The 72,089-nt window shown below is 41.4% G+C and overlaps 1 protein-coding gene across 3 annotated transcripts; it reads left to right on the top strand.

Annotated features, from left to right (window-relative positions):
• Positions 1-13,582: 13,582 nt before the first annotated feature.
• On the top strand, positions 13,583-42,449 carry IRS2 (insulin receptor substrate 2). 3 transcript variants are annotated; one of them, XM_034074323.1, is made up of 2 exons: positions 13,583-17,404; positions 40,066-42,449. In XM_034074323.1, the coding sequence occupies exons 1-2, from the start codon at positions 13,882-13,884 to the stop codon at positions 40,068-40,070; spliced, it is 3,528 nt and encodes a 1,175-aa protein (XP_033930214.1). In that variant the 5' UTR covers positions 13,583-13,881; the 3' UTR covers positions 40,071-42,449. The 3 variants fall into 3 exon arrangements, with proteins under 3 accessions (XP_033930214.1, XP_033930212.1, XP_033930213.1); XM_034074321.1 differs by lacking the exon at positions 40,066-42,449 and adding an exon at positions 19,054-21,761; XM_034074322.1 differs by lacking the exon at positions 40,066-42,449 and adding an exon at positions 18,734-19,035.
• Positions 42,450-72,089: the final 29,640 nt, after the last annotated feature.

Below are 72,089 nucleotides of genomic sequence, written 5' to 3'. Positions count from 1 at the left end.
GGTCAACATGAATTTATGCAAAACAGGTTAAGTTAAACAAACTGCATAGTACTTTTATGAGATAAGAATTTTGATCATTTGACTTAAGAAAGGTAACTAATGCTGACAAAACAATGTCTTTCAGACTTCTGTTAAGCATTGATACCACATGACACCCTGATTAAAATGTCAGCATCAGAACAAAACCAAGAAAACATATATTAAATGAGACTAAACTGTATAACTCAGAAATTCAATGTGTAATTGTTAGCTAAAAGTTGACAACTATTGCCACTGTGGTGCTACAGAGATCCTTTCATGTCTGAGACACTGTTATTCAATGTTTTTATTTATGCCATGAGAAAACCCCCCATAACCTAAATTCTAGTAATACCTCTAAATTATGCAAATAACAAAAGGAGGAAAGAAATTGTGAGGACATATTACAAGCAGGAACTGATTCAGACAACTTTCTATCTAAGAAGAAACAATATGGGTATTAATATTGCCAATTAAAGACTAGTATTTGGGGAGGAGGACATACAGATTGCACTTGCAGGACTACAGAGTATAACAGCTCAAAAGAAATGGGAAGGCAATGGCCAAGGGAGAATTTTTTAGTGTAAAATAGCATGAAGTTGGTTAAAGTGATTCACAGTTTTACTCCGGAAGGGGTCAGAGGTGGTCTTCTAATGGGCATGGTGGTCAGACCGAAATAAGCTCTCCACAGAGAAAGGCAGAAACAATGAAAGCTACCATCCTACAAACACCTATTGCTCTGTTTTGGATTATAGGAATAGAGCAATTTCTCTTGGATATATTGCAAACACAGTGGATGAAGAAACGGTTAGCAGGTGTTACGTACATCTGCATAAGTAAGGCAAAGAAGAACAGCAGGGAGCTTGTGTTTGGGGAAACAGAGTTTGGCTACATTATTTGTAAAATAAGATTGCACAACTTTGCTAGATCTTGTCCAGTTTTTGTTTGGTTTTGGTTTTGTTTTTTGTTTTGGGTTTTATTTTAGTAAGCACAAAGCAAGTCAAAGAGTGAGAAAGCTTAAGACAGCGCTGACATTTTTGAGATCTTTTATGGGAAACTCATCCTGACAGTGTCCAACTTATTTTCCTGTCTCATGGTCCCTAGAGATTTGCTGTGTGAGTGGTGGAATGCTCCTCTGGTTTCCTCAGGAGCAGTCATCATTGGCAGGGGAGGACATAGCTTTCTGCCTACCCACTCCCACTCCAAATCCACCCTCTTCCTCTGTCTTCCTTCTCCATGAGCAACAGAGAAAGACACTAATTTTCCACTCCTTTTTTCCATCCTGGAATGCTTTAAAAGGCAAAGACGACAAAGGATGTCTCTAGGTCTCACCCTGCTCTTTTAGTCTCTAAACTACAAGAAATCATACACAAGCACAGTTTGATGTTGACTTAAGAAGCTATAGCAGATCGCATGCAGCCAGTCCCAGCTAACCCTGATCTCTTAGTCTTCTCTAGTCTCCAGGCTAGAGTTTCAGACAGAAACCAGGAAGCAGGAAAAGGGGCCATGCATAGTTGCATTTCTGTATGGAGCCAGACCTGAAGTTTGAAGAAGCTGCTTGGGGTTTACTAACCTGGTTGGGTTAGGTAGGCTACTGGAAGGAAGCAGAGATGAAGCTGAAGTGATGTAAGTGGGGAGATGCATATCTGTTTGCTATATTCCTCAGTGCCTCTGGATGAGACAGTAGTAATGGCTGATAATGTGACTGGTGTATCAGGTCATGTGGTGGGGCAGCAGCCCTTATGCTGCCCTGCAACACAAGCATACAGCCTACAAACCTAAAGGTTCAAAGTACCTTTGATGGTACCATCTTATGGTCCTGCACCTTTCTTCTCTGATCAGACACGTGATCCTACATCTGATCAGTAAAACCAGAACTTTGTCAATCAGCCGCACCAAGTACCTCAGTTCCTGGAGCAGAAGAGCCTGCAGCAAAAGCGGGCGAGATGTGGGCCAAATGGAGAGATGTGTCAGGCAGGATGAGAGTACAAATCTCATGGTTAATGCATGAGATTTGGGCAGATTGGGAACAGAGAGGCAAATGTGAAACAGGACTGACATCAGGGCTGGGAGTCAAAAAATCACTTAATCTAATAATCACTGACATTTGCAGGGAATGTGAAGATCAATATAGATGAAAAGGGATAAAATGGATAGGTTATAAATAAAGCACTGATGAATAATAGCCCTGTCCCTCAGCATCTTCACCACCACACTAAGGATACCATGGGCTTCTGGTTTTAATCCCCCTTCTAAATAGCCAGTAATTCTGCCCTTTCTAAAACAATCACCCGGCAGCTGCTGTTTTCCTTCTTTCTCTACCATCATCAACACACTGGTTGTGAGGAGGAAAAGGGAATAAATGAGATGTCTCCACTTTGCTCCCCCTCAGTTTCCCTTGCTAGCTGTCCCTGTACCAAAGCTGCCACACAGCGCTTGGCAATGAGCAACTTTAAAGTACAAATGTCTCCCAATTTTTTTCAGCAAAATTGTCAGGGTTTTGCCCCATAATGCCTAACATATTTCCTTAAGTTTTCCAATAAATTCCAAAGTGGTCACATTGTATCAAGACAGGCAGGTGATCAAATGCATATAAGCATCTTGGCCATCTAAAAGAGAGGGGGCAAGTGCTCTAGTGTCCCTTTACGGCAAATGGAATGGGACGGTTATTTTCTAATTGGAAATGCGTCATACCTTTTTTAGGCCACTGTTTTGTCCTCATTATAATACCAGAGCTACACACAGTTGTACATAAGAGATATTAAACATATCTTGAGCACTTCTTTTAAAATTGTTTGAATGTTTTTGTTGAATGAGCAGAGCACACAAAATTGAGTCCGTGCTGGCATTAAGGTTCTATGCTGCTTACAGAAGCTATAAATACACAATGTCTCATTTTTTTTGTAAAAAGAAGTAGTTGAAATTGTACAAATCAACACCTACATTGTATGTCCACATATCTTCTCCGCCAATATTAGGAGGAACATGAACCCAGATTTGCTATATTGTGATTAAACCCACTGTTAGATTTAAGAGCTACCTGAAGAAAGGATGAATAACTGTCCCTTCATCACTCTGGAGGAAATCTACCAGCTAAAATGCATTATTTGACCAACATTTAAACAGGTATGGTTTGCTGAGATGAACACCACCTCAACAAATATGAAGGGAGATTCAATCCAGCTGAGTTTAAAGCATCTCTTCACTTACCCCATCACTTATGGATATAATTTAACGGCCACTGATGGCCTGTATAGGAAAACTTCAATATTTTAATTTAGTTCAATCACAAACTTCAATATTTTAATTTAGTTCAATCACAAGTTGTGTCTGTGCTGCAGAGGAACATCAGATCAGTGAACTCTATACAGTTTGCTTTAAAATCCATGCTGCTATAGCAAACACAACTTGAGTCACTCTTAAGTGACTTGTTAAGCCTGAGGAAAAGTATAAAATTTATGCAAGAAAACCTACAAAACAGAATGTGCTTGTGGAGAGAAAATAGGCCTTCTGGATTGTGGTGGTTTTCTACAGATGTATCTTCACTTCTGGAAATGCAGGGTACAGCTGCTGCATTTATGTAAAATACCTGTGGTCTAACTAGCACTAGAAAATTTGTAATAAGGGACAGAATATTTTTTACTGAAACTAATGAACTTGAGACAAAATATTGTCAGCTCTGCAGAGTTATTTTCAAAAAGAAAGGAGCCTCATCAATTGTGTGTTCCTGGGTCTGCATGAAACAATCCAGAGAGAATGGTTTGTAAGATTTTAAGATTTTTTAAATTATTGAAATCCAGCTGGAGGCAAGATATCTGTTTAAAGTGATCTGTTAATCTGATGTATGTGTGCAGCATGGCTACAAAGCTGAATGTGCACATGGAAAAAACAAATCACCATTAATTATAGACAGTCTTTGAAAGTGAGAAACTGAACAACCTACTTTATTTCCCACAACTCAAAGTAAAAAAGCTACTAAAAACAACAAGTCATTAAATTGGGTTGTAAAATTATTTCAATAATATCGGTCTGAAGGACCGGTTATGTTACGGATGTCTGAGTGTGAATGTTTTGGGAAGTGTGATTTTTAACTTGTTGGTATTTGTTTAAATATAGCCAACACAGGAGGGTGGCAGACAACTGGGTTTTTTTTTAAACTTGATTATCTTGCAAGAATTTCTAGATCACTTACCCAGAGGCATTTTTCAGCAAATGTTCAATTAACAGCTTGACAGCTAACTATCGACTTTAAAACTATCTGATCTTTCCACAATCAATAAATTGCATCTGTGTAATTTATACTGCTGTGAAGCAGTTACACGTTTAGCACATTCGTAGTGCTTATGTGTTTCTAAACAAAGCAAAGAAGGTCATTTTGTCACAAAGAGGAACACCTTCTCAGGGAAATCATTGCAGAGGAAGCTGTTGGGTAGATACATTGGCTGGGAAAGGTAAACCAAAGGCCAAACTACAGTACAGCTCAGGGATCCATCACCAGGTTGAAGTGTGTTAGGCAGAAGATGTTTCTGTTAGCAATCTCTGAATGCTTTGTACCAGAAATGAAAGGCCCTTTCAGCTCACTTGAGGCTGGAAGAAAAAGAAATCCCTCAGGGTCTTCATTTCTGAGGCTTCTTCCAGGTCCTTATGCAACTCCAACTGAAGAAAGAGTTGGCTTTGCTTTGGTCACCATAAAGTAGTGGGCTAAATCTTAAGTCACTGACCACTTCCATGACAGCTGCTTTCCAGAGATGACAGCAACTCTTGCAACATCTGCATTTGGAGTTACTCACCTTTAAAAAATCTACTTCCATAGCCTTGAAAGAATTTGCAAGTCAGCAAAAAAATATCTCAAAAGAGAAGCATTTAGAAATGAAGTGAGGCACCTGGAAACATTCCCTTATTGTATGATTAAATGCAACAGATGAAATTAAAAACATGTTCATTTGCCATGATTACCTCATTCTCTTCTGTTACATATGCTGTTCCTTTGCTTAATCAGCAGTTTAACTGAAAGCACACTCTTCACTTGTATTTGATTTTGTGGCCTCCCATTTCACTAACTGAAATGTAATGTTCACATGAATATTTTATTAACATTAAGTGACCATTTTGTTGTGAGTCCATGAGCACTCAGCAGAACATGCATGAACCTTTTTTTCTTCTTTTTGTGGAAATTACTCAACAGTAATTCTTTTAGCAAGTTATTATTATTATTTAGACATATAAATTGCCTCCAACCACAATAGTATCTGCTACAACAAGGATTTCAGAGATACCCATGACTCCTTTTCCTACCCCACTATCCAGCCATCCATGACAGAGTCTGTACCAGCAGGTGTGATGTTAAGCCATGATGCCCACCAACTGGGAGAAGGTTTTATTTAACCTCTCCTTCAGGCCCATGAAACTGCATTAATTTGTAGTGCTGACAGTTTCATACTCTTGTTGTTGAACAGTCTGTACTCTTCTTGTGAATCTTAATCTTTCTGAAATTAATAGTTGCACCCAATCTGTATGTCTGAAAAAATAGGCTTCCAAAAATACACTGAAAAAGATACTCCTCCTCTTCCTTCAGCAGACATGTTGCCTTTTGTGCTTTCCCTGTGCATATGAGCCCACCAAAATATGGAAGGCTGACATTATTCAATTCTTCTTTAAATGCTGAGCATGCCTGCAGCATCCACCAGTTAAGCAACTGGCAAGTCGAAGCCTCTGCTTCTCAGCCACATGGTTCATGAGGCTGCAGAATCGCCTTTCTCCCATTTGACTCCCCACATCAGCAATCTTCCTCAATATATTGTATACATAAAATATATACATTAAACAAAACAGGAGGCCCACCATTAATTACTCATCTACACAATGGGAGCCTGAGACTCCAGTGAGTTTCCCAGACGCTGTCTAAATAGTGCAGATAGATAACTCTCCTTGAAAGCAGTGAGCCCATTTCGAGGGCAAGCCTTCCTCATTCAACTCACATAAAAATTCCACTGAAGGGGTACACTGAATAAAGCAGGCAAGGTTTTCCTCCCAACTGACTCTATTTCCCCAAACATCTCTTTAGCTCCCTGGTGGTCATGTGCACAAATTAGACCACTAAATGTTTTGCATTAATTGCACCGATTACTTACCCCAAACAGTAGTAAGTGGTGATTCATAATCAGAGTTCTGTTGTCTTTATTTTGCACAATCTGATAAGCAGACAGAAAAAAGACCAAAAAAAAACAAAAGAGAGAAGACTGTTTTTTCCCTTTCAGCAGTAATAAACGTGGGGCTATTTATAAGGTGTACATATAATTGAAATCCAATAAAACAGGACTGGAAGTAAACATGAGATCATCTAGGCTATCACACTGCCCTGAGTCAGGACAACTGTACTTGTGTCATTCCTGATAAATACTCGCGTAGCTTAAAATGCTCCAGTGATGAGCACTCTATAAAAATCCCTTGACAATCAACTCCAGGACTGCATTACCCCTGCTGTTAGGACAATTATCCTGATGTCAAGAAAAATGACAGAGGAAGTTAGGTTCCCTTAGAAGTTTAAGAAGAAGAAAGCAGCAGCAAGACGAAAAAGAGTTAGTACCTAAAGCAGATGCAAAGGCCAGCTGAAACAAAAACAAATAGCCAAACGAATTGTAGGGCAGAGGGGAAAGCTGAATGCCTGGGATTGTTTTGCTGGGGAGCAGCCTCTGAGAGCAGTAATAAACAAACAGAAAGGGAGGCTGGAGTATCCTGCCTGGGGAAAACAAGCAAAACAATGTATTATCTAACAGAATGTTACCTGGAAAGAAACAGAGTTGGAAAAACGAGACCAGAAAAAAATCCTTCTGTTGAGTCCAACTGTGTTTGGGCAAGTCACCTGTAAATATTGCATCAAAGAAATACTGAATTCTACTACTGGTCTCAAACCGAAATACCCTGAAGGACCCCAGATCTTGCTATTTATATTGGTTATGAAGGGAAGGGAAGGAGAGGAGAGGAGGGGAGAAGGGAGGAGAGGGGAAGAAAGGAGAAGAAAGGGGAGGAAAGGAAGAAGAGAGTAAGGCAGACAGGCAGGAAGGAAGGAAGGAAGGAAGGAAGGAAGGAAAAGAGAAAAAGAGCATCATCTGCCGTGCTTTTACACATTCTCCTCATATGCAAGAGGTGTATAGACTTCCAATTATTGCTTGAGAATATTTGGTTCTATTGCTTCATTAATGCTTTTTTTTTTCCCTTACACCAGGATTGGGTATATTCTATCAGGATGTTTTTCTTTTACTTAAATAAATTACATTTTTCAGATTCTTGACCACTCCAGAAGGAACGAAAAATAGCATTCCCCAAAAAAAAATTCCACACACCCCCCCCAACTAATCCACCCTCGTATTTCCCGCACCCTCGTCTTCCCCCCCCCCAGGGCGGAGGGGTGGGGCAGTGGCACCGTCCTCCCTCTTCTCCCCCCGCATCCGACCCCCCTCTCCGCCACCAGCACGAGCAGCGCCACCGCCTCAGCCGCCAGCGGGCGGCAGCAGCACGGGCGGCAGCAGCACAAGCGGCGTCCACCCCTCCCGGGAGGGGTATGGAAAGGGGGAGCTGCGGGTGCTCCGGGGCTCCCTCCTCAGCCTGCACCTTCCCCATCGCCGCAGATGCGTTTGACAGGCGGGAACTGGGGGGAGGGGGAACACTAACAATTCCAAAATAAACCCCGCAACCAACAAAAATAGATGTTCCAGGAAGAAAATCCTGGCGATTGCGACGCGCTGACGCATCTCTGATCTCAGCCCCCTGTGCATGATTTTTACACCGGCAGCGGAGGGGCGGGAGCGCGGCAGGAGCTCGAGGGGTTGTGACCCCCACCCCCTGCCTGGGAATGCCCCGGAAGGTTTAACGAAGGCAGTGATTTCCAAGGGAGACGGCAATGGCGCGGGCGGAACCCCCGTCAAGCCTGCAGCCTGGGGCACCGGGTGCCTTGCGACACGCTGGTGGATCAACGCGTGTTTCCAAAACGGCCTTTTTTGGGGTACACCTGACACACGAGGAACAACTGTCTCCCTCTTCAGACTCAAGATCTTTACTCAGTGTTTTCTCCAGCTTACAGGCTGCAGGGTTGTGAACTTGAAATACAAATTTTGAGGAAGAAATTATCTAAATGCAGAAGAATATCCCAAGTCTTTGTCAAAAAAAAAACCCACAAAACCCAAACCAACAAAAAAAAAAACCCAACAACAACAGCAAACCCTTGGAAATAAGGCATGTTCTAGGTTTTCCTCAGCTTTATAGCCCTCCCATGTTAGCCTGTAAAAGCTAATAACATCATTTACAGTATCTATTTAAAATAATTAATTAAAGTGTTATTAGCCTCAAGAACTACTGAATATGCACAAAGCTACCTAACTATAACCCAAATTTATTTAAATTGGAATTCTCTGGAAATCTGTGGGTGTGATATTCATCAAATCATATTAATGGCTTGGGTTGGAAGGGACCTTAAAGATCATCCAGTTCCAACCACCTTGCAATGGGCAGGGGCACCTTCCACCAGACCATGTTGCTCAAAGTCCCATCCAGCCTGAGCTAAACACTGCCAGTGATGGGACAGCCACAGTGTCTCTGAGCACTCGGGCAAGTAATTCACTCAGACACATATTCTTTACTTTTAAAATAAGTATTTTCAGAGTCTATGGTTTCTGAATACCTTTCTCTCATGTACAAAGACACTCATAATTGTTTTCATAAAATTGCCAGCCCCAAGTTAAGGGAATACGGCAGCTGTAGCCCTTAGCACTATTGCTATAGAGGGATAATCCATGGTGTTACAAGTTACTACATTGACACACTATTTTATAAAACCATCTGGAAAGGTTGTCAGTCCTCCCCTCCAAATAACACAGGCTTCACAAAGGGGTGGTAGCAGTTGTGGCACATGAGCACTCAAAGGAGCTTAAGAAGGTGAGAAAGAAAGAAGTTGATGGCAGAACTCTTACAGTAAGGTTATGAAATGTATAGCCAGAATGACACTGTATTAGAAGTATGCAAATAAATGTACAAGGGAATAAACGGACTCCACCTGTTTATGTAGAAGTTCAAGGACATCAAAATATAAATCAATCTGGTTTTTTGGAACAGATAACTGTACTCCTGATGGTACAAGAAAGTGCTGCTGACGCACATAATTTTCCTCTACACTTTTTTCCCCATGGCTTTCCTACCACCAGCTCTCTGATCCTGGCAACAGGTAGAAGGCAACAGCCAAGCCAAACATCCCTTTCATCTCTTACTTCTTATCCTGAAACTGAAAGGTATTTCAAACTGAGATTTAGACTAAGAACAAACAAAAATTCATTTTTAAAGGATTATGAAATTCAATCTACTCATGCATCCAGCCTCTCAGAAAGTGTTTTATACGTAGCCTGGATGAGGCTTTGGGCAGTGTTTAAATACAGCTACATATTCACAGGACCTGGTGCTCCAATCCCCCTAATGTGGTGGAAAAAATCCCTAGATCCTGTGGGTGCTGGGCTTGTAGAATGAAGCTCCCACAGGTAACTAAAACCAATTGCACGCCCCTAGAGGTAATACTTTTGTCTGACCATCTAGCTACTGTTCAGGCAAACAGTATCTCCAAGCAAAATTCACTGATGGCTTGACAAATTCATTGCCTGCAAAACATTGTTATGGGTCACTGTTTATCATTCATCTATATAGTCTAGTACTCAAACAATAAAGTTTAAATGCATTTATACATAAATGAAATAATGTGGTTTGCTTTTTGTTTTTTTTTTTTTTTTTCTGGCAAAGCTCTATTTGCTATATCAAGACTAAACTTCAGAATTTTCATAAGCATAGCCTATAATTTTCTAGGCATGTCTCTGCCACTTCAGGGTGGACAGAGGTAATATTCTGTGATTGATATAAGTGACAGCAAATACCCCTCATATCAATAGTATATTTTGATAAATCTGGCCATTACCCAGCACAGTTTATTTTTATTGGAGGAAAAGGAGGTGGCTGAAGCTAAGTATGCTGGCAAAGGCATAGTTTTGCAGCCAGGAAAAGCGCTAGTATTAGGACTGTTTTGTTGGTCTACTTCATATACTAGGAACACATTCCCAGCAGAGACCTCCAAATCCAAGATAAATGTGGTGAAATGGAGATGGGGCAGGATGATACAGCAGAAAAAAGGGAACAGGAGAAGTAAAAAGAGATAACTTTTTCTTTCATCATGATGGAATTACTCTGTGGAGATCATTTCAGCAAACATCCTCTGGCAAATCTATTGCAGTTACTGAAGATGCTAGTGCCCTGATTTATCCCCTGCTATGTTCTGCCTGAAATTACCTGGTGAACCAAGAGAGCACATGCTATGCTCCAGCTAACTGTTCAAATTCACAACCTGCTGCATCACTGAAAACCCACTTATGTCAGAAATTAAAGCTAAGATGCTACATGTTGCATAGGAATGTCTGAAGCATAGGACATGCTAGCCTGTAGAAACACAGACTTATACCTGAGAGGTGGGATGGACAAATGGTGTTAATGCTTTCATTTCAATTAAATGTCCCTGTAATTACACTGAAAAGACTGGAAAACATTTCTAGAAGAGATAGTTTTGAAAAGCAATTCAGAGGAGTTCAGAGAAAATTCTGAGTAAGACAGATCACCTGGGTAAACTGGGATCATTTTGTTCAAGAATGTTGGTCATGAAACAATAATACTTTTTAATCTAAACTTTAGGCACACCTGAGTCCCACTTCTTGTGCTCTGTACCCCACTTATGTACCAAAAAAAAAAAACCCAACAAAAACAACCAACCAAGAAAACCACACTAAAATAAACCAAACCAAACCAACAAAACCCAACCAACCAAATATAATTATGGGAAAAATAAGACTTGTTATGAATCGGCCACTGCTAAAAATGAATTGTTAAAGATGGTCCTTGTATCAATGCCATACAGAAATAAAAAGTATGAACTCGTCTTTAGTTCTAGTCTATCCTAATGCCTTTGTCCTAGAAACTTAGCTCTGCTGCTGCAGCCAGAGTATTAAATGTGTATTGCCCGCAGAATCAAGAATAACAAACTCCCCTTCGTGTTTATGGGCGCAGTGTGGCAAGAAATTGTTCAGGTATCTCACTCCCCTTATGTCTTCAGTGGTGTAAGTACAGTGGATAGCCTGGCCCACTACAGTTGCAGACAGAAAACCAACTATTCACAAGTTTTCATGAGACTTTCCTCACTGTGACCTCATTTCCTCGTTAAGAACGGCTGGCCTCAACACCCAGGTTGGATGGGCGGAACGTGTTCGTGCCCATGGCAGGGTAGTTGGAACTAGATCTTTAAAGTCCTTTCCCACCCAAGCCATTTTATGATTCTGTGATTCTATCTGTTATGCAATCATTGCATATAATCTAAGCCTACAATCACCAATTCTTTGCATTTTTCCAGATACAGAAATCAAAGAACATTACCAGGACAGTAAAGCCAGAAAAGCATCCTTTTCTGCGTGTGAGGAGTTGCAGAGGTAGAGAGATCACAGGTACCTTGCCCAAGGTCACTCTCTGAGTCAGAGGCAGCTGCTCTTCTCTTGCTCCGGTGGAGCGGTCTGTGCCTCAGATCTGCAACTTCTCACCCCTTCCACCCCCAAAAAATACCCAAACAAAAAAAGCCCCAGGAAACTACTACCTTGCATGTAACTGGTAATATTCCCGCCTAAGATCAAGGGAAGGGTCTTTCCAGCAAACCTCCCCCATTGCAGCATACCGGTATTTACAGTGGACAGGTCTTTTCCAGTCACCCCCTCTCCCTCCTTCCCTCTCTCCCAGTTACAACCGTTGATTTCTAAATGGTTCATTATGTCCCAAACCGTGGTGAAGTTCAGCAAAGACAGAGCAAAGCGGAGCCGTGCGGTGCCAGCCAGGCGTGCGGGATGCGGGCAGTCGGCCCCAGGCCCGGCTCCGCACAGCGGCAGCTGGAGGCGTTGATTCACTTTCGCCCTTTTTTCCCACCTTTTTTTATCCCCCCCCCCCTTTTTCCTTCTTTTCCCCCCTTTCTTATATCTTCCTGTGTTTCCCCCCCCCCCCCCCCCCCGCCCTTTTTTTTCCTTTTTTATTTTTTTTTTCCCTGCTGTTTAAGCTTCATTGCAGATCAACAAATGAAAGCGTGCCCGGGCGGCATGCGGAGAGACAACGGGAGTGCGCGGAGAGACGCATGTGTAGCCCCATCCTCACTCCCTCTCGGCAGCATGTGCGACGGGGGGTCCCCCTGGCCCTTCCCGGCGATATCGGTAACAGCCCTGGCTGGAAGTTTCCAGTGCAGCCTCTTCCCTTCATCGTCTGGCCGTTATTATTGCTGCCCACTTCGTGAGGAGGGCGCCGCTGGTGCCCTCACCCGGCGCTACAGCAGGGCTTCCCCGCGCCGCGGACCCTTCAGGGGCCCCCCCGCCCCCCCCCCCCCCCCCCCACAAGAGCATGGGACGGGCGGCCCCAGCCCCACCTGGCTGCGATCCCTTCCCAGCTCGCCGTCCCCCAGCCCCGCGGCCCTGGGTCGCGCCCCCCCTCCCCTCCGCCATTCCCATCCTTCCGGCGGGCTGGCTGTCCTGGGGGTCCCGGGTAAACAAGCGGGGGAGCCCGCGCACACGCCGCGGAAAATGAGAGCGGGCGGCGGCGGGGATCGTCTCCTCCGCCGTCCTCCTCAGCGCGGGCGCGCTGGTTTCGTGAGGAGACGCGGACACTACCCCCATCCACCGCCACCGTGAAACCCCCGGATGAACTGATTTGTTCCTTTAATCCCCAGCGCCGGTCATCCCCGCGCCCTCCCCCACCTCGGGTGGCGTTCCCCCGCTGCTGCGGAGCGGGGTTACACATACGACATGCGGCGGGGCCGCGGGTGTTGCGGATGGGGGGAGCAACATGATGGTAGTGCGTGAGGCGGGGGTCGCGTGGGCGCAGCCGGCTGACACACCAGGTGTAGGAGCGCGCGTACGGGGGAACCGCCGTTGCGTGTGTGTGCGAAGAGGGCTGACGCACACACGCGCGTGTGTGGGTGTGCGGGGGGGAGCCGGCCGCACACGCGCGGCCGGAAGCTCCGCTCTGGGGGCGACAGCACCTGATGGCCGCCACGGTGCCCGCCCGTGTCCCGCCCGCCGGGGCTACAATGGATGGCGAGGGACAGCACCGGGTGAACCAGCGCCCCCGCCACGCCCGCAGCACGCTTGGGGCTCTGTGCGCGGAAAGCAGCGGCAAAGGAAAAGGGAACCGGGGAAGACGATGCCACTGCGCCTGAGGGCGGCTGGAAGCTGCGGGCAGGAGGGGGTCCGCCGCGGTGAGGCGGTAAGAGGGCGGGGGGCGGGGCTCCCGTTGCCCAATGGTTTCTCGTCACTTCGCACCCGAGAGCCCGCCCAGCCACCCCATTGGTGCTCAGGGCCATCCTTTACACGGCGTGGGGGCCAATGCGGGGCGGTGCCGGCTGCGAGTGCGCTCCGCCCCGTCTCGGTGTGTGAGCGTCTCGGTGAGGCGGTGGTCACGTGTTGTTTTGCTCTTTAGTTGGGGCACTCGGTGCGCGATGTGTTACTTACGGCGAAACTCCCGCCGGCGACGGCAGCACCAGCAGTGGCCGGGGAGCGGCAGCGGCGCCGCCGGTACCCGGGCCAGGGAGAACGCCTGGCAGCCGCCCGCAGCACCCGCTGCCTAGAGGCGACAGCGGAGGACCCCGCTGCGGCTCCTGGCAGCCGTGCTCTTCCTGCGGAGGAATAACTTTATTTTACCCGCTTCTCCTTTCTCTTTTTTTTTTTTTTTTCCCCGCGGCGCTCGGTTCCCAGTCCCGCTTGGCGGCAACAGCAGCAGCGAGAGGAGCAGGGCGGTATTGCCGCCGTGGGGTCGGGGATGGCGAGCCCCGCCGTGCTGGGGATGTTGCCCCCCGTGAGCTCCCCACCCGGCCCCAACCTGAATAACAACAACAACAACAACCAGGGCGTGAGGAAGTGCGGGTACCTGCGCAAGCAGAAGCATGGCCACAAGCGCTTTTTCGTGCTGCGGGGCCCCGGCGGCGGCGGCGGGGAGGAGGCGGCTGGCGCGGGGGGCGCCCGGCTGGAGTACTACGAGAGCGAGAAGAAATGGAGGAACAAGTCCGGGGCGCCCAAGCGGGTGATCGCCCTGGACTCCTGCCTCAACATCAACAAGCGGGCGGACGCCAAGCACAAGTACCTCATCGCCCTCTACACCAAGGACGAGTACTTCGCCGTGGCGGCAGAGAACGAGCAGGAGCAGGAGGGCTGGTACCGGGCTCTCACAGACCTGCTTAACGAGGGAAAGGTGGCCGGTCAGGGATCTCCCCACCGCCACCTCGCCTCCCCCTTCGCCGCTTCTTGCAGCGCGGCTGCCGCCTCCCTGGCCGCCGCCGGCGAGGACCTCAACTACGGGCTGATCACCCCGGCATCTGCTGCCTACCGGGAGGTCTGGCAGGTGACGCTGAAGCCCAAGGGCTTGGGGCAGAGCAAAAACCTTACCGGTGTTCACCGGCTCTGCCTCTCAGCCCGCACCATCGGTTTCGTGCGCCTCAACTGCGAGCTGCCCTCGGTTACGCTGCAGCTGATGAACATCCGCCGCTGCGGCCACTCCGACAGTTTCTTCTTCATTGAGGTGGGGCGCTCGGCGGCCACCGGCCCCGGCGAGCTCTGGATGCAGGCGGACGACTCGGTGGTCGCCCAGAATATCCACGAGACCATTCTGGAGGCCATGAAGGCGCTGAAGGAGCTGTCCGAGTTCCGGCCCCGCAGCAAGAGCCAGTCCTCCACCTCTTCCTCCTCCGGGGGGGCCGCCGGGCCCGGCGGCAGCGGTGCCTCCGCCACCCACCCCATCACCGTGCCCGGCCGCCGGCACCACCACCTGGTCAACCTGCCTCCCAGCCAGACCGGCCTCCTCCGCCGCTCCCGCACCGACAGCCTCGCCGCCGGCGCCGGCACCAAGTGCACGCCGTGCCGGGTGCGGACGGCCAGCGAGGGCGACGGCTGCCGGGTGGGCTCGGTGGCCGGCAGCCCCATGAGCCCGGGCCCCGTGCGGACCCCGCTCAGCCGCTCGCACACACTTAGCAGCGGCGGCGGGGGCCGGCAGGCGGGGAAGCTGCTGCCGGTGCTGGCCGGCGGCGGCGGCCTGCAGAGCAGCCGCTCCATGTCCATGCCTGCATCCCACTCTCCCCCCTCTGCCACCAGCCCCATCAGCCTCTCCTCCAGCAGCGGCCTCGGCTCCGAGGCTGCCCACCCGCACCACCCGCAGCGCCCATCCAGCGGCAGCGCCTCAGTCTCCGGCTCCCCCAGCGACGCCGGCTTCATGTCTTTCGACGAGTACAGCTCCAGCCCGGGTGGCGATCTGCGGCCCTTCTCCTCCTCCTCCACCGCCAGCAACCGCAGCAACACCCCCGAGTCGGTGGCTGAGACCCCCCCGGTGCGGGACCCGGGGGGCGGCACCGATCTCTATGGCTACATGGCGATGGAGCGCCCCCCGAGCGGCCGCCTTTGCTACCGGCCTGGCCCCGACGCCGCTGTCGACAGAGGCCATCGGAAGCGTACTTACTCCCTGACCACCCCGTGCCGGCAGCGGCCCGCCCCCCCTCAGGTCTCCTCCGCTTCCCTCGATGAATACACGCTGATGAGGGCTACCTTCGCCGGCAGTGCCGGCCGCCTCTTCGCTTCCTGTCAAGCCGGGGCTTCCCCCAAAGTGACCTACACCCCTTACCCCGAGGACTATGGGGACATCGAGATCGGCTCCCACCGCAGTTCCGGCAGCAGCAGCACCAACCTGGGGCCGCCGGCAGGGGGGGGAGCAGGAGGGGGAGATGATGACGGCTACATGCCTATGACCCCCGGTGTGGCCGCAGCCTTAGGGCAGGGAGGCCGGGGTTGCGATGATTATATGCCCATGAGCCCCACCAGCGTGTCAGCTCCCAAGCAGATTCTGCAGCCCCGGGCGGGGGCGGGTGGCGGGTCCCCCGGGAACAGGAGCAGCTATAAGACCAGCTCACCCGGGGAGAGCTCCCCTGATGATAGCGGGTACATGCGGATGTGGTGTGGCTCCAAGCTGTCTGTAGAGAGCTCGGATGGGAGGCTGAGTAACAGTGACTATATCAACATGTCCCCTCGGGATCCCCAGCACGGGCCTCAGGCTCCCTCCCTCACTCCCCCGGACTTCTTCTTTGCCCCTTCGGGGCACGGTTCTGGTGAGCCCCCCAAGCCCAGCTGCTATTCGTACAGCTCCTTACCCCGCTCTTACAAGAGCCAGGGCCTGGTGAAGGACAGTGACCAGTATGTCTTCATGAACTCCCCAGGGAGGATGATTCCGGAGGAGGTGGTGTGTGGAGCGGGACAGTTGCCTGCCAGCACCTTCACCCCCTCCAGCCACACGGTGCCTTCGCCCCTGCGGCACAGCCGGACTGAGAGCTTCTTGAGCCAGCGGTGCCAGCGGGTGGTCCGGCCCAGCCGCCTCTCTCTGGAGACCTTGCGGACGATGCTGCCCAGCATGAACGAGCACCCTCTGCCGCCTGAGCCCAAGAGCCCCGGTGAATACATCAACATCGACTTTGGGGATGCTGCCGTTTATTCTCCCCCCTCACTGCCTGCGGACAGCCCAGCCTCCTCTCTGGGCTCGGGCACGGGGCAGAGGCGCTCCCCTCTCTCTGACTACATGAACATTGACTTCGGGTCACAGTCGCCCTCGCAATCCGGCATGGTCTCCGTGGGCTCCCTTGAAGCGCTTTCACCAGGCTCCTCCTCCAGCACCAGCCAGCCCGAGGGGCGCTACTTGAAGGCAGCTGTAGGGGTGGCTTGTTCATCCAGCCCGTCCGATGGTGGGGATTATACCGAGATGACCTTTGGCATGGCCACCACCCCACCCCAACCCATTGTTCAGAAGCCAGAAAGTGCCCGGGTCACCAGCCCCACGGCGGGGGTGAAGAGGCTCACACTCTCTGGGGTGGAGGCTTTCATTCTCTCCAGCCCTCCCCCAGATCCAAATCGGGGGGCTAAGGTCATCCGGGCAGATCCGCAGGGGCGCAGGAGGCACAGCTCGGAAACTTTCTCCTCCACCACCACTGTGACCCCTGTGTCCCCCTCCTTCGCACACAACCCCAAAAGGCACAACTCGGCCTCCGTGGAGAATGTGTCCCTCAGGAAAAGCGAAGGCCTGGAGGAGGAGCAGGGTAGCAGCCCCATGTGCCGAGAGACCTCGGCTGGCTTTCAGAATGGCCTCAACTACATCGCCATTGATGTGGTGGATGGGACCCTGGCAAACTGTGACAAAGCCAGGTCCAAAGCCAGGCATGTCCTGAACGGTGGCATCAATGGAGTGGAGATGAGTGCCTATGCCAGCATAGACTTTCTGTCTCACAACCTTAAAGAAGCAAGTGCTGTGAAAGGTGAGTAGCTACATCTGAGTGCCTGCCATGAGTGTTTGTGCTTAGTGTTTGTTTCTCACTGCAGGGTTGTGTTTTGTTGGGTAGAGCCCTCTCCCTCCTTGCTTCCTTAAAAATCTCTTATCACCCAATATGTCCTGTAATAAACAGTCTTGGAGGAGCTTGTTGGCTCTTTGTATGAGAATAAGTTTAATTTTAGGATGTTTCTTCACGTTTGAATTCTACTGTGCTATTATTACTACGAGTGTATACTTTTGGATACCCCAGTAGAGGTTAATGTTTACACAGTTACTATGTTTGGGCTGTACTTCAGAGTTTTCTTATGTAAGATTTTGGAAAGTGTTTGGAAAATATGACCAAAATAGTTTACGTTAATGCAGCTTCTAATACTATTTTAAAATGTAAAACGATTAAAAAAAACCAACAACAAAAAAAAACCAACCAAAAAACGAGTCCTTGGCTCTCTTGCTGGAAAGGTCAATCATGCCAAAATGAGAAGGATAAAATTATTATTTAGGTTTGGAAATATCTTATCTCTTGCAAAAGTTTCAATGGTAAATCATGGTGAGCATGGAACGTGAATTTAAAAAAAAAAGTAATAATTCTTTCCAGAAGTCACTGTATGCATGATCTGTTGCATGTTGTATTGCACATTCGCACATTTCCCTTCAAGGCCTGCTCTATGGTGGGCTGTAACTGTGTCCCAGCTGTCAGCTGAGCCCCAGCATGAATGATCACTTGGTTTATTTTGCTCTTATACGACTGCAAGTGCCGGGTGTTCCAAGGCAAAAGCAAACCAAAGAAATGGGAAACTTAGGGTGAGAGTGAATTTAGGTTTTAATTATGTAGCTGTTCCTTTGTGGAGGTGCCAGTTATGCTGTGGAAAAAAAAAAAAAGGAAAGAAACAAAGAAATATGCACACACTCCCAAAATAGCAACCTGCCTTCTTTTAGGGAGTGAGAATCTGTGTGCAGCTGGGGGCTTGTTGAGGAAGGCACCAAAGAGCCAGCCTGTCAAGGATTAAAAGTTAATGATGAGACGCTGTAGGGATTCTTTTTGCTATTGAATTTATGCAAGGCATGGTACTTCGACCCTGTATGCATTCATAGCTGTGCTGTATGTTCACGGGGCTAGCTAGGTAAGGTGGCATACTGCAGGAAACAGCTTCTTAGAGGTGGATAGTACTTGCTGCTGTAGTCATGGTGCTGATGGGGGGCACCAGTAACAGCCCAACAGCGACAGTTTGTAAGAACAACTCTCAGGTTTTTTTTTTCTTCTGTGTTCTGAGTAGCTAGTTGATTTTGAAGAAGAAAATATTTTCTCTTTTGATAGGAAGTACAGGAAGATGGAAAAGATGAGAGAGAGAGAGAGAGAGAGAGAGCCACCGTTTGCAGAGCAAGCTTTGCACCTAATTAAGGCGAGCGGATTGCTGAATGCAGTGTCAGAGTTTGTGAGGATGATGGACGCTTACTCTGATGGACTGGAAAGGCTGAGGGCAGAGCATTACTTTGAGTCTGTTGCTTTTAGTTTTGCTGGGGTTGAATTTGGGCTTGACCCGGACCGATGTGGATGCTTAGCCTTGGGCTGGTGCCCCGGGCACCCACAAATGATTGTGCCCGTTGCTTTGCAAACTGAAATTTGTTTTTTCACAGAAACGAGGAGTTTTTCTTCAGCCACCTACAGCCCCAACTGCAAACCGAGGCCCAGGTTGGGAAAGAGCTATTTCCACAACATTCCCCAAACTGCTGACCTTAAGGAGGGGGGGAGAAGGGGCGGCGGGCACCGGCTACCAAGAAAACCTGGAGTGGATGGGCGAAAAGCAGGAGCGAAGGAGGCAGTGGGTGGGATAAGCAGGGGCAACTGGCTGCTGTCCTTCCTTCCTTCCCTCCTTCCTTCCTACTTTCTTTCCCACCCAGCAAAAAGGAGAATGCAGTAAACACAGCCATGTTAATTTGGTACACGGTGGTGTCTGGAGGAGGGGATTCAGTTCTGCTATGAATTCGTTAAAGGGTGGTTATAGGCTTGCCTTATTTTAATATTTAATCTGCATGCCTGTTTATTTCTCCTCTTTCCCGTAAGCTTTTAAACACAAAACACATCAAGGAGTGGTGCAGGGAAAGAAGCTGGTTGAAATTACTTCTCTCTGTAGGAGGCAAGGCTGGCTTCTCCACCACCCTGTTCCCTGAGATGTGTGCATGCCTGCTGGGTGTACTCAGGGTTGGGGGATTTGGGGAGCAACAAAGCCATGCGGGGAGGAAAAAACTCACCCCAGCATCACACAGTGTTAGGCACCAAAACCAGGGGCTCAGGTTAGTTGCACCTGTGGCAGGCAAACTGGAAAAGCCATAGCATGCGGGAAGGAGAAATGTATCACAAAGGACTTGATCGGTGTAAACTGAATTGAGTCATTGACTTCTGCAGGTGTCCTAGTTTCTCTTTTGGTTTTCATTGGGATTTCACACCAAGGTTTGTTTACAGAAGGACTGCCTCCACTCTTTAAAAAGATCACCGAGTATTCTACCAGCTATTTGAATTTCAAACATTGTGATGTGGGGGACTACAAAGAATGCCATGTTTTACAGAGAAAAACATGCAATTTAAAGAAAATTGTGTTTTGAGCATAAGCAAGATCATTTTAACACAGTAGTAATTCAGGTAGATTTGAGAGAATGTAATTTTGTAAAAATGGTTTGCACAAGAGATAGCTTATATAGAAACAGCATTGTTTACTTCGTTGTTTGCACTTTTTCAAATTTTGTTTTAAACTATATTAGCAAAGTGAGAAGCTTTAATTCTTCATAACTTCTTCAAAACCCAAGAGAGGTTTCTGTCTATTTTAAAATATTGGAAAATTCACATATATTTAATGTTTAGAACAGGAGAATGTCAGAGATACAGGGAATACAAACAGACTCCTTGTAATCACCTCAGTAAATTAGTATTTTGATTTGTGTAAAATACATGTAAAAAACACAGTTTGAAATGTGCCTGAGGGTCTGTAGTAGTAGACGTGTTTTCATGTGGGTGTTTTAAGGTGAATTATTTATATTATTTAAAGGTGGCTGGCTTTCCCGTGTAGCTTGTTTCTCTGCTATCAGTAACTTGCCTCTGCTGTAGGGAGTGCTGTGCTTTTGGAAATCTCTGTCTGTGTTATTCTGTCATAGCAAGAGCAAATGAGTGCATCCACAACTGCTGTCAAAACAGAACAATTAGAAGGTTGCTTGAAACTACCAGTTTGTTCAGTTTTACTGTGTTCTGAAAGTGTGCAAATGTTTAAGAATTGGAGAAACACTTGCCGTCATCTGATGTGTAAATAAAGTAATGCTGTTACTGGTTGGTTTTAACTTGTTAATTGCTGGTAATTAGCCTTTGTTCTTAAATTATGACTGCTTTTTCTGCTTAAAAAACATATGAACTGTGTATGGTTTTCATTATTTATGGAGAAATTTACGGTAATTTTTCTCATATAGTGTAAATTATTTATTCCAGTATATTTATGACAGATTACATTTAGAAATTATGTGACTTTTTATGGTGGATCTTAGTTCTGTTGAAGTCAAATGGGAGTTTTGTCTTTGGTGGGGTCAAGATATTGCTCTTTGTGTAATCCTGAAATTCTTAAGTAAATTTCCCATTAAATTTAGTGGGTGTGTAATAGGGAATTTTTGCTTAATACAAAACACCAGACTTGGGTGGGTTATCTTCACTTTTGTTTTCTGTTAACTAAATACTCTGTAACTTGTGAATGTTTCTAGTAGTTGATCTAGTTTTCTGAAATTGAACAGATGCTCTGTGTAATGGTGCAAAAAAACTTGAGGGTTGTTTTCCTCCTGTGTTAGTTATTTAAAGAAGTCATCATCTGTAATGCATCTACTTAAGATCGTAATAAGGTGATTTTTGATAATAATGACCCCCCCCTTGCCTTGTCAATTAGCTCTTCTTTTGTGAGGGTTTTATGATTGCAGATAAACAATAAAAAGCCTATCTTAAGAAATCTCTTCTGTGTCTTTCTAATGGCATTTTAGATTATTGAAGACATAACCCTTGTATCGTTTTTCTTTGGGATTACTTTCGCACAATGAATTATTAAGGGTTCCCTCCCCCTTCTCTAATATGCCAATTGCAGTGAAGTTTTGGTTCTCAGAGTAGCATGAGAATGTTTGTCTTTTTAACAAAACGTGTTCATTTTAAAATGGCTTCTTAAAAGTACTAGAAGAACTATATGCTGTGTTAGAAAGCTATGCATCTTTTAAAGTTCTTTTTTGAATAAAGTAGTTGTGATAAATTCTGCAAGAACATTAAAATTAACAGCAGAAAGAACTGAACTAATACCCTAATACCTTACATAGTTTGATTTTATACATATATATTTAATTTTTTTACCTCTTATGCTTAGAATTAAGTTTGAGTTTGTTTTTTCTTTTTTTTTTTTTTTTTCATCCTTGAGAAATCAACTTATTTTCTTTCAGGTTGTATTTTACAGCTAACTGAACCAAAATAGTTAGGTCTGAACCTTGAAGTGCCACTTGTGAAATGCAAAATGTAAACTGGAGTTATCTAAGATTAAATGAGGTCTTTCATAGTTTAAATTATGCTTATTATATGTATGTCAGATTTTTACAAGCAGATAGAATATTAAAATGTATAGCATCCATTAGACTTTTATTTTGCTTTATACTTCATGTTTAGCTATACTGCTCCTAGAAAGAATGTCATGGTTACTTTGAGTCATTTAAGATAAATTGTTACAGTCCAAGTTGAATGGTGGGTTTGTTCTAAAATGAACCAGTACAGTCATTGCTCAAGGCAGAGGAAGTGCTTAGGTTGATGATTGCTTCTGATTGCTTGATTTCTTTCAAGATAGCTACAGAGGCTAACATTTGCTTGTAAGTAAAATGGATAAAGGAATGTTTGAGTATTAGGATGTGTTTTATATGGTGGTTTTGTTTTTATTTAATAAAGAGAGAATAACATGGGTTTCTTTACACTTGATTTACTATTATTTTTAAATAGCATTAATTACACTGGAATGCTGAAGCGGTTTAACAGTTGAAACACAGCAAGCACCCACAGAAAAATTAAGCTAGAGTTTGTGTGTGTAATCTAACTTCTCTATTCAGCAGTTAAATGGCAACATAGGTACAGTGGGGTATTTTCTGTTTATATTGGATTTTCTCTAAAGCCCCATTAATATGTTTCTTTTAAAGTAATAAACACCTAAAGAAATTACTGCATCTGGAGTCTTCTTTCTTCCCCCTCCTCTCCCCCCACATTAGTTGAGGTACAGTATGCTTTTGTGCTGGTTGTCCATATGTTTTTTCTGTGTCTAGGTGTGTTGTGTATTGGTCATTATATACTTCAGCAGAATTTGTGGAAGTTTTAATGTTATGTTGGTGTGTGTAATGGCAATTCCAAGTGAGTGTAGTGACTGATGTGATAAATTTGGGCTTGTGGTTATAAGGGTTTCACAACTCTGTTTTTTATTGTTTCTTAGTGTTTGCTTAGAAGTGATCTGTGTATACATGGAAATCAGTAGCATCCCTTGAGTTTTTAGAAGAGTGTGTAGTGACCCCAAAGTTCAGATATGTTTTATTTGTGTGTCTGTTGTCTGGCATGTAGCTATTTTTAAAGTTTCTGTGTGTATGTATGTAGGGGGTCAAGAGTGGCAGCCTTGAAAGACCAAGTTCAGCCTTGCTGCCAGTTGTTGAAAAGGCTGGTTTTTGTCTTGCAGCTTCTCCAAAGGAAATCTTTTCTTACTGGTTTTGTGGGTTTTTGGGGGGGAGGTTTGATTGTGGGTTGTTTTTTGGTTTGGGGTTGGGTTTGGTTTTTTTGTTTGTTGTTTTTTGTTTTTGTTTTGTTGTGTTTTGTTTGTTGTTTGTTTGGGTTTTTTTTACACTTACATTTGTCTCAACCGCATTTAGCTGTCCAGCATGTGGACATCTCGGGTTAGTCCACCAGGTGCTCTGGAGAGCCAGCAGCAGTGTACAGAGCCAGCAAGTAAAAGATGTTCCTACATCTTTCACATGCAAGCTACAAAGTTGCATGAATTTCCTCCCTGCATCTCTGTCCGCTACAGTAGAAACCAGAATTACTGGTTTAGATTGTATTTGTGGTTTCCAGACGAATTTAGGTAGGATACATCCCTTAGGTTGTAAGAGTTTGTATTTAAAACAAGTTTTTAAAGCTCAGTTATTACGTGCCTCATCCAAAACATGGATAATCAATGTAAAGATTGTTAATGTTTTTACAGAGGCTCACCTGAAAAATACACTTCATGGAGTGTTGAAGTGCTAACACATATAGTAAGTAGCATTTGAGGCTCACTGAAAGACAGCAGTAGTATTTGCCAGTTAGACAGTAATGTATAACTTCCCTGAAGAACAGGTGTGATCACAGCAACTGGTCTTGTACGTGCATACACATTTGCATGGCATTGTGCTGTTGCTTGGTAGCTGGGGTGAAAAATTGGCCACTAAACCAGCAATGTTTAGGAAAGATGTTCAATCCGATCATAAGAAATCCTTGTGGAAATAGATTTAAAGGACTAAAGACAATACCCGGAGTTCTGTTACTATCCGGGTTTTCCTACTTTCACAACTTTTATTTTTATTTTTCAAACCAGATGTTCTGAATTTATTATCAGTGATTATGACCCCAAATTATGTATAAGTGTAAATAAAATAGTAATTAAAAAGATTCACTTCTTGTGTGCAGTGAAGAGCAGTACATGCTGGGAAGAGGTATGTTACAAGTTAGCAGTAGGGAAATACTTTCCAAAATAAACATCTTTGATACAAGGCTGTGGTGGTTTTTTTTTTGTTTTTCAAATCTAGATTTGCCTGCTTGAGTTAAATGGAAGTTATTTTAGTGTGTTTTTTATCTCAGTAAATCAGTCACAGAAATAGCGAAGAGGAAAAAAATTCAACCCTAGCTTCAAATGTAAGCCCCCACCTGTGATAGTAACATCTAGGTTGCAGAAAAGTAATGCAATAGCTTGATTCCGTAGATCAGGAGTGATTCAGTGTTTTGTTTACATTATTTGTCGATCTCCTCAGCATCCTAGAGGAGAACACTTCCTTCCTGGCAGATGGCAGCCCCAGGGCCATGCACCTGCCATTACAAGCAGCGCACTAGTAATCTACCCCAGCACTGTTGCTGACAAGAGGCTAATGATTGGAGACTGTCTGCCTGACAGCCTAAACAAAATAGGAGCATGTTTGTCCTTCAGCAAAGGTCTGAGAGACCTTAGGAAGGACACTCTGGACAGTATACTGAAGAATTGTAATGGAATTTAATTTAGACCTCTTTGGTAGTGTTTACAGTGTGAGCCACTTTTAACATAATGATGCTGCAGAAAGTGAATGATATCTCAAAGAAGGGATTTTCTGTTTCTCTGGCAGAGCGATAGCTGACTTTATATTAATAGCTCCATGTCAATGGGAGGAGGAGGGCTTGTGTGATTTAGCTGGCCCTGCCACAGTCCTCTGCAGCAGTCTGCCCTTGTTGGAAGAAGAGGCTCAGATGTACTTGTGCAGGGCTCTGTCCTATTCTGGCAAATGGGGCCTGAGCAGTGTTAGAAAGTAAGAATGTTTCTTTAATTGTTTGAGTGGTGTGTTTGGTACTTGCATAATGCATTCCCATTTCAATAATTTGATTTCTGATATTGTATGGTTTTATTATGTCATTAGACCAGGATCTCTTATTTTATCTGTTCTACGTTTCCCTTACAAGCTTGCATGTTTGGTTTTCTTCCTTGAAAAGAGTGTGGGCGATGTTTCTAGGGGACGCTACCCAAGGCGAGGGTATCTTTGAAGTAGGCCAGGATGTTCTTTGCTAAATTTAAAAACTACCCAAATATTACCCAGAGTTTGTAGAGTATTAAGCAGGATTACATGACACACGGATTAGACATTGTTGAGCAGCCTGTTTTTGTTTGAAGGGGTCAGAAATGAAGCCACTGGGGCTTTAGTGTGATGCCAAAATAGGAAACTTGCTGATACCAGAAACAGCAGAAGTTTCTTAGAAACAGTAGAGCACAGTGGATAATTTTCCAAGCTTTTTGAAGCGATGCTTTAGTAAAATTTGTTTCACACATGCTGTGATGACAAGCATAAAGTATGAAACTTAACATTTTAAATTATCAGTGGGTCTCAATTTCCAAGTCTGTTCCACAGGTACTTTACAGTAGACTAAGAACAACACTGTAAGTGTGACTTAAGGCAGAGGACTTTGCTTCTCTTCAGTCAAAGACAAATCAATAAATCATTACAGTGACAGTGGAGAAATCATGTCAATGAAATAAGATCTAAGCAGTTTTAGATTTGCCTCTTGTGCTGTGTGCTCCCAACAGGAAAAATATGTTATTTAAAAACAGTGCTTAAGACAGTCCTAATATTCAGTTTACCCCCTCATTAAATTGCATAGCATTGGCAAGGTAATGTGTGGAATGAGACTTTGGAATATTTCCTTTATTTTTTTTCCCCCTTTGAATCTAGACTTTTGCTCACCACAAGTCAGAAGATTGATTGAACAAGGCATCTGACATTCTTTTGGGGAAGAGTTAGGCTTAACTCTTACGTTGGAGATGGTAGTGTTGAATAGTTGCTCTAGAATGAAAAACCAGCAACTATGCAGGCTTATTCTGCCTTCACTGATGGACATAACTGAGGCTATAGGAAGTTAGTTGCAATAACTGGTAATGTTACATTATAGCATTACTTAAAGGAGGTAAGAATAGAATTTACAAGTGGATGCAAACTTCATAAGTTTTTTTAGTTTTTTTTAGGTTTTTTTAGTTTTTTTTAGGTTTTTTTTTTTTTTAGTTTTTTTCAATACCCCTTTAAATCACCAAGTTTACTGCTTTTATTACTGTGGAGTTATGATGTGAGTTTATTCTCTAGTCTTTTTACCAGTTTCTCAAAAACTGCAGTGAGCGGCTTTAGTTTGCTTTAAAAGAAGGCAGACCAAATGTCAGGTGATGTGTCTAACCAAAATTTTCACTGATACCAAGAAAAGACTTCTTGCAAGGGAATTATGAGGTTTGGATCTGGAAGGTGGAGGCAAAACTTTCCTGTAAGGCAGTTGCACTGGGTTGTGTTGTAATATCATTTATTTTTATGAAGTAAATATTTAGAGAATTTTAAAGGAGGGTGGCTTGCATCTTTTATAAAAGGTTCCAGTCCTGAGCAATTATTTCTGCCAAAATTAATGAAATACAACTATGGTTTTTAACGTAAAAAAAAAAAATTACATTTTGTAACAGTCTTGTACACAAACGTGATAAAGATTTATGATGGTGATTAATATTAAAGTTTTTGTGAACTATGAAAAGTCACTATATTACAATTATTTACAGCAAATTAGTTTTGATCTAACATAAAGCTTTCAACATTTTTGTTTGGCTTTCGGATCAAGCTTGTATAACTTAATGCAAGGGTACATAATTCCCTCTGATGTTACAGAATTGGTGCTCATGACTTTAACAACAGTTACAGAGAAATGACTGTATGGTGGAACATTAGGAATAAATATATATATACACATAGATATATGATGCATAGGTACAGAATACTTGAGAGAACTGAGCATAAACTTAAAACGGTTAGCACATAAGACTTTATAATCCCAACAGTGTGGCAGTTACTCTCACAGGTACCAGTGAGAGATTCTAACATGTATCAATGAATGCTAAGATAATACTGCATTTTGGGTATCTAAGAAAGGTAACTTACTACACTGTTCTATTTCAGTACCTAAATGTCAAGATAGGCTTTTAACTTTTACCATATCTGGTGTATTTTTAAATAAATAGTGGATTGCATGGGTTCTAAATAAATAAATTGGTAGTGTTGAGTGTTAGCCAATAGGATGATTTCCATATACAAGTGTACCACTGTATTTTAGCACTGTGGCTTCTGGTCCAGGTCCTCACTCTTTTATTTTTATTTATTTTTTTTTTTTCTGTTAGTAGGAACATTCAAGTGACAGCGAACTGAAAGCTTTGCAGTATATGGTAACATGAGATTGTTATTTAAAAAGTAAATCAGAACTCGATAGAGAAATAGCTTTGATTTGAACCAATGAACTAGAATTCCATCCCCAGGAAATAAATTGATGTGCTTTTATTTTCATAGATATATACTTGACTATGCTAGAAAGTGGAAACAGTAGACTTGGATCTTGAATCATGAGTGAGCACAGCCAAACTGGTGTGCTTGAATGCAGAGGGAGCTGGCCTGTGCTATGAGTGAGCTATGTAGGATGTTTAGGTCTCACACTGCTGTTTGATGACTTGTAAGAGGTCATTCAGAGAATCTTCTGCAAGTCTGAAATTATTCCCCAAGTCTCGAGTTTGCTTTATCAGTCACGAACATGTCAAGCTTTAGTTTGCCATACTGGCCATGAGGATGCTATGTTGTTGTATTAACAGAAAATACTGCAACATTTTCTGTTCCTCTCACTCCTTGGTAGATGTTTCCACTTCCTTTGTACTCATAGATTGGCTGTTGTTGCTTTTACAAGTTGATAACATTTCAACTGTACCATTTTAAATATATATATATTGAGAGTTATTTACATGATAATTCTGGTCATAAAGACTCAAGCTTGTATTCTACGTAATTTTACTTTGCCAAATAATATAATTGCATCGATTTTTACTAATAATTTCCATATCGTTATAGCACAGATTACTCTGTTTTCTTTCCCTAAGTATAGGAGAAGCAGAATGCTGAAGGTTTGTTCAGAATATTTTTGTTTGTCTGTTTGTTGTTTTGTTACTCTTTGTAAATAAAAAAATAAATAAAAATCCAACCACCACCCCCCCCAAAAAAAAAAACAACCACTAACCAAAAAACAACCAAAACCCCCCCCAAGCCACACCAAAACAAAACCCAGACCCAAATAAAAACCCACAAAAAAGGTGCCTGGGACTTAAGAACATGTACCTTGGAAATAGCAAACTCTTGGGTATTGATGCGTAGGAGACAACTTTAGCCTCTCCACTGTAGAGACTCTACCTTGAGTGGAATGAAGCGTATACATCTTGTCCTTAGTCAAGTATCTTAACTCTGAAGATGTTCTTGCTATTTCCTATTAGTTTGTTTTAAACACCAGCCCATTTGTCAGGCACTCATTTTTATTTTAGCTTGTCGTCTTGGGGCATTTTCCCATCCATTTTGTAAAGGGCTACCTGAGGAGCCAACTCTTCTCCATTCCACTGTGGAAGCAAAGTTCTATTAAGTTCTGCTGAAGATGGCAAAACAATAGACAAGTCTTTTATTGAAACTGTATGTTACATTTCTAATTTGCAATCTTTCAGGTTTTTTACCATGTAAACCTATTGTTTTATTGGACTATGAAATGGCTTTATCTTACTCATTGGTGCAACTGTGGGTTTGTGTTTATGTATGTGAACCTGCCGAAGAAACATTTCACGCTTTGGTATGTCTCAAAATATAAACTTGTTATTTGCATCAGCTACAGACAAAGCTGATTCTTACCTGGAAGAAGGGAATGAATTGTATTTGATCAGTTAAAAATAGCACTGTACTAAAAAGAATTATATTTGGTAGTTGCCAGTAAATTCAGGAGCAAGAATCACTTGTCCAAATTCCATGTTTTAGTTTAGGAAAAGCACTGGAAATAAATGCTACCCATATTAGTACAGGATGTAGCATAGTGGGGCTTTGACTGTAACTGTCTGAGTGAACAACATTACTATTTGTCCTTTAAGTCTAAAATTCTGTTTCTTCACTGAATCAGATGGTACTGGTGGTGGGTTTTTTTTCTCCTAGTATGTGTATTTCTCCTGGTATATCTGGTAGCACCTTTCTTAAACTTCTTTTCTGCTTCTGTAATATGGTAAATTTAAATTTGACAGAAGTTTCCAAGATTTTTCATAGCAGCTGTGAGATGCTAATAAGGATTCTTGGAACCATTTCTCTTTTCTCATGGATTGTCTTAGGTCCCATTTTGGGCCATTTGTGACCACGTAATATCTTTCTGGAATAGTAATAATGAATTACTTCAATTAATTTTTTCAATGTACTTTAATTAAAAATAGCTACTGGATATAGGGACCTCTGATACAGTATTAAGTAGTCCATGGACTATAATTTGGAAAGCTGTAATGTAGAGGAACATTTACAGCTTGTTCATACTGGGTTTATTTTGTATGCGTTTTACGGAAAAGGTTAAGTAATTGCCCTAGTCTTGTTCTTGCGGTATAGGAAAGCGTATCTGTGGTCTCCTGTCTCATAGGTTGAATTCGGATTGTTTTGTTGTTTTTTTTTTACTTGACATTTCTCTTTTTTCTTTTTTTTTTTTATTTGGAACTTGGAGAGGCTGGGGCATCAAAGTGGAACACAGTCAAAGTAGTTATGCCTTTTATTAACGCCTCAAATTGGTTGACTGGTTGGTTTTTCCTTCTCACAAATAGGCATCTTGTGATTGCTACAGAAAAGTTTCAGTAGGATTTTGTAGCATAGATGGGATGGGATTGTTTCCAAGCCAAGGGAGTGTATTCCAGCGTAGGCCATTTATCCTTGTTTTTCCTAATAGGTTTTGTGGAATTCGTCTGTGCTGGGCTCCTATTTTGGTCTGATGGACACAAGAGTGGAATTAAAAGGCAGAAATATCTTCATCTGATGCTGCAGGACTTCAAAATCTTAGGGGACCTTAATGTAGATGTTCTGAGTGAAGCTGCTTAATGCCTTTTGTGTTGCAAATTCCAGCTCTAGTGTTGTCAGTGTGTTCTGAGGGTCCATTTTCCTGGTTTAGATTCCCACATGTGGTGGGATTTTTTTTTTGTCTAGCCAGTGTTCTTGCACCTTATGTAGAACTGAGAGGTTTGGCCCAGTCTGTAGACATCTCATTTTAGTAGCCTACTGAAACAGTCCTCTTAAAAATCTGGCTTCCATAAGTAGTCACTGGAAGGATACAGGTGTCTTTTAAGCATCGAAGAGGCGGGTTAAAGACAGACTTTGAGATTGGTGCAAACTTGGCTTCCCTGGCTATAGAGGAGCCTATACACTTGGGATAAATGAAACACCTAATTTTCAGAGGTGTGTGGCTTATGAGATCAAACTTTTTGTGGAATCTATTGTAAGCAGAAGGACTTGAAGTGAGATTGATACTCATGTGTGGATTAGCTGATGTAGCTAAGTATTCCTGCCTGACCTGGACTGTACTCTAGTTAGTTGATGAGGTATTGTGCTTGTTCAGTAAATGTAAAATTAAAAGGGATTTGTGTTTTCTCTAGCTATGCAGCTGCTGCACTGTTAACTGAATGCTTTTCATTATATTTTCTGGTCAGTCACAATATGTGAAATACACAACAGTATCAGGGCCTTAGCATTTGGAGGCAAACGTGGGCTTTAAAGCCACAGATGCACTGGGCAAAGATGGCTTAGGCAAATATTGGTATTTTGCAAAGTATTTCTTCATGCATGTTGTCTGCAATCTTTTCTTCTCCATTCTTTGCAGAACATCCTTCCTGAACAGCATCTTTGCTTTATAAAGCCTCACCTACTGCACAATATCCCACAGGAAGTTATATAGTTCCTTAATGCAGTGCCCTGAAGAGCTTATCACACTCATTGGAGATGTCCTAAGCAGCTTTAAAGAGCTGGGTTACTGGCAAGAGGAGAAAAATACACATAGGTCTTTATGTACTGGAAAATATCCCTGAAGTCTAGGGGAAATCTCTGCTGCACATCATGGGACTAGAGCCAAACTCTTACAAGTGACAAAGATGTTTTTTCATCTGTTTTATAGAAACAGTCCCAGTAACATTATTGACTTTCAGAAAGATGTGACAGTGTCAGTTGCGTAGTTGTTTGGTCAGATATATTTCTATAAGTAACATGTATATGAGGTACTGATGAGCGTTTTCAAGGAAATTGTCATTGGTTGCTTATAAACATATTTATTGGCAACAAATCACGGGAGCCATAAAACAAAACAAAGACACCTGTGTGAGGAGAGTACTTGGGAGAGGAAGGCAAAACAGAACTGGTGAAACAGTAGAGTACAGCTCTGTGTAAATATTTACTGAGAGCTCTTGTAATTACAGAATAAAGTGCATTCTGCCCTGGAGTTAGCAATACTGCATATAAATGATAGTAATTTTTTGGTCTTTTTTCTTAAAATCTCTGCAGTTTTGAGAAAAGTGCTGTGAAAGGACACCGTACTCTGACAACAAAGTATCCTTCATATTTAATAATATTTTATTTTCCTAGGAGAAGGTAACATTTTGTACTGCCAGTATCACTGCTGAAAAAAAATGAATAAATGCTGTTTTCTAAACTGAGATTTAGTGCAACTGATTTCCCATCAAAGTGTTACAAGTGTTTTCAGGTAACATGCAGCGTAGTTTTGCTTCTTCCCAGAGCCCTGCAGGAACTGCTGGCCAGCTGTACAGGGCTTTTCATCCCAGTTTTGCAGGGTTGTATAGAAATGCTTGGGCACTGTGTTTTCGAGCCTTTCCATTGTGCTTTCGGGTTGTAGATAAGAAATGTCCCTATGGGGGAACTGCAGTTCCTGCTGCTGTGTGTCTCAGTATATAAAGAAAGGACAGCATTTGATGATACATGGACTAAGTCTTAACTGTACATGGGAAGTAAGAATTCAGCTTTGTTGGGAGCACTAAACTAACATGTGGCAGGTTCAGAACAAGGAGAAGGAAATAATTCTTCTTGCAGCCTGTAGTTGAAGGGAGGTGAAGTGCAGGAGGTCCTTAATAGGTAAATCATTAGAAACTAGATGAGAATCTGGGGAAGCATCTCAGTATGCTTGTCTTGGTTTTTATAGTCTTGCTTAAGCAGCTGCTTCTTTGACCCACTTTCAGAGGAAACTGTATTAGAGACTTTAGCCTGCTTCAGTGCTGCCATTTTTTGCTGTATTCCCCATTTTACTAAACAATTTGGGGAAGGTTAAGGGGATGGTGATGTCTTTTTATCACAATACATGAAGTTTGCAACCTATTACCTAGCTTCATCTTCCCTTCTCTCCTTTATAACTGACTGATTCACAGTCAGCACACAATGGTGCAAATACAAAAGATTGCTAGAAAAGCATTGACATAAATTGAAAATCATCCTTTAAAAACCTTTTTCTATCTTACTGTCAGATGCTTATAGTTTTAAGTGGGGTGTGACAAGAAGAGAAAGCAGCAGGGAAAAGATTGCTTTCCTCTTAGCCTGTCTAGGCTTTCTTTTCTGTGTCTTCACTCCCCATGTATTTTTTCTGTGAGAAGAAGCATCTCTCGACAGTTCTCCTAACTTGAAAGTCCAAAAGCTGCAGCAGGCAGCCTAATGCTTTGTGTGTGACCATCCAGTGGGCTTAGATGCCAGGTTAGATGCAAAAGTGAACTTATGTAATGCCAGGGGTGTTTCAGTGTTCTTGGTAAGCAGCCTGAAAGTCAGTTTGCAAAACAGGCAGGTAGCTGACTGTGAAAGTTGACGAGAACCTTGTGTTTTAAGACATTTCTGGAGGATAAATGTCTTCCTCTAGAACAGATGAATGCTCCAGTCTCCATAAAGACTCTGTAAATCTGAAACCTGTTTTGATATTAGGTGCCTAAGCACTTTTGGCAATGATGGAGGCAGGGATCAGTCTTTCAAAGAAAGCCTGAATGAAGTGTTTCTGTTCCCTTGCTCACAATATTTATGTGGCTAGAGCACTCACCCAGGACTGGCCAGCATTGCCTGGCTGAAAAAAGTCTCAATTCTCTTTCCCCCCTTCCCCATTCCTAGTGTGTCTTAGCCATATATTCTTTGGTAGAGTTATTTAGTTCTTTCTTGCTGAAGCTGTTTTCATGGAATAATTAGATATCCACTGTAATGAAAAGGGAGAATGGACATGACTTCCCACAACTTACATGAGTCCTTTTCCCTGTTCCCATGAATATTTGAATTTTTAATATGCATAATTCTTCAATTTGATCACTGGAAGAAATTGCTTTTTCTCCTCAGTGAGAGAGAAAATGCTTTTAAGCTCTTTGAGAGCACTTTAACATTACATGTTCAGGCATGTGGATGGAGGTAACCTAGTGGCTCAGTAAAAGCCATTGGACTTTGGTATTGGCCACTGATACCTAGAACGGCAGCCAGGTTCTCACATGTGGAGCTAACCAGAAGAATGATTATACTTCCCCCACCATTACCTTTCTGAAATGGGTCCACCAACACTGATAGCTTTTCAGTGTGCAGTTATGTGAGCTCTTCTTTGTCAGACCTTGTTGCCTTTGTTAATGATTATTGATACATATTAGAAGAGGGACAGATATGCCTGTGATATCCCAGTTCAGCAAACTTTAAAGCAGCTGTAAAGGTGTGTGAAAAGATTTCATCCCTGCTTCTAAAATTAGTACCAAGTTACACCTCAGAGGCTTTGTGATCTTTCATAACTTGTAAACTTGTAAGACTGAATTTCATAACTTATTCATCTGAGCCTAATGTGAAATAGAGCAGAAAAAATGTTGCTTAGAAGTGCCTGTTTCTTCTCCTTGGCTATAAAGAGCTAGAATGACTAGTTCCTAGGGTGAGTGGGTCAGAGATGCAGAGATACACACTGGGGCTGGCAGAAGTTAGCTGAGTATTGCCTAGTTTATGCTGCAGGGGCAGACAAGCTAATTCAGTTGTTTTTGTTGTGTCTCTGAAGATGAGGTTGGTAGATCCTTCAGTGTATTAGTCACCAATCCCTTCCTCCCTTGCCCTTCATCACTTGTAAGGTGACCATGTTGTTTTGAGAAAAAATTGTCTCTTAAGCAACTTCCAGCCTCACTTTGTATGCAAAATAATGTTGCTGGAGTTTGGGTATTGCTGTCAGTCTGTTACTGGGAAGAGCTTATTCTCTCAGTCATGTGGTGGAAGGAGGTGTAAAAATGAAGCCAGCTGCCTAATAGAGGCCACATTTGCAGTGTTGGGTTTTGAATCTGCACTTACAAAGGAATGGTGTGATGGGTGTAAGGTGGGAGGCAATTCCAGTTGCATGATAAGAACGTGACTTCTTGTTCCACAGTGGTTAAATCCTGTGCATGTGAACTGTTGAGTGGCTCTCTGGCTGACTGCCACAGACTAAGCTTTTCAGTCGCAAATTTTCTATATAGTTTCCACATCTGCTTCTGCTTGTGCATTTCTGTCCCTCTTATAAACTCCCAGTGGAAGACCAAAAGGACTGAGCATTTTTTTTTTCTAGTATTTTGTTCACTCTTGGAAAACAGCTTGGTTTTGTTTAATTGCATTTAGTGGTTTTGAATGGTTGTATACCCAATTTGCAAAAGGAGAGGATAAGTGAACAAATTTCAGATATTACTATACTGAGGGTTTTTTTGTCTAATTTATTTTATCCCTAATCATGGGATTAAATCATCTTTGCAAACTTGTTTAATAGTAGACAGTGGCTGTAGCTCTGAAATTAAGAGATATAATAGCAATTGTATTAAATTAATCCTGGAAAAATGAGCATGTCTAGTTTCTTAATTTTAAATTTGAAGTGCCTATTTTTATTATAATTGATATGGGAAATGTATTTCTGGACTGGCACTTTAGCTATAAATTCATTATAATGACATTAGTAAGTTAAATCCTTTATTTTCCACCTAATTACATTTTAATGTTTAGTTATTCATACTACAAAATCTTAAGAAGCTTGACAAAGTGATATGAAACACAAATTATATCAAATTCTGAAATCAACTAAGCATAGCCCTCATAGTTGTCTGTACTTCTACTGTAGACTCAGCTGCTTAAACTCTAGTGTAAGTATTGCAGGTAAAAGAAGTGTTAGTTGTGTAAATATATAGTATCAAGTACAGATTACTTTGATCTTTCAGTACCTATGGATAGAAGTTGATATTCATTATAAATTGTGGAGATTTTCTGTGCCATCAGATGAACATTTTAGACTCTCATGCATATGCTAGGGCAAAAAAAGAAAAAGAAGTACTTGCAGGTGCTGACATGTACCATCTTTTTCTAGATAATCTAGTGGTTTGTTTCCCGCAGTAGAAAAGAGTATCTTTCCCCATGGTTATCTTTATGCAATTCAAGATGTTAAGATTTTTTAACTATTTGGCTCAAGAGGTTAAAGTACTGTCAAGCTCATTTTAATATAGAGAACTGTGCCCACAAAATCCCTATTTTACTACTTTAAAGAAATTCAGTGATTTTTATTTCTTTTAGTGTCAGTCATGAAGAATGTATGTTGACCCAATTCTTGCTTTCCTAAATTCATAAGCCACCAGAGACCTATTTAAATAACATTGTGTACTGTTTCTTAGTGGAAGAACATACCAGAAGAGCCTAGTTACTTGGGGCAGCATGTCTGCAATTATGATCAACCATGACTTGTTTAAAAATATAATAACAACATGTCTTTTTCCTTTCACAGTTTAATTTGTTTTTCCCATCAAATGTGGAATCATTTACTTTGGATGGATATTATTCATAGTCTTTGTAAACTGTTAGAGCACACTATGCTTTCCTGCGAAGTGTTGGTAAAGTGAATGCTTAAGTTGATTGAAACCTTTTCCCATGATGATGGTCAAGCTCAGCTTTATTTGGTATGAGCAGTCCTGCTGCACAGAGCTCGGTTTCCTTGGAATTACTTACGGAAAGTCGTAGCTCAGCACATGAATTCTGCTATCTTTAGCAGGGTTACCTATGTGCTTGATGTTAAGTACAGTATTCATTAAATTGCTTAATGAGAGTCAGAGCCAGGTCAGGATTTGGCTCCTACTGTACACCTCCCCAGTAACATGCCAGGGAGCCGGTGCACTGCATTTGCACTGGAGTGCTTGGCCAAATTTATGACCTTATAATGTGCATGTGTGCATCCCACAGTCCCTCCTGTAAAGAAGCCCTTAGAGATTGCAGTTCAGACAATCTCCTGTTGTTGTTGGTGCCAGGTCGGCATGGGTTTTTCACCGTGGGACCCATGCTGTCCCTCCTCACCCTCTGCCCCTTCTGCTTGCCTCCATGCTCTGCTTATTTGCTCGAGGCATAGGGAAGGTCCTGCTGAGGTGCAGGGTTACAACCTGGTCAGGTACTTGTAAGCCCATCTCCTGCAGGGTGCCAGGTACAATGCACAGAGCTGGAGGGTAGGGAAAGCAGAGCAGCTTTCTGATGGGGGGACATTTGTCTTTGCCCAGCCAGCTGCCTCACCCAGGACCCTGCATCTCTTCCTGAGGGAGGTGGCAGGAAGTAATTACTTTTCCCTATAGGTGGAATTCAGTTCCTTGGGCTGTGCCGTCTAATGGCCTGTCATTATGCCCATGGATGTACATGTTGTTAACCTCCAGATTCAGTTGTGTCAATAGGATTTATCTTCTAGGAAAAGTTAGTTGGTGGAATCAGAGCCTTGGTTGATTTGGCAGGCAGCATGGGGGAAGGGAAACAAAGGGACAAAGCCGCCAAGTGATTTTCCTGAAGTCAGGGCAGAAGCCTGTGGCAGAGCTCGGGTTTCTGCCTGAGTCCAGTGCCTGATCTGCTCTGGCAGTCAGTGGGATAAATTTGCTGGTTATGAATAACCACCAATGTGTTTTGTCGTGTACTGTCTGTCTGCTTGTTAGCAGAAGAGAATTATTTTTAGGAATTAAGAAAATTTTTATTCATTGCTTACTGACTTTGAAAATTAATAAGCAGACTTGATCTTCTTTAATTGACTAACCATTGTATTCTCTTTACAGAATGTTTAACAAGTCTTTGAGTACTTAGTAGTTTCCTAGCAATTTGTGTGTGTGTTTATGTATTCCCCAAGAAGCACTGGTTCAATTGGATGACTTCAAGTAGTTTTGGGAACTCAGTAGTGATCATGGATGCTTTTCTGTATAAAGCTCAAAACCAAAAGGAAACTTGAGTATTGTCACATGGACTTTGTATTTTGATTTGTGTGTGCCCATGGACAATGAGGTTATCAAAAAACATATTCATATCCTGTAGGAATTTTATTTAGTTCATGGGTAAAGACAATGTATTGGTAGTGTGACTTGTGTAAGTGGAATATTGACCTGAGACTTGAAATAAGTAAAAGATACTAATCACTGAAGCAAAACTTAACAGCAGTATTGATTTCTTGTTTGTTTAGTTTTTGTTTGGTTTTTTTTGAGGTTGGTTTTTTTTGGGGGGGGGGGTGTTTGGTTGTTGTTTGGTTGTTTTTGGTTTTTTTAATTATTCACTTTAACGTGGAACTTGCGGTTTATTTCTTGCAAGTAGGCTTCCTCTGAATCTGTCATTGCTATTATGTGGATCAAGTGGTAGCAGCAGTTATTTTTACTTTCTTAATTCAAAGCTTATTCAAAACCTGATTCAGAGTTTATTGAAGTCAGGAGAAAATGTTTCATTATTGAAAACTGTGTTTTGGGTTTTGAGTTCTAGGTCAGCATTAGAGACTCACTGGATGATTTGTTTATTGCATCATAGGCACTTAGGCTTGTGCCCACAGTCCCATTGTCAACTACAAAACCCTGTGAACCGAGTTTGTAAGTGCTTTGAAGCATCAGCCACTTCACTTGCTCCAGTTTAATTCTGGCTGGAAAGTACCTGTTGTGCTGTAAGAACAATGGCAGGTTTACTCAGTTGCTAATAATCCTCCCTGATGACTGCCCTGGGCTGACATACTTCTGGAAACATGCTTGTTTGTGTTTGCATGTACAAAAACATCTTCCTCTGATTCCCTACCCGAAATATGGGGGTTTTGTTTGTTTGTTTGTTTGTTTGTTTGGGTTTTGGTTTTTTTTCTTTTTAACTTTATTTCGCTTTTGCTATCATGTGGCCACTTCTGAGAACCTAAATTTAGTTGTCAGGTTGGTATCCATTTGGAGAAGGAAAGCGGTGACACAGTCAGCATGTATTTTTAAAGGCTCACTTGTTTGCCTATGTGATACATTTATACTGCTTCCCTGAACAAAAGTTGAAACAAAGTGATTTGTTACCTAGCTCTTTCTCAAATGAGGGGTCTCTGCTTCTTTTGCAGGGGCATCCATCTTGCCAAATGTTCTTGCGCACAGCCTTACTGAATGGTTATGGCAGTTTTGGGGCTCCCTTGATTGCATTGTAAGCCAGTTCAAGTTTTTAATCTGAAACACCCCCAGCTCAAACAATGAAAGCTCATTTTCTGAAGATTAAAGGATAGATTTGACTTGGTGTTTGATCAGAAAAGTGGCAGCAAATAAATGGCAACGATAGGTGCAACGAGATGTCTTTTCGGTCTCCTTTTGGCAAACTATTAATTTATTTCAAGCTGTGTCATGAAATAAAATTCTAAGTAATATCCTAATTATCTGATCATGGAGTGGCTCCAATTGATTCCAGCAGGACTAATTCCTTAAGTAAACCATAACTCTGAGGGATTCAGTGGCAGTTTAGCAATTTTCAACTCTATGCCAAGATATGTCAACCTGTGTTTTTGTGTAGACTTGAAGGAAAAGCCTTTGTATTGGTTTATCAGAGACTTACATGGATTGAAACTTGCACGCATAAGCACTATGCTTACTTTGACATCCAGGTTTTATATATATGATTTATTTTGGTTTTATGGTCCCAAAGATACTAAAAATACACAAGAATACTGAGTAACTGTATCAGTACATTCAAAATAAATGGGTTACGTACTTTACAGACTTTATTGAGTAACAATGTTAGTTCCCATAATGTTTCAAATAATTTTTAAGGAAACCTGTGTAGTATATCTTCAACCATAATCTTCATCTAACTTGTAAACTTGGGGACAACAACATACAACAAAAAATATTGCTATGAACTATTATGTGAACTAGACATTGTCTATAACGTATAGTGTGAACGTAATGTACGAGCCTGATGTTGTATTGGAATTTATCACTTAGCATCTTTTGAAATGAGGTGTCGGTGTTTTGTCATGTAAAATGTACAGTCATGGTGTTCTGTTCACTACTGTTTGTGCATTGCTCTTTCCATATAGTATATCAGACAGGAAACATCTACACCATAAGCAACATGCTGAGAAGATTTTGATAATTTTTTTAATGACTGAGTTGTGAGTTCATCAGTATAATAATGTCCCCTTATGGTGGTAGCACATGCTATCCATTAATACTTTGCCGTAAAATATCATGGAAGGAGTGAGCTGCATTCTTTAAATTCCTTCCATTTGCACACCTATCCACTTTTGTACTTCTGAAATAAAAGTTATTTAGTAAATCACATAGGTCAGTTGGAGAGGGTTCCTTCTGTACTTTGCTTATAGGTTTTTAGACCATATAGTGTTAGTTTTAAGGTCTGGGAATAGACAGCTGACTAAAAACCAGTTGATTTTGTGCCTGCTTTCTGCAACCCCTTTTCTTTTCCACAGGTGTAAACAGTGATGGTCACAACTTGAACTGGGGGGTGGGGGGTGGTGGTTATGTTGTGTTTCCTAACCAGTTGTATCTCTCATGGTTTGCTGGTCTGAAGAGCCACAGCCAAAAAGTTCCAAAAAAAGGAGGTGGTGTTGGATTGGGGAGTACACTTCTGTAATATCTTATTTTGTAAACCAATATAAAAGCAGTTATTGCATAGCTTCCACCTCCCTTCCCCATGAAACCCATTCTAAATATTCTCCCTATGGTATTTTTGGTGTTTCTAAGTTGTAAATATGATTTTTTTTTTCAGCTTTTATTGACTTTCTTTCGTTTTTCTTTTCAGATTGAAGGAGTTAGTTTTCACACCATGACCTCAAACAACTGAGTACAACATTCAAGGAAGCTGCTTGGCATATACCTTTTTGTTTGTTTGTCTTGGGTTTTTTGTTTTGATTTGGTTTTTGTAACTGAAGCTGCTTAAGGTTTACTTTTCATTGTTGTTGTTATTGTTGGTCGGGACAGTTGCTTAACTGTTGTGGACTAAACTTCAACAAACCTGGGAGGAAGGGAGAGCAACTCGCCTAACTTATTACCTGTCCATGGCATCTATGGTATCATTTTGCTGCTGTTGTGACAGAAGTTGGAGATGCTTTTTAGCTCATAGGAACTTTTCTGCTGGCCTCTTTAACTAATAGCCAATGCCTTCATTTCTTTTTTCTGCAAAGATAAACTGTATTTATTCTTCGGCATATTAGGGGATTCTGTAACACCTGCTGAAGCAGTAAGATCTGGTATTTACTGGCATAATTTCAAGCCTACCACTGTACTACCTCAGTTCAAAGTAAAGCCGGATTTACAGTGTTGGTGTATGACAGGATCTCTTTTATCTCTATGCTGAGTCTCTCAAGAATGGTCGTCAGCCTTACTGAACTTGCAACGCGTACAGCTGCTGCTGTTGGGTTGTGAATCACTAGCTGCAGGGTTTACTCCTCAGACAAAGCCTAACCAGGGCACTGGAAAGTCTAAAATGGGATGAAACTCTGTGGATCAGACTTGGACAGAGGATTCAGAGTAGTAAAAAAAAAATAAATAAAAATATATAAAATGTATAACAAGCAACGTAAGTTAAAAACGTCCAGCTGTATTGGGGGTATCTCTCTGTACCTTTGACACACTTGTTTAATCCTCTCTATGTAGGTGTTTATGTAGGTACTTCAGATTGCAAAAGCCTTTACTCCTATTTACAAGCTTTTGTCAGCTAACCCTGTTCTTAGCTGCATTTCTTGTAACCAAAAATCCACATAAGCATGCTAGGAATGCAGGGATGATAATGGGCATCGGGCAGATTCAAGCGCTAATATTAACACAGTATTATCTTGCCATTTAGAAAGTCCTGATATTTGCCTTTTACCAGGAAAGCACCATTGTAGCTGCAGGTGTTATTACAGGGAAGAAGAACCACTGCAGTCACTTATCCTGAGTTCTTTTCAAGGCTACCTTGAAAATCCAAATGATGTGGCAGCTACTATCACAACTGTCACATACAACTGTTGCACCAGACTAGCAGAATGTCATGCCACCTTGTTTCTCCTTTGATAAATTTATTTGTATACATGTTAAGGGTACCTCCCCAGTGCCTGCTCTGATAGACATGTAAGTATTACTAAGTTATGAGTTGGGTGAGACTTTTTTTGCTTTAAATCATTGTGCTAGGTGGAACCTGTACTTCACTGTTAACAATGCATTATCTTTTGGGAATTTTTATTTCTGAGGAAGATGAGAGTCAATGTCTAACAGGTGTAATGAATGGCAGTGTGGTCTTCCTGCTTACATGCTGAATTTTTAGAAGTGAGGATTGTATTACAAGACAAAGATGAATGTAAACTAATTCCTTCCCTACCCCATGGCACACTTCATTTTTCAGTGTAATTTTTTGGGGTCTTAAATCACAGCAATGCATAGGCTTATACAATATTGGATCTAAAATCAATTTAAATATCTTATCTGTTTGATTTTTTTTTTAATAATAATACTATAAATGGTTCTAAGACATTCTAAAATGCTGCTTTTTCAAGTCTGGAACTACAAAAAAAAATCAAATACCTTTGGCATTTTCTGTCTGATTTCCCCCATAGCACTGAGTGTGGTACCTGCTGAATTCAATGTTCTAAACTTCTATTTTGAAGTAGCCCTCTGTACCAATTAAGTAATCATGCCACTAAAACGAATGGCTAAAATGCATACAGCAACTTCAAAACAAAAACTTGACAATATAGTCAATTCTTCTCTATCCTGTATATTTCACAAAGGCATATGCAATACTTACATTCTTAATTTAGTTTACAGAATGGAACCAAAATGTATAAATGTTATGTTTGCTAAAACTTCACAATGTATATTGGGTCTTTGTACATTTTGCCTGACTTACCTTAAATTTAAAATATTTTTTGCTATATAACCTTAACAGTTATTAAGCAGTGTTTTCTTTTGGGGTACGCATTGTTTCTGGATATCAAGATGTTAAATATATTTCTTGCTATTGTGATATGACAAGAGACTTAACTTATCTTGCTGTGTCTTCCAATGTACACGCTGTATATAAGGATAAATGTGATGCTGCTGGAGACCAGAATAAATGGAACTAGAGTAGTGTATTGTATTTAGTCTGTATTGATCATGGATGCTCTCCTTAATAGCCATATGCAATAAAATACATTATTTATGAAAGGAGTAAAGTATTTCTGTGCTTGTTTTCTCCAGGGGTAGGGTGATTTTTCTGGTTGTTTACATAAAATCAGTTTATTCTCTTCTTAACAGGAACATGTTTTCTCTGAACAAATCTTACTGCTCTGCAAATACTTACCTGCTTTCCTTTTAACATTTGTAACACGTGAAAAGTTATGAAATAAATTTCAATCTTGTTTAATAATAAAAAATTAGTATTTTAAAGCAGGGTTTGTGTATTTCAGAAAATAACTAGGAGCAGAGTTTGGTCTTAATTTAATTTTAAAAACTTAATTTTTAATTCCAGTTTTAAAAGTGGATAGAAGATCATAGGAGTCCTCATGGCAGCCTATTTTGTGGGAACAGACTTGGCATATACATGCTGTATGGTCACACTGGTACAAGATGAATGGGAGCCTCTGTTTAGGTATCTTCATCTGCTGGCTTGTGTGCAGGGCCTCCAGGGTGCAGTCATAGATACCATAGGGTCACCATAGCCTGACCTGCTCCTGATCAGTAGGAATGTCCCTTATACATGTATAAATGACTCTTTTTCAATGTTCCTTGTACCCAGGTAAATGACCTGTGTGAGGGTCCCTGACTCATTCTTGACAGGAATTACGGTGATGAGAGGCAGGGGACAACAACAGCAGGTTCATAAAAACACTTGGATGTCCATTCAAGGGTCTTGCTTCATCTGGCTATATCTACCACTAAGTGGGCTAGTACTTTCATGATTTCCTTATGTTTGGGGGGTGGCTGAAGAACTGTACTCACACAACTTTGTCTTAGAAAGACAAAACCTGGCTCATTGTGGCAAGATTAGGTTCTTTCTCTGAAAGGAATTTGTGTGGAAAAGAGCAGTTCTGTCTGCTGCTGCTGTAGGATCATCCTGTGGCTGCTGCAGTGTCCATATAAGCCACAGAGTGCAGACATAAACCACAGACAATATATATGCTGCTCAAGAGAGAACATTCAGTTCCTTCTCTCACTGTCCCGTCTTAGCTGCAGGCTGAGTTAGGGGAGGTAAAATGATACATTGTGGATCTTAGGCTGCTTACATCCTAGAGGAAGAGCAATTGCTTTAGTCTTTGAAATTGCTCTGGAGAAATGCAGAGTATCTTCTACTGTCAACAGGGTATGTGGGTGGTACGTTATGATGCCACAGAAGGAGATGATATGACATCTGGAAATTCCATGTCAGATTCTTTGGTGGGTTTAATTTCTGATAATCAAAGCATAAAGGAAAACCTTTGGATACCCAGCCCACCCACAGTACAGGTTGGTGTGATGTAGGCTGCTTCCAAACAGAGCAATTTGCACTGACACGAGAGTGGTGCTCAGTGTCCTTGTTCAGTGACTGCTCTTCTCAAGAACCTCAAAGCAGTCCGTGGGTTTCAACCTCCTTGGGAATCTTGGTTTTCTTTTTGTGGTACAGGGCTCTGCGAAGGGTTGGTACAGGTCCATGTCATCCTAGCATGGAATGAAGTTACCTTGAGCACTTACCTGTGCCCTGGTGCTTAGAAGTGATGGCCTACCAAAGTAAGAGGGACAGAAAACTTTTAAAATATAGATCCTTGGGTTTCAGTTTTGGTTTTGGGTTTGGTTCTTTTTTGTTTTGTCTGTTTGGTTTGGTTTGTTTTGGTTTTTTTAATTTTTATTTATTATTGTGATCTGTCCAATCTTTATATCAGACTGAACATGTTTTACAATGTTTAAGCTAGGGATGGGGAAACTATTGCCTGTGGGATGCATATGACACAGAACATTGCTTCATATGAGCTATGATCTCATAATTTTTTCCATATTATTAGGCAACACAGTGTCATGTGTTGAGCTTATGGCTGCCACATGTTTTTGCAAAGCCTACCTGGTCATCAGTATTTCTTTACAGGGTCTGTTTGCATCTTCTCTTTGCTTCTCTGTTTAAAATTAGTAATAAACACTATCATAAAAATGCATCAGTAAGTGCTAAACTGAATGTAAAAGTTATGTCTAGAAGGTGAGGAGCACTACTGCCAAAATACTGGCTTTTACACAAGAAAGAATATAAACATCAGGCTGTGTTTACATATTGTAAATGGAGGAGGCAGAAGATGGAATGAGGCATACCTTGAAACATCCATTACTATGAATACAAGGAGGGTCTAGATAAAGGAAAGTGATTTCCTGACTTGGAAATGTGTTTGCTGCAGATGGACCAGTCAGATTGAACTCCTACATTTGATAGGAGTTAAACATTAATATATTATTCTGTCTCAACCTTTGAAGTTTCTGCTGCTGCTCCTAAAAATGGTTTTCCTTCTCTTTGAATAAGAAACCTGTCTGAAAATGTGGGTGTACCCAGCAATGCAGTTATTACTTCCCAATTCATTCATAAGTGTGAGTAAGCTGTATTGCAGAGGGGAACATCCAGGTCTACCATTCTACCTCAGACAAATTCTGATACGGGAATTTTGCCCAAGCAAAAGGGCCCAGACTTAGTTCTTGTAATATGACTTAGATTTCACTCCCAAAAAGTGAACAGAGGTGTATCGGGTTAGGGTTAATTAGTTAGTTAAAAATATTAATTAATTAGTTCAAAATATCAGGTCAAATGATGAAATGTGTATAGAGGGATGAATTTACTATGTCTCCATGAATTTACTATGTCTCCACCAGAATATTTTTGTAAGAAGTCTGACCTTAAAACAGTGGAGTTAATGCATTCTCCTAATTCCTTTAAATTCCTTTAATTCCTTTAAAATTTTCCCTTTCACCCAGGTAGAATGGCTTTTTGGACAAATTTGTACACTAAGTGACTGTGGAAAGGGCTCCCAGGTATCCCTTTTGAGGTCTCCAAGGTGCAGTCTAAATGTGTGCGGCTACAATATGTAACGACCCTAATTGACAGAGAAGTTACCCCTAGGGAAAAAAAAAAAAAAAGGAAATAATTTCTGTAACATTGTCCCTTCACTGGCAACTGACCTGATCGAGATGCAAGTGTTGAAGAGAAAGGAATGGATGAGACTGGTTACTCAGTTAAAACTCAGATCATTTGCTTGGGAGTCCTCTTATCCAATTGCAGGTGAAACTCCTTATTCAACATGATGAATCAAAAAACAATACAAAGCAAAACTATGATCAACCTCTCTGGTAGTTGCAGGTAGTTATCATTTTGTATCAGGAGACACAAATGCTTCCCACTTCACAGGAGCGGAACCATCATGTGTGACCGTCAACCCTCTGTGGGGCCTCCAAGCAGGGCTCCCACTGCTCCTCAGGCATCAGGAGTGAAGCTGGTCAGTGTGACAAAGCAGCCTGTGGTTACCAAAAATGTTTTCATCAGACTTGTCACTTTCAGACAAATGTTGCCATCCTGCAAAAGGACCAAAAAGTGAGGGGTGGGTGTGGGGAGGGGTGGGGTGTTATTATGCCATTACTTCAGCTGTGTGATAAACCTGGGTAAAGCTGTCACAGTTCATGTGAATGTGTATATACTTAAACAGGCTATGAAGACACGGGAGAAATAAGGAATGCAGCAGCACCACCATCATGTCTATCATTTTGCTTAATCTGACCCAGTGGTAACTGGGAGATGTTTACTCTTTCCCTACTGATCAGTGACTACCTTGACTTATCCCACACTTGCCATGAGATCAGGGCATAAACACAGAGACTGGGAAATAAGTTCACACTGAACTCGCCTTTAGTAGGGTCACCCAGATCACCTACAATGTACTCACGCGATTGCCCTTTTACTGCTGCCAATTTGCAGTTTAAATATCACAAGCTGTTGCACAAAGATAAACCCTGGGGCCCCAGTTTCAGTGACTGCAGATTAGGAATATGCCACTATTGCATTCATGGTGATTTACTGCAACTGAAGCTCTGACTCAACTTTGTTTAGGAAGTTGTTTATATATTTTAGATATTTTGTTTTTTAAACCTTATGTCCACTGAAGGCTTTTCTGTGTTGTGGGATAAGATTGCCTTTGAGCAGTACCTCATGTAATGTAATGTAATTATAGTCAGTTATTTATCATGTCTATCAAGCTGCTCTGTATAAATATCTTGATTCCTAAGTAGGATACATGAAGAACATCTTTTTTTCCGTAGAATGCCAAACCTCACAATGACTCCCCATTTTCTCAAGGCTAAATTGCTTTTAAATGACATTTTTTTTGTTCCTATTCAATGTGTCAATGCAAGCAGAGAGGAATTTTCATGCTAGTCTGTGCCTTTAGCCAATAAACCGAAAAAGCAAGCCAATATTCATTTCAGCTGCAGATAAATGAACGTTTCTTTAAAGGTTTCAGAAGAGTAAAGGTTAAAATTTAATCTTATTTATCGAAAGAACAAATATGGAAGTGTTTCTACCTTGAGTAGACTTTTCTTAGTAACAAACTTGACAAAAGAGGAATATTTTCCTTCTCTGCCTTTGATGCAGCATGATTACTATCCAAGTGCTAGATTCTATATAATTTTAATAAAATAATGGTTTTAATATTTCACAGGAAATACTTGGACTGTATAAACATTTCATTACTTTATTGACTTTGTATTTCTCAGAAGGTAACAGACCCCAGGATTTTCCTGTTTTAAAGGAATAAAGGAAATGAGATTTCTAATTGAGCAGCTGTAGTCTAATGCCTCCAAAACCAGAGATGTGGTTTTACAAAGAAATTCAAGACAGCATAATTTTCATTTTGGAAGCCTACTCTTTCGTTGTTGAGCAAGCACACTTGGTATGTGATGTATTTGGAGGCCTTCATTGCTGGATTACACCTTGATCTTGGCTCTTCATTTACAGACATGCAGATTGGGAGAAACATCCACGGGTCATGGTCAGAAGAGCCTCATTTATGTTTGGACTTGCCTTTACATTCTCCAGCCATAGAACTGCCTGCCTTCTGACAAATTCTAAGCTCCAGTAATGGTGTTATTTTACGCTGTTATTGTCCTCAAATTGATGGGTAAAGCAACAATATATCAGTGATATATCTATACAGTGTGAGGTGCATCATTGCTCTGTGGGTGAAGTTCTCCCATGCTGCTCAGGAAAATGCTCTGGTTCTCCTCTTCTGCAGAAGCAGCATTCCTTTTTTAACAATGGATACTGTGATAAAGGCCTAATTATACTTGTTACTACACAACAAATCTCACGTTTTGTGTGCATTCAAATATAGTTTGACAAATGTTGGTGTAACAATTGACATGTATTTGGAGGATGTAGGTTGCTTGGCTTTATTTTGCTAATGAGTGGGTGACTATTTTACTTGTCCTCTAACAGAGAGTGTTTGCAAGGTGAAATCAGAAATTCAAGTGGACCTCCAACTTATCTCAGCCACTAAGGATTTAATCTTCCTGCCCTAGAACTTGAACTGCTGCTGTGTGCCTCTCTTAGCACATACATTTATCGTACAAACTTAGAAATGTAGAATGTTTTGGGTTGGAAGGGACCTTAAAGATTTTCCAGTTCCAAGCCCCCTGCTCTGGTCAGGAACACTTTCCACTAGATCAGGTTGCTCGAAGTCCCATCTAGCCTGGTCTGAACACTGCCAGGGATGGGGCAGCCACAACTTTTCTGGGAAATCTGTGCCAGTGTCTCACCACCCTCACAAAAAAGAATACCTTCCTAATACCTAACCTAAATCTCTTTCAGTTTAAAGCAATTCCCCCTTATTCTACCACTACATGCCTTTGTAAAATGTCTCTCTTTAGGGAGGGTCTTGTAGGTCCCCTGAGGTTACTGGAAGGCTCCTATACTGTCTTCCCTGGGCCTTCCCTTCTCCAGGTTGAACAAGCCCAATTCTCTTAGCCAGTCTTCACAGGAGAGGTGCTCCAGCCCTCTAATCATCTTCATGGTCCTCTCTGGACTTGCTTGAGCAGGCCACAGCCCTCTTATGTTGGGGGCCCCAGAGCTGAATGCAGCACTTCAGGTGGGGTCTCAGAAGAGCAGAATAGAGTATGAGAATCACCTCCTTGACCTGCTGATCACAATTCTTTTGATGAAACCCAGGATATTCTTTGAGTGCAACCATACAGTCAATTCCTTAATCTGTGTGATTGAGATACAGTGAGGGCCAAAATCTCTTGAACCCCTGTCTCAATGCATTAATCTGCAAGGTGGATCTTGGACAATGACTGACTTGAGGAAAAGAAAAGTGAGCCTTTTTGTACTTTCCTTTGCATTTCAGGTTTCTCTCGAGCCTTTCCAGAGAAGAAACAAAAACTTCTAAACAAGCTAAGGAGAGAGTGGTGTTATACAGGAGAGTGGTTCATTGTACAGGAAGCACCATAGCCTTTATGGTGGTGGATACAGAAGCATGTAGAAATAGACGCTGTCCTCCCCAGCCACTGGGACAGGGAGGGCTAATGGAATGTCTGCTAGACTCTGCTCAAGCTGCGTCCGCTCTATCCAGCCACACCAGTGGGAAATGTCACAAACCATCAAACTCGGCCTCAGCCAATTCTTTCCTCATTTATGCTCTTCCCACTCAGAGAGGGGCAAGAATGGGACCCTTGAGGTCTTTTAGCAACTTCCTCAAAGGTGACTGGTGGAGGAAAGCAGCCCCTGGCAGCATACACAGCTTCCCCACACCAAGGTGGGCCACTCACCCCTCTGCTTGCCCCTCCACTGTGTGTGTGTGGTGCAGCCAACTCTCAGATTGTGTCTGCCTCATTTAAGGCTTTATTGGCTGCTTTGCTGCGCTTTCAGGGATCCCCGGCTTGATTTTCATGCATGCCTCCTTGGCAAGAAGCCAGCATCTTGTTTACCTCTTAAAAGAAGATTCATTAATATGTTTTTCCTGTTCTAGTTTGTGTGCTGTTTACCCTGTGTAGACAATTTTGCTGCCCTAGTCCTTTCTTGTTGTTGTTGTTGCTGGCTGGGGAATGGGGGAGGTTTGTTTTAATCATTGATATATTGGTCAGTTAAGTAATTGTTTGCAAAATGAGCCACATACTGTTTGTGGTTTAAGGATTTCTTTTCTTTCTTTTTTTTTTTAAGTTTCTGAGCCAAGTTTTGCTAGCAGTTATTTTTATGCAGCCCCACTGAAGTCAATAAAATTGCTTAGTTATTACTGAGTGTTGTACTAAGTCCACTGCAATTTTCTCTCAGGCCTTATTTAAGTGATATATCCAACACTGCTAGAACCGGGGGCCCCACAACAGGACTAGGTGCAGTGTGAATGTTAGCAAATGAAGTCCCATATTTCCAGACTGCCAGGATAAAATTATGAGAAATGTAAAAGAAACAATACTGAAGAACTCAACCTGCATTAATATTTAACTGCTGCTCCAAAATCGGTGGTGCTATTTTAGCAGAGAAATCAGATTCAGGTTTTTGACAGTGTAGACAGGCTGATCAAACACAGAGGCGAAAAAGTAATACTTCACAAATTTCACTGCTCTATCCCACAGAGGGTGTAACTTTTTTTGTATCATTTTGTAAATGATGAGATGACAATGAATTTAGCAGAATTCCTTCCTTTTTATTACATGCACCAAATGAGTTTTCAAGCTCTCTGTGGCCGGTTTGTATATTCTGGAGGGATTCTGAAATGAGAAGATGCTAATGAAGGACTCTGCTCACAGTGCAGGTAGAGATGCTACTTTCAGGGAAGGGGGGTGGCTGGCTGGGAGCCGATCAGGTTGAGAAGAATTAGGGAGGCCAGATGTCCAACATATTGCAGGGGCTTACAATGGCCCTCACGTGGTTATTTAAGCATAGGAACTCATACAAAGCAAGAAGTGTAGCACACGCTTTTCCATTCCTCAATCCCAGAGCTTAATTAAGTTTGTCCCACAAACTGTCATTTGGAGATGAAATTATTTTAATCATTTAATCAAATCCATTCAAGGTCAGATTGAGAGAAGGAACTAATGAATACGCTCTGGAAGAAAGACACTTTATGTTCAGTGCCAGTCTGTAAGGGAATGTCTGAGATCAATTTCCTCTTCCTATAAAGCATAGCATTGGGACTTAAAAGATTTATATTTTTTAAAAAGATCTCCTCATTTCAGGACAGAAAAATTATGATTGATTAGCTCCCTGAAAGAAAGGAAGTGCTTGTCTAATTAACACCCTCATTTGCTTTCTTTTAAGGTAAAGCATTAGGCAATGCTGTATAATGATCTTTTGTTCTATATTCTGTGTCCTCCTCTGCTAGACCAGTGAGTCAGGGTCAGCAATGCAATATTTTCCACCAGCCCCATGACCACAGCAAGGAGGATTTTGAAAGCCAGTTTCCACATGCCCTCCTCAGAAGAGAGACACATTCCCCAAAAGTGTAAGAGCTCTTTGTCATCCTGACTACCTATGTTTCAAGTTTAAAACCTGTTTCCTTGGTAACTAGACTTGCTAAGCTAGTCTGCTCACACCATGCATGCAAAGGCCACTGCATACCATACAAAGCTTATTGAGCCATTTAGCAAAAACATTTAATGCCTTAGATATTTTGTACTAATTTTAAAGGGCTCCCCAGAGACAAAAAATAAACTCTCTCTGCTGCTTGCCTTGCTCTGTAGGAAATCTTCTCTTGTGATGCCAGAAGGTATCATGATGTGGGACATTGACAGTCCTTTCATAAGAGGAAAGTTGTTCTTCAGCTGGACTTCCCTCTTCACTGCAATTCCATCCTGAATTTCTCCCAAGCATGGTCAGCTGCAATGCCACCTTGCTGTACTTTTTCTGTCTACAAACGCTGCTGTTACAGAAGAGATTCAAACTTGGCTATTCATAGCATATCTCTGTGCTGTCGTCACATATCTGTATGACGGGCAGCTACTTGGATATTCCTGACTGGCAATTTGACTCTCCACACCCAGACAATGTACATTCATAGCATCTTGGTTGCCTGCCACCCAGCCCATCTGCTGGGTTGACTCTTTGCCCGTTTAAAAGTCAGTCAGACAGGGGTGTAGGTGCCAAGAAAATGTGAATTGAGAAAGGGAGTCTGCATAACACTGCTGGCAGAGCATCTTCAGCAAAAGCCTCCTCCTTTGCGGCAGCCATCACTGCCAGATGCCTCCCTACAGTAGGTTACAACTGCTGACATTTGCGTATCAGTAAAAGAATACACAAAGCAGAGAAAAGGAGGAAAGAGTTTTCAGGGTAGCCTTGGCAACTTGCAAGGCAAGCTGTGCTGCTGCAGGTATTCAGCTCTCAGCACAACTAAGGGATGCATGGAGCTTGCAGAGCATTAAAAAGTTACTCACCAGGAAGGAAAGCACATCCTCAATGTACTAGGGTGAACCTGAAGGAGCCCATTAGATTTGAGAAGTGAGCCATTGACCCAACTGAGATGGCTGCAAGAGGCCAGTAAGGGTATTTCTCCTCCTCTTCCATGCAGACCTATAGAAGATTGTTAGCCCTGCCTAGGGAGCTTTCCTGAATACAGAGTAGAGATTCGAAGATGAGATCCCTTAAGATAGATCATCTCTCCCAGCCACAACCAGGTTGTGCATTGAAGAGGATTAACTCATCTATGTGTAACCTTTGTAATCCAAATCTGGAGAGTATCAAGCACATACATGGTTACAAGACTGTCCGTAAATGAGTGTGTCATTTCAAATCTGGTTGACCAGGATTATTTTATCTGTGAGGTTAATTTCTGTATCTGTCTTCCTTGCTTCAGCTTTTTCTGCTGAAGAGGCATTACTGTTGCTGCCTCTTATACCAGTAAACAGGTGACCTTTTTCCATTGTCACATTATACTTTAAGGTACGAAATAAATGCCTTCAGAGTTTGTCAGTGAGAATCTGCCTTATCAGTGGTTGTGGATCAACAGTATGCTGCAGTCTAGATAGTATTTCATGGATAATTTTCTTCTCAAACTTAAAACACAAATAGACATGTGGGGCTAGTCTGTACTCCAGAATGTTTTAAATAATTATTTTAAATAAAATACAACAATTATCCCAAACCAGGTGAATAGCTCTGAGTGATCTGAATTACTTTCTTATGTTTCCAGGCTTGCCTGGTCGGCTGGTTGGCTGGTTGGTTGGGGTTTTTTTGTTATAAAGACATGGCTTTCCTAGCTATCCCATGAAATGCAGCCTGGCATTATGAGATCATTATTAATGCAGAGATTATATCTCTCTTCTCATGAACCTAAAGAAGAAGTTTGTGGAAAGCACTTGAAGTGAAGAATTTCAGTCTTCTTTTTCAGGGCTTGCTGCAGTGAAAAGATGAGCTTTCAGGTACTGGGCAAGACTGTTTTTGTGATCACCTAAGTCTTCTTCCACCTTCTCTTATTTTCTCATTATGATGTGTTTTGGCCAATGTCTAATCCCAAGCAGAGAACCCACTTGCCTGGGTAATGTACTGAAGAAGTAATGCCCCACAGGTCATGTCTGATGCTGTGCTCTGCTTTCCCTGATAGCTGCAAGTAATGCTGAGGAATCTGGTGCTCAAAATGTTGTCTCTGAGCCAAGAGTGGGGGACTACAGCCTGAGGGGACAAGAAGCAGATTTAATGTGCCTACTTGTCAGTTAATAGTCAGCCTTATGTTGTACAGTAACCACTCTACTAGCTCACTACAAGGGAATATAAAAAACAGAAGACAGTAAATATCCAAAACAATCGTAACAAATCTTTCTTCCTTCCCTCCTCCCCCATGCCTTCCCCATTTCCAGAAGAGCTAGGTAGCATGCTGCATCTCTGAACGTACATGATATCAAGTAGTATTGAAATTATTAGGTGCTGATGCTTATGTAGCCTTTGCAACAGCAGTCTGCTGTTCTGTGGTGTGCTAACCATGCGGCCCACCTTCAGTGCCTCTCTCCCCACCCTTATCCACTTCAGTCTTATACCTTTGAATCTGTAAGATGTATCCTGCTCAGTCCTCTACTTCATCAGCATGAAGTAGATGGTTGACTGCTTGTCCCCCAACCATGTCACTGATCTGCTCTCTAGGAGGGTGTGGTGGGGATCTAGGATGAATATTAATGGAGACCTGACAGAGGGACAGGTGGGGGTAAGGTGAGCCATGTTTTCAGAGGAAAAAGAACACTGGAAAGCCAGGTTGAAAGAGTTCAGTAAGCCATGGTCTGAGAGAGAGAAAGAAAGAGTTGTAGGAATGAAAGAGGAGGAGACAAGAAGAGAAATTGATGGAGGTGCAGGTTTCATGGTGGTGCTTTCCTGCAGTCTCTGCTCTGGAGTGAAGCCTGCCAAGAAAGCCCCATTGTCTGAAAAACAGGTGTTAATAAGTAGAAATCATACCTTTGTTCTCACATAAGGCCACCTGCAACATGGCATTTGGTAGTATCTGTATCCTGAAACATTTGAATAGCAATGTGTAAACCCAAGTGTATACCCAGGTAGTTGGTTGTTAAGAGATCAGGCTGTCCTGAGCACAGGAAGCAGCACAGAAAAACAATTAGCATCACAGAGGAAGTACTTGGTATTTAGTCTGACTGGTACAAGGAAATATGAAAGCTCTTACTCTAAGAACTGCAAGAAAAGTCAGATAGTCTCCTAGTGTTAATGTGCTGCAGTCCAGTGAATAAAGTTCCAGTCAGTGAAAGCAGCCTTTTAAAATAGCACAGCCTAATTCCTCACTCTTCTTCTGTGTACTCTACAAGGACGCTTGCCAGCAGCCAAACTGCTACATTTTGGTCCCAGAAAAATATTGCTCCCCCTGCCCTTATTAAAGACTACCCAGAATTTAGCTGATAAAAACAAATACTCTTTATTTAAACTGTTTGTTAAAATCTGATTAATTACTTTGGCACATAGTTTTCACTAGGTCTTTTTCAACAGAGGCTCTGCTGTATCTATTTGTAGCCATAGATCATGAAAAAACTAAATGATCTGTCCTAACCTAGGTTCATTTCTCATTTCGGATCACACATTGTTATGCCAGTGCTCATAAAATGCAGCCTTTTGAGTTCCAGATTGAGATGCTCTGCATTAAAATAGTTAAAAGCATTTATAAACCTGTGTAATACATGTATGCTGCATACTCTCAGCATATTCTCTATATTTATTTTGTGTAGGCTCTATGCAGCCACTGTAATAAATATCCCATGTAAGTAACATCCTCTTACCCATTTACAGCATGGCACTGTGGAGGATGCACTTCCAAAACTGGCCAGTGAATTGGGAGGGTATAGGAAGAAAGAATAACCCCGACACCACCGCCATTCGCAGTCGAGTTAAACTAGCATGCAGTACTGCCAGTGGAATAAACAGTCTTACTTTCTCCTTGCCCCTGTACATATTGCCTTCTTGACCCTATGCCATACCATCCCTGGTGCCATGCAAGGTTTCATGCAGCTGCACAGTGCACTGGGCAGGGAAATCCATCCAGGAGAAAGCTGTGACAGGAAAATCGGCTTGGGTATCTCAAACATGGATCTGTTCCCTTCTCTGGTCCACTGCATCAACACACACTTTCTGATGCCAGAACAAGGGAGAGAGCAATGTTGAGTCAGAACAAAATGAAGGTGATGGGAGAATGGGACTGCTTCTTTTGGCCTCAGTGCTGGACCAAAATGTTTGTGGAACTAAAGCTTCTGGCTGCCAGGTCTGAATCTCTTGAATTAACTTAGCTAAACCATGAATAAAATCTTATTCTGGCAGAGAATTTTCTCTGGCCTACGGTAAGTAACATCCATTGTTTATTTAGTCATGTTCCTGGAATACAGGCAATAAATATATTTATTTTTTCGTCCAGTTTTTTGTGGAAGTTTGTATAATAATGCCTGACTGCAGCAAGTAATTTCCAGTCTGAGTCAGAATGCACTCCCTTTTCTTGTACACCAAACTGAGATATTAGGGACTGACACATACATTTTGGGATATTTGGGGGGACCTTCATTGTCCCCATGAATTGACAGTGCCCAGAAGTGGTCTTTTCTGGGGTCTTGGGTATTTCCCAGTGTGAAGCCTATGGCATGGTGTGTCTCTGTGTAGTGGGCAGGAGACAACCAGAGAGCAGCAGAAATTACTGCCCTTCTGAAGGCTGCTCTGGCTGCTATCCTTCTCTGAATGGTTCTACACAAAATCACAAAGTGATTAGGGTCGGAAGTGACCTCTGGAGATCATCTACTCCAGCCCCCTGCCAAGGCAGGACCACCCAGAGCAGGTTACACAGGAACATGTCCAGATGGGTTTTGAACGTCTCCAGAGAGGAAGACTCCACAACGTCCCTGGACAGCCTGTTCTAGTGCTCTGCCACATTCAACATAAAGAAGTTCTCATGGTCTTCCACTCCAAAAGGAAAATGAGGCTAGTGTAAGGGTCTGCAGTAAAAGATGCTTTGTCAGGTGCTTGGATGGTTATGATTCAGACACACTCTGTCTTTAGTAGTGGGGTGTACCTGTGGGTAAGCACAGCTTTTGCCCCACACTGTTAGACAAGAGCTGTTTGCTTAATGCCTCTGAGTGAGGTAACTGTGTATGAGGCAAGGTCCAGCATGGCCAGTCCTCAGTGGAAGTATGTGTAGTTTGACACAAAAATGAAAGTCTTCCAAATGTTGCACAATAACTCAGAAATCCCAAATGAAAAAAATCAGTCCAGATTTCCTATGTGTAGGGATGGACCATGTGTTCTACAGCCTGGGTAAGGGCTTAAGAAAGTGACAAAGAAGTGAGTCCCTATTCATAAGAGGGCATAGTGTAGGTGGCAGAGAGCCCCTCACAAAAACAGGCTGAGTGATGGGTAGGAGGGTAGCCCCATGAAGTGCAGGCACCACAGATGCGTGGAGGGGATATGTTTGAAGGCATTGCAAATGGTCTTGGGCTCCTATAGAAAGCTCTAAGTTGACTTATATCAATGGGAGGCTGGCTTTGTTCAGTAAGAGTGTATGTCTATCTTAGGTTGGAGGAAAACACTTCAGTTGATATGCAAAATAGGGGCAGAGGATGAAAACACAAATTCTTACAAAGTGTACCAGTCAATGTTAGGGTTGTGAAACACTGGTAATAGATGTACCATTGAAACATCGGGAAATAAAAGTGCTTTCTCACCTTTACAGCCATTTCCACCCTTCTAAACCCCTCTTTCTATTTCTTTCTTTTATAGAGTCATGTATTCCCACCCCACTCCCACCCCCCTGACCTTTTGTTTTACTATATTTGAGTTGGGAAGCACTTCTTTGGTTGTCAGAGTGTTGCTTTCATTTGCAGTTCTGCTTTGTTTTGCAAAATCAGTCAGGAATTTTTCTTGATCCAAAGACAATAGTTTGAAAGGATTTCAGTAAAACGTGTGAAAAAAGGCATCTATTCTTCCCTTATTCACTTTCTCTATAATTTTTCTTGTTCTGTCCTTGCCTTTGCCGATGACCATTACTTTTTCCATTTAGAATCCAAGGAAAAGCGTGCCTTTATACTTTCCGAAAAAGCCAGTGTTGTTTTCTGTTCTTTGCATGATGCAACATGTGCAATTTCCTTCCTGCCTCAAGGTCTGAAATCACCACAACAATGCTTTCCCCCATCAAGGTCTAAGAGGCTCCTCTGCAGCAAAACACTTGAACAAACACTTAAGTCTCTGCATAGGCTTATTGAAGGAGGTGAAGAAGCATGAATGTACCTTGAAATGCACAGAACTTTTGTATAAACATTCTGTACATTTGCATTCAAAAGGGAACTGATGATTTTTTTTAGACTAGAAGTTGCTTTGTACTTGAAATGGCTTTTCAGTTGATAGCAAAATTTCCCATCATTCGACATTCTACAAGAAGAAAAACTCTAAACTCCTGAAAGTCAACCTTCAACTGGGATTATTTTTCTTTTTTTTTTCATTCTCACAAAACATGAACAATTTAAACAAAATGAACCTGAACTCCTTTTTGACCCAGGAAGAAAAATTAAGACTGTAACATGAAAATGAAGAGATTAAAAAAAAAATCTGTTGAGATTTTGTTTGTTCATTTGTTTGTTTTTCCTGCTTTGTGGTATATAAACCAGCCTGAAAGGTTTGAAGATTAGATATGGTGACTCCTGAAACAGAGTCCATTTCCCCATGTTCAGCATGGTTGAGTTTGATATTCAGGTTTGTTCAGACTGTTCTCTTCGAAAGGACAGTTTGCAACCCCTGCTCCCTAGAGCTGTAGATGACTGTGTAATGTTTACAGTACTGGAAAGCCCACCTCAAAATCTGTTCCTTTTACCTTAGGATAGTCAGATATTTGTCAGGGATTGCTGTACATCCCTAACGGTGTTTCCAGGATCACTGTGCCATCAAGGTGTCATGAAATCAGCTAAGAGGACCAAGGACTGGAGCTGCCTAATGAAGAACTATAAATATTTGAATCAGACAAATGCACTTAGAAATAAATGAGTAACCTGTTTCTGACACAGGCAATTCATTAGGAAATCTTCACACAGAGTCTGAAAGACCAAGCCCCTTGTTATTTGGATTAAGATTTCTCTATGTTGCTGTCTGGGATGAAGTGTAGGATTTATATAAATACCTTATTTCCCTTGCTGAGGATCAGCCAATTCAAACAAATTGTATAAGTATTTTCCACACTAAAGAGAAGTTTACATCTTGAGCAGCTGTTGGTGTGTTTTGGTCATGTATAAAATCAGGCCAAACCAAAAACCTATTTAATTTCACATTTGTTACCCTGTTCCCAATCCATTTGGACACAGTAGCTGCTTTGCTCATCTGGCAGCATAAAACCCAGGCAATTTGGTCAGAGAAAGATGAGTGCTGTTGTGCTTCATCTACCACCTTCCAGATGAGAAAGGAAGGAAAAGAGAAGGCAAAGGGATTTCTTTTTCCCTTCTGGACTGGCTTTATGTGAGCTGTATAGAGACATCTTCTGTTGACAAGTCATCACAGGTCATTGTGTGCCTTTATCAGTGATATGGGGAAGAATCTGGAAGCCTCAGATAGCAGGGCTTTGGACTGATCATCACTCTCTTGATATTAAATGCTGGAGCAGCCATCACAGCTTCATTAGGCATCTCCAGTACAATGACTTGGAAAATGCCTTCAGGATCAGGGACCTGGGATTGGGGGTTCATAATCGATAATCTAAAACAAGTTTCTGGACACTCAGATCAACTGCACCAATTTTCCAAAGAGAGGATCAAGGTCCTTATTTCTCCCTTATGAACGAAATGTTAAGTCTCCTTCTTCAGGGTTTTTTCTTTCCATATACAGGTATACAAATCCCTCCCTGTGTAACTCTGATAGCCCAAGTACTTTAAACAGATACAAGCATAAGGAAGAATATAGCTCTATCTTACTCATTTTGCAATTCATACAGGCCTGACAAGAATTTTTTCTTTAAAATTTGGAGCCTGTGAACCTCATCTTGCTTGGCTAGTTCAAATCAGATCTGATGAAAGCCACCTTTGGTTTTATTTCTTGTTTGCATTAAATGTCTTCTTGAACTTTGGTGTGTGGGGCTGACCTTTAGAATAAAAAGCTGTACTGGTGCAATGCAGCTAGAAGCTTTAAACAAGGGTACTGACAGTTCAGTGAAAAGTGACTGGCTTGGCTGAGGTACACCTGTCACATTAATGCTGCCAGGGGAACTTGGTGCTCATATGTTTGTTTGGGGTTTTTTCTTCCCCCCGCTATAAATCTCAGTTATATAAATTTGCTGGGAACATTTACATCCACAACTCTGGCTTCAGGAGGCACCCAGCATGAAATGTAAAGGAACTCAGTCTCTTTTTCTCTAGAATACAGGATCAAGAGAGGGCTTACGGATTAAAAATAAAAAACTAAATCAAACAGCAGTGGCTTATTCTTTAAAGTAAACAGAGCAAAGGCTATCGGTGTCAGCCACAGCAGCAGTCAGGTGCATGCTGACAAAAGATAGTGAGGAAATTTTTCCTACCAGAGGAAATTATTGGGGCTTGTTTACTTTTACAGGGAGAAAATAATCTTTTTGAAGGATGCAGACTGATCTAAATAATAATAACAACAGCAGCAATCCACCAGAAGGCAGACTTGTTTGCAGTAAAACCAGTGAACACTATCTAGCTTATGGCCTTGCTCGGAAAAGTGCTGAGGACCTCAGGTTTAAAGAGTTCAGTAGAAAATTGGGTGATGCCTTCAGAATCAAGCCCAGTGGCAGGATGAGGCAGTGCTTTAGGGAATGAGTCCCAGATTTATCATTAATGAGCTGCAGGTGAGGAACTCCAGAACCTTGAAAAGTGTCGCCAGTAGGTAAAACTATTTTGCACAGTCATGATAAAAGACACAGTAATTTGCTGGTCCTGATGCTGTTTTCCTTGCTTCTTTGTAGAAACAAAGCTTCAGTTTCATTTCCCAGGCTGCCTGACTTCTGTCATCTCTTCTGGGCTTCTTAATCCAATGCTAATTAATATTCATTTAACTGTTTGCTCCATCAGAGAGCATTGGTTAACTCCAGAGTAAGAGTACAAAAATGGAGCATGGCAATGACAAAGTCCTTTCTAGGAAAATGACAAAAATCTGAAAGAATTGTGTTTTCATATAATGGCAGGTACATATCAGACAGGGATTCTAATAATTTATCAATGATAAAATCTTATCAGTGAGAAGTCAGTGACTTCAGGCCTCTTAATCCTTTTTCCTATGCAAGGCTGTTACTACTGCAAAGGAAAGTCACTGGTCTATCCTTATTTTGAATCCTGTAGGTAATGCAAAGGAGACAAAACCTGTCTGAACAGTAACATTACAGTGTCTTCTTGCAATGGCATCCTGCTATTTTTTCTGGCTTTGGTGCCCTGTGCAACAAATAATGCTGACTTAAATGAAGGTTAGGAAGAGTTGAAGGCAATGTGTATGCTGGGAAGTTTCGGAGGGAAGATGAATCCCTGAAGGATGGCTTAATGTCATAAATTTGTCTCTCAGCTTCAAAAATCATGTCAGACAGCGGACACATTTATAGCCTTGTTGCATCCCCTACTCCAAAGTCCAGCCTGGCCAGGTTGGAATGTAGCCCCTTGTCTCCACCTGCCGAAGTACCAACAGTGTGAACCAGCCTGTGGAAGTAACATCACACAGAAGAGTTTTGCTTAGTAATGATGCTCCATTTCTGTCATTATAACAAGAAACCTGACTGCAAGTGGATAATTTTCATTGATTGCACTGGTTATCTTCTTATTAGTGTTCCTGTTTTTTCAGAGTAATGTTAAGTTTTCCTGACACAGCTGAACTAAATGAATAACTGCTACTCCTGAAGGGGCAGACTGCATTCCACTCTTTTCCTTCTTCACTTGTTTCTTTTCCTTCACTGGTTCTTTCCCACATCTTCTCATTTCTTTTCTCACTCATAAGCATAATACCCTTCCCTTCCTCTTTAAGCTAACTCCCTCAGTTGAAAAATAAACCAAACCCAAACCCAACCACCTAAATACAGCAACACATTTTTTTTTCTGTTCCACTGAATTTTAGCGTCATTTTAGCATACTGAATTCACTAAACTTCTTGGTTGTCCCTCCATGCTGCAGGACAAACAGCCCAGCCTGGCACAAGCTAAACAACAGACATGAATGCCCACACTTTCTCTTTTCCAGTTATTTGGCTTATCTTGCTGAACAAAGCCATACCCTGAAAACTTCATCCCAGTAATATTTTTCCAGTAACATTTCTCCCATCAGTAAAGCCAGTTTAAGAGGTTCTGATTTTTCCTGTTCCTCTGGCTATTCCCACTCTGTGATATTTTTCCTACTGCAACTAATAGTTGGTTGTGCTGATACAACTAGTTGTGGATGCATGTTGCAAACTGGACCACTGAGATGATCAAAAACCTTCTTCAGAATTAGTTAAGGGAAAAAAAATCCCTCTGATCCTTCTGGTTATTGTGATTAGAGCACAGCCCAAAGCAGACCAAAGCAGCACCTACAATGCTTCAGTTGGCAGAGCTTTAGTTGGGAGGGTTCTGAGCTGCAGCTGTGAGCCAGGTGAGTTTGCAAAGAGGAGAACAAAGTGTCCAGGGACACGGAAATGACAAACTATTTCACACTGCTTTGCCACTAGAGAAAACAAATGTCTAAGTTACGTGTATTTAGCTTTTTTTTCAGTAAAGGCTGCAGCGAACACAAGTGGGTAGTGTATAGCACCAGATGAAGCATAACTGCAACCACTGATGTAAATACAAATTTTAACAGTGACTATAAAAGGCTAAGGACATCAAGGTGACAGCTGTGTTTTCAGCTTTGATCATATAAATAGAGAACTGGTGCCAGCTGGGAACAGTTCAGTCTTTCCTGGGATCCAGCTTTAACAAAGAAGCATTTTTGTCATGGGAGCTTGTGGACCTTGCTTGTTACACCTGTCTGACATGTACTTAGAAGGTATATAATAAAGAACATTTTCTATGTTTGGAATGAAAGGAGTGTTCATTGCCATAGCAGTGATTACTTGATATAGAAAAATGTAAAGTACAGCATGATACTCTCCAAAGTACAGATTAAGGAAACCTTCAAACCTACTATCTCCTAGTAGTTCTTTGTCTATGTCCACCCTCAATCAACAACACATAATGAGCCACATCACGCTGTACTTTATATGCTTGTATAAAATACAATTGTCAGCTTAGATGTTTACATGAGATACAGATTTTTGCTTGTAAAAGATATATACACTGAAAGCTGAATCCTTTGAACAGCAGGCAGGAGGGAACATTGTCTCCCCAGGTGGTTAATGACTTATTTATATTAAATACAGAAATGGTCTCCAGCAAGTTTCTGTTTATGTGGAGAGGACTCCACCTGAAAGGGACATTAGTAAGTCTCAAAGTTAGATGGGGAGGGCCAATAACCCTTCAGGAGGTGTCAAAATTATCACTGACTAAATTACAGATCACAGGTATCTGTGCTGGAGTAAACGTTTGAGTTTGAGTATGATCTCAACACAAGCCTTTTCCTTTAACAGGATTTTCTTCTGAGAGTGAAACGTAAGAGTTTCATTCTAAGAATAGTGTTCATGTGAGCATCCTCACAGTGTTTGAAGCAAAGAAGAAAAATGCCTTTGAGTGGATCTGAAGTACGTACATACATTATCATTATTCCTTTTTATTTCTTTAAATCTGAACTTAAACCAAGTTATCAGTCTATTTGTCTGATACTATTTGAACCACAGTAAACAGGTTTTTTTTCTATAACTGTTTATGCATCTACTTCGTTAACTATTTCTTAATGTTTGTCTTGGGATAAAGTTGATTTGAGGGTAACACAAACACCATTCTTTACTTTGGATGTGGTGACTCTTAAATCATGGATTATTTGTCACTTTTCTGTGCCATCACCACAGTGAATGTGTTCTGGAGGACTGAGAGTTAGTGTTCCTTCTCTAATTTATTAAAATTATTTGAAATCTAGAGCATCACTGCAAATAAAGTCTCTTTCAATAAATGAGTATTAGCCAGAGTTTCAAGATTGTGCACTGATGCAAAAGAGTGCTTGTGCTGAACCCTAGATATAACTGGAAATAAAGATGTTTCAATGAACCAATTGTACATGATGCATATTCTCACAATAAGTGATTAAAATAAATCTGTTTAAAATCTCAAATGTATTATTAAATAAGCAAATAAAGAGCAATGCAGGGCAGCCTAGTTGTTATTAGCATATATCTCAGTAATATGGGATGTATTAAATCTGTATTTTTGTGAATAATAGACATAAAGGAAGAATACTTATTCCAGAAATTGCTGCAGGTGTATGACATTTAGGACACATTCTATCTAACTTAACCTCAGTGCAGTGTTTGAGTTTCAAGAAGGTTTTAGGGGCTGTGCAGATGGGAATCTAATCAGGAATATAGGTTCAGTGCCAGAGGGGACAGAACTCACCTTTGTTTACAACCTGAGCAGCTTTCAGATTTTCACCAATTGACAGCTCTCATTCAGCTTTAAACATCTGAATGTTCTCACTACTGATACTTTGCAGACATCTTATTTCTTGTTGCCATGACTAAAGCTAAGCTAAGTACAAACTGTTTACAACTGCTGCTAATGTTTTGCTAAGCTGGTACTGATATTGTTATCTCAGACTATTTCTAATGCTGTCTTACACTATTCAATATACCAGGGTCTATTAAAAGAGTTAAGATTAGATTCTTGATCTGTACCTGAACCTTAGCAAAATCTTTTCGCAAAGCTTCTGTAGAGGTTAGTATTCGTTTTCTCCCTGTTTGAACAGGTCTGTCTAGCTCTTCTGTGTAGAAACCAAGAGCTTCCAAGGAGTCATAATAAGGTTTGTAATTGTTATGAATAATGGAACCACAGTTATGACATCGTAAAAGCTAAAAAAGATCAAAGACACATACCCTAATGCTTTTGGATCACTGTTATATAGGTGGAATTCGGGAAAAAAGTGTCTGCAAGGTTATTTTTTTCTATCTTAGAAGCTCTTGGAAGAATTTCTTTGCCTATTTCCAAATGTGCTGCTTTGAACTATTGTAGGCATTCTTGGGCTGTGAGGACTTAGTTCTCAAGCCCCAAGAAACATGCAAGTCATCACCAAAAGCTAGCAAAGATATAAAGTATGTGCTATCAAAACTTCAAAGCAAAGAGAAAAAAAAAAAGCACCTGCAACTGTGTGGTTCACAGGAGATTTATTTTCCTAATGTGATTGATTTGACAAGGATAGTGCATAAAACACTAAGGCTGTCACTACTGACAGAGAGGTGTGTTTTTCCTACAGAATTACCAGGTCACATTAGCCAGCCCTGTGCAGAAACATAATGGAGTCAACATTTTGTTGTAAGGCAAGTGGGGTATTAACCATGTGGATATCTCCCAATTACTTTGGCTGATGACCATTTTACTATGGGATTTCGACAAGCTCTGTAACTGGAGGTAATCTTGTAGGAGGAGAGGTGCTAGAAAGCTGTTCTAGTGGTGACTGGGAGATGTTTTGATGATGACTGGTAGCAGGAGGTTCTACTACTGCTTTCTAGTTTGTTCCAACTCAGATCTTCCTGTGTTTATAACTATTTCATGTTAAGCACCTTGTTCTACATGAAAGCTTTGTGTTTGTGAATATAAATCCCCAAATGAGATAAGGATAAGAAGATTTAACAAATAGAAATGAAACTGAACATTCAGGAAATAGGAGCCGATGAAGGTGTGAGAATAGGAATGCAGAAAAAATGTACCCCATTTGGACACCCACTTGAAGCAGTTGTTCAGTACAGAGTTAGCAGGAAATTACAATATTTTTTAAACCAAAGAAAAAATTGATTTTGAAGTTGGCTTCTCTGTGGTTTTGAATTTACATCCGTAGAATCCTGCTGGCTTAATCCAGGGATGTAAATCATGAATGAAACCAATTCATCATATTTCTCCTGTAAGTAAAAGCATGATTTCTCAGCTTGCATGATAACCTTTGCATTTATTTTTATTTTCTTTTCCCCTCCCAGAGTCTAAAGCCTGTATTTCAAAAAGGTTTCTATCTGCTACTAGGACTTTGCCCTTTTTCCCTTTCCCATAACTCACAATCAATCCTGAATCAGGATCCAAGTATAATTGGGACTGTTTAACAAAATCCACAGGAACGTGTTATTGCTTGTTTTACTTGCAGGGCTGCTTTATTTTCTTGTTCCTTACCATGCTGCTGTCCTGTGATTTTATTTTTGTTGTTTTTAATTAGGAGACTAGTAGCCAAAGATGTAAATTGTTGGTTCCTTTTCTGCTTAGTCAAATTGTTTTGTGCAGGTAACAGAAAGAACTTCTTTTATTGCTTCTGGGTAGAGAGGGTGGAGGGAAGAAATGAGTGCAGGGGATTTTCTTTCCTTCAAAGTTTTGTTCCTCTTTCTGGATACGTGAACAGTACCCCAATAATGAAGAGTCTTTACTGCTAGTTTATGAAGGACCTGTTCCCACATATACAGAGCATCTCCTCTCCTGTAAGGTATGAAGAAATGTGTCAGATAGATATGCCTGAACAGAAATCAAGTAATAACTCTGGAAGTCATTGTGAATAGACATCAGTTCTGGGTGTTTATCTTAAAAAGTTGGGAACAAAGATACTTAAAATGACATAAGGGAAAATCTTGGCCTTTAAAAGTCCAAGGGAGGCTTGCTACTGACTTGACTGTAGTCAGGATTTCATGTTAAATGTTTAATCTGTTGAATGTCCTAAGCTCTACTATAGAGCAAATGCTTTCTAGTCTTTCTCTAGTGACTAATGTCCCAAGATCTTGCAGATCCCTCCCAAAAAACAAACTGGAATTTATTTTTATTATGAGTTAGCCTTAGAAGCATTTAATTCAAATTCATGACCCTGTACTCATGTACTGACATTCAAGAGCTAAATCTTATTTTAAGTAACAGCTGAAAGTCTTCAGATCAGGCATATGGTACCTATCTCTCTGTACAACTAGTCTCCAAATGGATCCTTCCTAGATAATTAACAGATTTCAAGGCAGTGACACAGTAATAATAAGTCATTCTAGAGTTCAGGTACGTACTTGATTGACTTTAATTTAAATATGTTAAGTTAATAATAATAATATTCTGTAACTCAAGCACTGTAGGAGCTTAAAGGCAAGCATCAGTTTGTTCCACACCTCCTAGCAGATTAGTTTTCTAATATAGCTTTTTTCTAATGTAATTGCAGTGGCGGAACTGTAATTTGGGTTATATGACAAATGTTCTTACACCTATTTACATTAGGAGCATCAGCTGAAACTGACACATAATAGGTATTTCCAAAATGCACACCAGATTTATATAGCAGAGAACGAGGCATTTTTAATTTAAGATGAAGACTCCTGCTGATCATAAGTCCTCCCTGTTATTTCATCACAATGAGCTCCTTTTAATAAGTATGAATAGCTGTGTTGATTAAGAAGGATCTGAGAATATTGTCTCCTGCCACAAGGCTGAATGCTCTAACTGCATGGCTGTTAAAAAGAAAACAAACCTGTAGACCATTGTTTCTTCCTCTGATTAGTCAAGGAGGAACACGTGAGCAGGGAAGACTTTGGTGCTTAGTCAAGTGATCTCCAGTCTTTGAGAGGCTGCCAGTCACCACCACAATGGTGGCTCCTCTAGAGACACGGAACAGAAACATTTTAGGTATCTGAATAATCTTTTGCTAGCAAATGTGGATATTCTCACAGCTTGTCTTAGGTGCATAGTGGGTCAATATATTGACCATCAAAGAGCAATTTTCTTACTTGTTTTTTAGACCTAACCTGCAATTTTATACTCATCTGCACTATGACTGGAAGCAGGTAACTCTTTTATACTCTTTTATACTTTTATTTTCATCTTTATACTCTTTTATACTCATCTGCAATTTGGCAGCAGGTAACTCTTCTGCACATGCATAACTCGCTGTTTTTGTCATCTTCTGTCCTGCCTTTCATGCAACAGAAAGAGGTACTATTGGCGTGCCTACTTTTGGTGGTAATAATGTGGAGCTTGGCTCTGTGCCAACAACTGGTGCTGAACATGATGTTGATAATGAACACAGCTGGGGTTCTTAGAGTTGTGTCTGTCTTTGAATGCCAGGATGTACCTTCACGGAAATTAAACAGCAAACTGCTCTGTTACGGTGGCCCCATCTTATCCCTTACAATCCCTCTGTACGCACTCCTACTTACTAGTCCCAGAGCATCTTTTGTAAGTATACACTGTCCTATATTTATGCAGTGGGCACCCTTTGATAAATTTAAGGACTTGTGAGCAAGTGCCCTGTAAAACCTTTGGAAAGTATTTTAGTTATTGACAAGAGTAAAGAAGGTAAACATAGGTAAGCTGGAGAAAACCTCCAAAATATAGGTTAAGAAAAAAAATACCTACTGACAGGATTTTTTTTAATAAAGGAAAAGAAATGCATAAAAATTTGATCAATGCTTCTGTCAGACTTCATGCTTTTAGAGAATCTTGAGTCTGAATAATCAAAACCTTATAATAGAAAATAAATTCAATTAATTATTTACATTAATAACAGGAAATTATACAATTCTTATATGTGATTCTAACTCTAGAATTTAGCGTGGACTGTGTCTTAGGTTTTCACTTTGCACCTCCTGATATGACCTGAAATATTTAATGAAAAATATTTGATCACAAAAATACTTGTTAAAAACAAACAAACAAACCTGTCATTATTAAAAGCCATGTATTTTTCTCAGAATGATGAACAAATGAATCTGTTTCTGATCTTACTGATGTTGGGATGAATGTGTAGAAACTCTACTGAGGCCAGGGTACTGCATTTACATTCATGCAAAACCAGGGAGAGATCATAATTTAAGGTATTATCCTTTTCTCTTTTAGAAAAGATTGCAAATATTGTCAATTTTTACTATAGTCGTAGTTCTGAGGATCTGTGCCTTGTTCTCCTGTCTTTAGTGATTATTCCAATGAGCTCAATTAAAGCAAAGAACGTTATTTAGCATTATGTTTACTAAAAATAGATCTAATCCTTATGGTCTTAGATTAAACTATGATTCAGGTGGTAAAAGGACAGACTTCTCTGGCATGATGTCATTATTGAGCTGTTTCTCTTTCAAGGTAAACATACACTAGGGAGAAAAAAATGTTTTATTTTATACTGCTCAGGACCTTAAAAAAAATCACTATTGTCACCTAACCATGTTTTCCTGTTTCTCTGTCCACCTTCCTACCTGCCTACAATGTGGAAAAGATTAAAAGTGAATATACTTTATTTCCCAGTCTTATAGATGGTACAGTTTTGGTCTGTCTTCTGACTCCATGTCAGCAAGTGATGGCAATTGTTTCAGTATAGATTTATTTTTGCACACTACAACCTGTACTTAAAGAAGCAACTTTCACTTTTTTCTTTTTGTTAAGAAAAGCCTCTGTATAATTTTATTCTTGTTTTAAATGTCTAGAAATCCTTTCCATATTTTCTGAAGAACACCAGTGTGCATAATGCTAGAGCTAAAAGCATCAGCTTTCTCACTGTGACAATTCAGCTGCTCTGTGATTAGCAGCAGGTTATGCAATAGAATACACGACACTGCATCTACTGTTTTGTTTTTTATCTAAGGGATGGCAAAGTAACCTTTTATGTCATCAAGGACAGGAGCACCCTTAGCATCTAGTAACAAATATAGATCTATGTTCCTAGAGAAAATAAAGTTACCATAACTACCATTTTTTACAGTAACTAATGGGTATGTAACTTATTATTCAGTCCAAAGCTCTTGGAAGTGAAAATCTTTTTCACTGGAAAACAATCCTGATAGCTCCTGTATATAAATATCTATTATCAATGTTCTACCAGTGCTGTGAAACAAAATAAAAGAAACTGGATGAAACATCATTAGAACAAAATAGGTAGAGCACAGTTAAATTTATTATATTAGTGAACTAGAAGTCAAGCCCTCAAAGACATACAAGTGCTTAAATCCTAATGTTTTCAGTAGAAATCAGGCATTCAAAAATGTATTTAGAATTTGGGACTGTGCAGGTTCTGTAATGAGTACAAAGAAATGAAATACATGAATATTTAAGATTAAATTTTTGCTTTGACAGGTTTATTTCTTCAGTAGGTATTTATTTTTCAGCAGTTTTATCATGCATCGTGACCTAACATGATATATCAGTAGGATATGGCTTTTACACCAGACTAGATACATTTGTGTCAACATTTCTTATTTTTTTTTTTTGAGGATTTTAATAACTTTATTTCAGACCTTTCCTTGGGCTAAGCCTTAGGTGAAATAAACCTCAACCCAGGAACTGCATTTAATTTTTAATATACATTCTGAAGAAGCTATATATCCACTTCCTTTTAGATCAAGTGGTGACAAGATGCCATCAATGACAACTCTCTGCTAGCAGCAGAGGAAAATCTCTTCAGCTGTGTTACTTTCTCTTCTTACTCTGATATCTCCTCCTCCTTTCTCTCCCACTACCCCCTAATCTGTACCTCTGGCTAAATGTTTGCAGGTTAGGCAATGAATGAGGTAGCATTTGCTCTCTAATGCTCTGTGATCTGATTCTATAAATAGTTTCCCAGGCACAGAGTCCAGCCAAGATCAATGAGATCATTCACATAAGCAAATAAAGTTCTGTAGGATCAGGCCCTTGATCACCTCCTCTCTTCTCTTGGGACTAATGTCCTTTCCCAGCACCACCATAACAACACTCTTTGGCATCTCTTTCTCTTATTGTTTCCTGTCAGTTTGCCAATCCAATCTTTTATTTCATCCTTTAACTTCCTTGAAAGCCCCATCTGTCCTTTTCCCAAAGCCCCCAAAGGCTGGGGATTTTTAAACAGTGTAAATTCAAGGGAAATTAATCAAAACGGTTGATTCCTCTTATGTTAAATTGCTGGATTGTGATCTGTTCTCTAAAGCCTGATGTGTTAGTGCATGCTTTCTCCAGAGGCTCTCTGTCCTGCAATGATTCAGCTTCCATGATTGCTGTACCATCAGGAATTATCATCAGCACTGAAAAATCACTCCTCCATTTGTCTGCATCTACACCCCAAGCACATAATTTTTACAATGGGTTGCATCATGTGATGTCAGATCTCTAAAGAAAACAATTTCTTAGTCGGAAATATAAACATTGAAGAGCCCAGGGCTGCTTCATTTGAAACCAATAGAGATTTGTCCTCTGACTTCAGTGGGAACAGAATTAGGTCCCAAGACTACAACCACACAGCCCCAGAGGGGCTGATTTACACAAACACTTCTTATTATTACTTCTTAATAAATTCCCTAAAGTAGTAGGGAGAAGAGCATATAAATACTTAAATGCTTCCCCCTGTGTCACCAGTACATTTATGCTCTGTTGTCTCCACTTAGTACTTTTTATGGTGAGCTGGGAAAAGGAGAGACTTTCCACCCCCAGAAAATCTCTCTCTGATGAGAGGTGTTTTAAAATGAGAACCTTGAGAGATCAGTGACTAGGGGATCACACAGGAGAGAGCTCTAGGGAAATTTGAAGGAAAAGGTGTGGAGTCAGAGGCTGGAGGGAGAGCGGGCCGTGTGTGTCACAGAGCGAAAGTGCTTCTTTCTATTTTGAGAATTAGAAGCTGGGGCTTGTCATATTTTTTTTCCTCTGGAAAAGCTTGCAAACGATACTCAGATGTCATTTAGGCACCTGTAAATATACAGAACTTCTAGCAAGGATCTGTGAGGACCCCAAAGGCCTCCCACACTTGGTCTAGAAGACTTCTGAAGGGAAGGAGGTTCTTTCTAAAAGACCAGGTATTTTGCTGAGGTTCAAGAGGGCTGTCAGCTGATTAACTCACCATTATGCCACAGCTGAGCATAGGCTCAGTGGGTAGGTTATTTAGGGCTGAGATAGGTGTCTTCATGCAGACTGTCAGTGACTGTGTCAGCTATCTTAATCTGGCTACATGTTCAACAGTCAACTAGCTAGACTCAATACATCTTCAGTTAGAAAACTCTAGCAAGTACATCTATAGATCTGGCACAGGTATTTTTGTAGAGATGTCATATTTATCTTGAGATCCTTTATATGGAAAAATAAGAAGAGCTGCCTCCTTGAACAGCCATCACCTTGTTAGGCCAGTACCCCAGCTTTGCTCTTGTTAGTGTCTGTGTCACCTCCTGTGAGCTGTCCTTTCCCTTTATGAATGGAGATGGGATTGGATTCCATGAATGCAAATCCAATGGGGCTAAATACCATGACAGGTAGATGGAAAGTCATCAGATAAAAGCCACAAGCTTTGGAAAGCTACCCAAATCTAGTCCTGCCATTTACCTTAATGTGTTATATTTTATTCTGTTGCATTACCCCTGAATGGCTAAGCAAGTCCATATGGCGGCATTATTTGTTACTGTTGATTATGCTGCTGTGTTTCAGTATGGAGAAAGTAAAAAAATGTGTAAAAATTCTGAAATAGCTGTTCCTGGGCTTACAACCATTATATTCCCAATGGACATGTTGACAAAGATCTTAATGGTTGTGAACCAGCTATTTCTGTGCTCATGGCTATTAGAAAGTCTCCACTGAGAAGCCAAAGGATTTTATAATGGTCATGAACCAGCTATTTCTGAGTTCATGGCTATTACAGGTTCCAAAGAAATGCCAGTGAAGTTTATCATGTTCATGAGCTGTGTGTTTCTGTCTCACAGTAACTATAAACTCTGCTGAGAAAGTGAAAGAGTTTGTAATGGTCACACATGAGCTATTCCTAGGCTCAGTGCTATTACTAACACAGATATGAAGCCAAAAGTTCACAAAGTGGTATTTCTTTCGCCCCTGGCAACCTCCTTGTAGAAACTGATAAAGCTACTAATGTTTCTCACAAAACCACACTCTAATTCACAATAACACCTCAGAGTACTACAGTGGTGCAAAGTCTCTGCTCTGCTCAGAGCCACTGTGGCAACTTGCCAGGAGCCTGAGGGCTGCAACTCATTTATATATGCATTTACATAAATTTACATGAATTTTGTGTCAATTTGTATTCTGTCAATGTTGCAATGAAACCTATACTAGAGAGAATAAGTAACATATAGCTAACTGACTAACACTAACACTGGTTTTCTATTTTTCATTGTACTTCTTTCACTCTCATTTTCTTTGTAGCTTTCTAATATCAGTTCCCTAGCTGGATTGACTTCCAGTCTCGAAGAGAGTGTGTTTTGCAGGGTAAAGAAAAGCCCTGTTTCATCTGCATTTGATGGCAGGGAAGAGAGTTGTGGCTTCAGCAAATTGCTTATGCTGTACACTTAGCAATCTCCCCAGCCACCAGTGGCTAATATGCATATTAAAGAGGGCAGTGCTAACACAGTCCCTTGCT

Source organism: Melopsittacus undulatus, chromosome 2 (assembly GCF_012275295.1).
Source record: "Melopsittacus undulatus isolate bMelUnd1 chromosome 2, bMelUnd1.mat.Z, whole genome shotgun sequence".
Taxonomy (NCBI): domain Eukaryota; kingdom Metazoa; phylum Chordata; class Aves; order Psittaciformes; family Psittaculidae; genus Melopsittacus; species Melopsittacus undulatus.
Note: the sequence above shows the minus strand (reverse complement) of the source record. Positions and strands in the feature narration are given on the sequence as shown.

What these genes read in the sequence shown, in the direction of transcription:
- IRS2 (XM_034074321.1), top strand. Translation starts at nt 13,882, where the DNA reads ATGGCGAGCCCCGCCGTGCTGGGGATGTTGCCCCCCGTGAGCTCCCCA. An exon ending in AGAAGCAAGTGCTGTGAAAG is followed by an intron (nt 17,405 to 19,053) that starts GTGAGTAGCTAC and finishes GTTTTTTCACAG; the next exon opens with AAACGAGGAGTTTTTCTTCA.